Consider the following 72089-nt stretch of genomic DNA (forward strand, 5'->3'; position numbering starts at 1 on the left):
AGCAGCAAAACAAAGTAGTTGTCAAAGTATTTAACATTGTTGTAGTCATGTCGGTCCCAGGATATTAGAGAGACAAGGTGGGGGAGATAATATCTTTTATTGGGAGAAGCTGGTCCAATAAAAGATATTACCTCACCCACCTTGTCTCTCTGAAGTATTTAACAACATTTGGGTGTTGTCAGCTAGCCCTTTCTATAGCGTTGACAGCCAAGTTCTGGCTGAGCCGAATCTAGCTGAAACCCTGACTGTAGTTTCAGCATTAGGCCCTTTTCCACCGCTCATTTTGCGTAGGTTTGGGGCTCTTAACGTTCTCTCTGAGGGTTCTGTGGTTTGAATTCACCAGCTACTGAAATTATTTTCTCTTTCCTTCCGAGTGAGTACTGGCTGGCCATTTTATGATACGTGGTTTCTAATAAGGCCAACATTTAATCAGATTAGACATTTAATAGCCTCTGACATGAGAAGTGGGACAATGCTGGCACAGGTCTAGTCCCCGTCAGACTTGTTGCAAAATATCATCTAACGTACTGTAACGAGAACAGTAAATTAGAGAAAGAGCACTGGATAAAATGTCCATGAATCTGCTACACTGACATGTCTAGTGAATCCCCTCATTAATTACAAAGGTGCTACAGGCTTCTCCTGGAGGAGAGCCACATCTGTGCCTAGATAATGAAAGGCTGATTTTACATGGTAACTTTTAGGTCCCTGTTTCTGGATATCCTTCTCTACTGAGAACTTTGGGCTATATCCTGAGCTGGTGAAAATCAGTATTGCTCCATTGAAGTCAATGCAGTTATGATGGTTTATACAAGCTGAGGACCTGGCTCATAAGTTTTCAGAGGAATTTCTACCATCATACCTTTCCTATAAATTAAATAAACTAGATCCATACACCAATATTCCACATGAGGATGGACTAAAAGCTGTCAGGAACAGAATCCCTGATGAGGCCACGGCACACCTGGTGCCTGAGCTTTGTAACTTTGTCCTCACCCACAACCATTTCAGATTTGGGGACAACGTATACCTTCAAGTCAGCGGCATTTCTATGGGTACCCACATGGCCCCACAGTATGCCAATATTTTTATGGCTGACATAGAACAACGCTTCCTCAGCTCTTGTCCCCTAGTGCCCCTCCTCTACTTGTGCTACATTGATGACATCTTCATCATATGGACCCACGGGAAGGAGACCCTTGAAGAATTCCACCTGGATTTCAACAATTTCCACCCCACCATCAACCTCAGCCTGGACCAGTCCACACAAGAGATCCGGTTCCTGCACACTACTGTGCAAATAAGTGATGGTCACGTAAACACCACCCTATACCGGAAACCTACTGCCCGCTATTCTTACCGACATGCCTCCAGCTTCCATCCAAGACATATCACACGAGCCATTGTCTACAGCCAACCCCTAAGATACAACTGCATTTGCTCCAATCCCTCAGACAGAGACAAACACCTACTAGATCTCTATCAAGCATTCTTAAAATGACAATACCCACCTGGGGAAGTGAGGAAACAGATTGACAGAGCAAGACGGGTACCCAGAAATCACCTACTACAGGACAGGCCCAACAAGGAAAATAACAGAACACCACTGGCCATCACATACGGCCCCCAGCTAAAACCTCTCCAGCACATCATCAAGGATCTACAACCTATCCTGGAAAATGATCCCTCAGCCTCACAGACCTTGGGAGGCAGGCCAGTCCTCATTTACAGACAGCCCTCCAACTTGAAGCAAATACTCACCAGCAACTACACACCACATCACAGAAACACTAACCCAGGAACTAATCCCTGTAACAAACCCATTGCCTACTCTGTCCCCATATCTACACCATCAGAGGACCCAATCACATCAGCCACACCATCAGGGGTTCATTCACCTGCATGTCTTCTAATGTGATATATGCCATCATGTGCCAGCAATGCCCCTCTGCCATGTACATTGGCCAAACCGGACAGTCTCTACGTAAAAGAATAAATGGACACAAATCAGACATCAGGAATGGTAACATACAAAAGCCAGTAGGAGAACACTTCCATCTCCCTGGACATTCAATAGCGGATTTAAAAGTAGCCATCCTTCAAAAAAAAACTTCAAAAACAGACTTCAAAGAGAAACTGCAGAGCTACAATCCATCTGCAAATTTAACACCATCAGTTTGGGCTTGAATAGGGATTGGGAGTGGCTGGCTCACTACAAAAGCGATTTTCCCTCTCTTGGTATTGACACCTCCTTATCTATTATTGGGAGTGGACCACATCCACCCTGACTGAATTGGCCTTCAACATTGGTTCTCCACTTGTAAGGTAACTCCCTTCTCTTCATGTGCCAGTATATTTATGCTTGTATCTGTAATTTTCACTCCATGCACCTGAAGAAGTGGTTTTTTACCCACAAAAGCCTATGCCCAAATAAATCTGTTAGTCTTTAAGGTGCCACCGGACTCCTCATTGTTTTTGTAGATCCATAAAACTGCCTGAAAGATTTGAATTAAATCACATTTAGTAGGGGCTGGCCTCAAAGTTCTTCGTTCTTTCTGCCTTCCTCGTAATCAACTGATAGTATTTCATAAAGGGTCTAGAACAACAGCAGAATTATTTTATAAAGAAGGATTGGTTTTGAGTAACCCCTTCTGTTTTGACTGCTTCATCTGACTGATCCCTTCTAGTGCACTTCTCATGCATCATCTTGTACCTTTGACCACAATCTCATCTGACTCTTTCAGTATCATGGGCCCAGATCCTCAGAATATTTAGGTGACTAACAGTTAGGTGCCTAAACATGTTTGAGGATATGGGCCATGATCCCTCCGTCATCTTCATAATTGCCCCCTACACACACACCCTGCCCCCGACTTCAAACATCCCAAAAAACACAAGCAAAACCTTCCATTAGTACCACCTGCCTCCCTGACTGTTACCCAGTTTTCCTCTTCCCAGTGAGCGTACAATCAACCCTCACTGGTTTGACTTCCTTTTCTCTAAAGCTTAGGTTCCTTTTTTGCACCCTTCCATTCTAGACCTCATCAGAATCTCCAATGACTTTCTTCCAGACAAGTCTAAGGGCCTCCTTCTCTAATAATCTGTCAGTGACTGCTGGGGTGGGATGAATCAGGGATGGAATGCCCCCGATCAAGAGTAGGAAAACTGACCTCAAGGCCTCGGGAAGTTGTGCAGGGGTAATAAGCACAACTGCAAGGTCAAAGGTGGGGGAGCTATCGCCAAAGAGTTGATGTCAGGACTATGGCTGCTGTTAGCTGAAACATGGGAAAAGCATAAAGACCAGAAGGGCTGCAGGCTTGGTTACAAGTCCACGACACATTTGAATGAAAAGCAGCATTTTAAAGGCCTCCTGCTTATTTATGTGGCAAGAATTACTGTTTTTAGCACAAAAGCAGATATAGACAAAACGATTTGCATGGCTCGTGACTTGCCAATCTATTCACCACTCCACGTCCCCTCTAACCTTACCCCATGAATGTGTTTTAATACTCAGCATCACCAAATCTCAAACGGCATGTACCCATGTGAGCTGAAAACCCCCCCAGTGAGACTAAGCAGAGCCATCAACGCACGCCATCAAGCCACTGGCAGAGAGAGAATGTTCTTTCTGTCATTTTCCCCATCAAGACCTCAGCAGTGAATCAGAGTTCTGTCACCAGAAACTAACCTCAAATGTCTTTCACCTAGGGCAGCCTAGAGTGGTAAGGAGCTTTTGGGAACATACGAATAAATATCACTACTATCTAATGGACCTGACAGACAATTATTTAAATACTTCCACTCACACCCAAAAGGGTGAACATCTCCCCTGAAAAAATGTGGGTGGTTCCTCAGTTATGCCTCTATTTCTTTCTTTTAATAACACCATTGCACTTTATGGGCCAGATCTTTAGCTAGTGTAAATTGACTACATCAGCTGAGGATCTGGCCTTATATTTCAAAGAGCTCTACAAACACTATTCAGTTAATTAGCACAAAAATCTTCTATGGTAGAGACCTTGGTTTGACCACTCATCCTCATTTTACAGATGTGAAAACTGAGATACAGAGTTTGATGCGACTTGTCCAGAGCCACAATGGCAAGAATAGGAGTTCCTTAGCTCCTAAGCTTATGATCAACCCAATAGATTTTACTACCATTTCTTCCTTCATAGTTCCAAGGCCCCATGGCATAGAGCCCTCACCTCCTACTGAGGATGGGTCATTGGAGCTACTTCTAGAACCTGTCAGCAAGGGGATAGGCAAAGCTCACAAACATTTTCAAAGTTTGTGGGGAGGGGGTGTCTTATTTGATCCACACTCCCTGGCATATTCTTACTGCCAATGCTATCAGAGCATCAGTAAGATACTGGAATGCTCGACAATATTTCAAGCACTCACTGATCCATGGAGTTAAAAAAGTCCAGGATTGAAAGTTAGATCTTCTTTATGACAGCATACTGGGCTGCTCCCATACTACCAGATCAGTCGGCCCTGAACTTGTCTGCTTATTCACAAAGTCAAAGCATCATCAATAAGAGGTCGGAAGCAATCCAGATTATTACAAAATACCCGGGAAAAGTCTGTACATTATCAAGGTGTCCTTCATTGGAGACATCTTAAAATTCAGGCTGAGATGATTCAATCAATCTGACCTGGTATCATTGATCTTTTTTACTGGATTTTAAGGGCCAGATCTTCAAAGCAACCACCAAAAATGCATACAAATAAAGCACACCTATTTGTACTGCAGAACACAGCATATGTGCAAGCAAACAAATTATTATTTTTTAAAAAATGCAACTGCTCTTTTGCATGTTTATCCTTTGAAGCTCTCCACAGCTGGAGTCACAATCTATAATGGACCAAGCAGGGGAGTAATGGGGTCCCTTGGCTCTCACTCATCTGCTTATGGGCTGTGCCTATCTGGCCCTGGAGCCCCAATTCCACAGAGATGCTTTGCTGTTTATATGTTTGAAATCTGGTGTCCCGGTATAAAACCAGATTTGTATTTCTTTAAACAAGAGCATCTGCTCTATAAAGGCCCAATTAAAACCACCTATAAATCCAAATCAGCGAAAACGTGAGCACTCTGTAAAACACTTTTGCTATGAATTGGAAACCTGAGAAAAGCCTGTACATTTCTGTTTCCGAGATCAACAGATTTACAATAGGGAGAAGCTGCACAACTAAACCATAAAATGAACCAAAGGAGCAGTAACGGCAGCTTTGAGAAAGTTTGACTCCTGCCCATTGAAATTGGCAAAGTTATTGCTAACGAGCGATAATATACTAATATACTTGAACCCTTACCCAGTATTTAATTTGGCGTTCTTGAAGGAAACACACATTTCTTTGGAAAATGTGTATTTCTTGTTAAATGAAAGGGATGTTCAATTTACATTTTTCAAAGGTGGGCCATATATTCAGAGGAGTTCATGACAGCAGAAGGCAAGGGGGGGGACTTTGAAAACTTCCTGCAGTATTCTTATCTAATGATGCATATTTGATTTGTTCCCAATAAACAAAGAAAACTCCAGACAATTTGGGGCCTTATAGAGACATACGGAAATTTTGGTAGCAAGAGCAACACAATAGGCTGCTACTAATACATAGGGCTTAGGACTGTCGGAGGTTCCCTTTTGGCAATGTAAACTGCTGAGACAATTCAGCACAAACAGCAGAGGATCAGCCCATTGGACACCCTTTTCCAGGCAGGGGAATCTCTATTTCTTCATCACACAAAAACAGGTGGCAGACAGCAAAATATCACACTCAACTAGTCTGCCGCTGAAGGTTTCTACGAGCCTTTGTCTGGGCAGTCTCATCTTCATGTCCCGAGATCCCTTGCTTTTATGGACTCTCTTGCAGCAGCTGTGTGAGTCTGTGTTTCTAATAACCCTGGGCTGGCCAGCACCAGGTTACGACTTCTTCACCCTTCCGGACCACATTTTGGTTAGCTCCCATACACTTTATCATCAGTCTTCATTTTCTTGTGAAGTTTAGGTGTTTTTTTTTTCTCCTCCTTGATTCCATTTTTTTTAGAATGGTCATAAATAATTTAACCCAGGGTACTTACCTATTTAAGAGGGAGGGTTCTGAGGATTGACTGGCGTGCTTTGAGTTCCCCAGATCATGACAGATTCTTTCCAGGTGCAAAGTGACGTTAATATTATTGCAAAGCAAACTAAGTCAGAAAGATCACAGTGGCCCCTTCTGGGTTCATAATCTAGGACTTTGAGGCTCTGAGCTTGTCTACACTTAAAATGCTACAGTGGCACAGCTGCAGCACTTCAGAGTAGACACTGCCTATGCAAATGGGAGGGGTTCTCCCATCAGCGTAGGTAATCCACCCCACCCCCGAGAGGCCATAGCTAGCTCAATAGAAGAATTCTTCTGTCGACCTAGTGCTGTCTACACCAGGGACTTAGGTTGGCTGACCTACGCTAAGCAGGGGTGTGGGTTTTTCACACCCCTGAGAGACGTAGTTTTGCCGACCTAATTTTCTAGTGTAGACCAGGCCTCAGGCCTGACAGCGGTGCAGTTTCACCAGTGCAGCTGTAGGCTATGTGTATACCACAGCTTACGTCAGAATAATTTATGTCATTCAGGGGTATGAATAAACCACCCCCCTGAGCAACGTAAGCTATGCCAACATAAGCACTCATGGGCACAGAGCTGTGTCAGTGGGAGAGCTTCTCCCACCAACATAGCTTCTGCCACTCGCGAAGGCGGTTTTATTATGCGGACAGGAGAACAGTTGCACTGGTACCCCTGCAGCATTGTACGTGTATCACCCCCTGAGCGACGTAAGTTACACTGACAGAAGCGCCAGTGTGGACATAGCTTTCTGCCACTCGCAGGGGCTGGAGTAGTGAAGCCGACGGGAGAGCTCTCTCCCACTGGCTTAGAGCAGCTGCCGTGGTGCAGCTTTGCTGCTATAAACTCTCTAGCATAGCCGTGCCCACAGCACTTCAGGGTAGATGCTATCTATGCCGATGGCAGGGGCTCTCCCATCACGACTGGTAATCCACCTTCCCGAGAGGCGAGAGCTAGGTCAATGGAAGAATTCTTCTGTTGATTTAGTGCTAGCTACTCGGGAATTAGGTCGTCTTAACTACTTAACTACTAGAAAGTTGCCAACTTTCTAATCACACAAAATCAAACACCCCTGCTCTGCCCCTTCTTTGAGGCCCCGCCCAATCTCTGAGGCCCTGCCCCCACTCGCTCCACTGTCACTCACTTTTCCCCACCTTCACTAGGCTGGGGCAGTGCGTTGGGATGCGGGGGTGGTGATGAGGGCTCTGGGCTGGGCCTGCAGGGTGGGGCCAGGGATGAGGGGTTTGGGGTATAGGAGGGGGCTCCAGACTGGAGTAGGGGTTGAGGTGCAGGGGAGTGAGGGCTGTCCCTGGGGATGTGGGCTCTGGAGTGGGGACAGGGATGAGGGGTTTGGGGTGCAGGAGGGGGCTCTGGGCTGGGCCACGGAATGGTGGTACGGGGTCCCAGCGGTGCTTACCATGGCTCCAGGGAAGCAGCCACCAGGTCCCTGCAACCTTTAGGTACATGGGCAGCCAGGCAGCTCTGCGCCGTGCATGCTGCCTTCACACCCGCAGGCGCGCGTGCACACACACACACACACACACACCCGCAGCTCCTATTGGTCACAGTTCCTGGCCAATGGGAGCTGTAGAGCTGGCACTCGGGCAGGGGCAGTGAGCAACGCCTCCCTGGCCACTCCAGCGCCTAGGGGCTGCAGGGACCTGGCAGCCGTTTCTGGGAGCAGCACAGAGCCAGGCAAGTAGGGAGCCTGCCTTAGCCCCAAGCCTCAGCTGTGCTGCTGACTGGACTTTTAATGGCCCAGTCAGTGCTGCCTACTGGAGCCGTCAGGGTTCCATTTCGACCGGGCGTTCCAGTCAAAAACCGGACGCCTGGCAACTCTATTAACTATATCTCTCAAGGCTTTGGATTTTTCACACCCCTGCAACAGGTAGCTATGCTGATGTAACTTTTCAATGTAGACCAGCTCTTAGACTTACAAAAATTATGTTATTTAAGGTACTGGACTAGGACTCAGGGGAACTGTCTTCAGTTCCTGCATCTGCTGCAGACACCCTGTGTGAACTTTGGCAAGTCGCTTAATTTTTCTGTGCCTCAATTCTGCATCTACATAGACAATCCTTCCTTTGCCTTCCACCCTTTATCTGTCTTGTCCATTTAAGCAGTAAACTCTTTGGTGCAAGACTGTATCTGGGTATGTGTCTGTACAGTGCCTAGCAAAATGGGGCCTTGATCTCAGTTGGGTTTCCCAGGCATTACAATCAAATCAAATCAAATCAATCAAAGTGTGGACTAGACCTTTAAGTAAAGTTCACTTTCTACTAGAATTCAACTCCAGAAACTTACTGGGCCAAATTCATTCCTGATGGAATTCCATTAAGCCACAGTACTGTGAGTAGATCTCTATCTCATGTCCAAAATCTTTCATTTAGCCATTCTGTGCTTCTTTTAGGACTAGGGTGACCAGATAGCAAGTGTGAAAAATTGGGACAGGGAGTGGTGGGTAATAGGAGCCTATATAAGAAAAAGCCCCAAATATTGGGACTGTCCCTATAAAATCAGGACATCTGGTCACCCTATTTAGGACAGAGATATATAATTGCTTGAGAGAATTGTCAATGGAAAAGAAGTCAGTTAGCTGTTTGCTAGGTGTTATAGGAATGCCCATATAAGGTGATCTCTTGCCACCACTGCTCAAGTATTTGGCTAAGAGTGTGTGTTGAGAGTGTATATACATCTGGATACCAGTTTTTCTAATTCTTGGGTTGGTCTACCAAAAATTGCAAAACAATATATCCTAAAAGTGAGCGACGAGGCACAGTGTTCTAACCCCGCCCCCGCAAACCCACTATGAAAAAGGTGTATACATTACAATGTGGTCACGTCAGTGAAAGGAGGAATGCTATGTGGTTTACATCAAGTTAATCCACTGCCAAATTTTTCATGATTTATAATCTGAAATGGCAGCTTCAGGCAAAAGGGACAGATTACTAACAAAGACTCTGGTCCTGCCAAGACTTAGACACCTGCTTAACTTTATGCAGACAAATAGGCCCACCCTGGGAAGGATCTTTTCTCCCGTCCTCCATCCCACCCCCTGCTCTCCCACAGTGCCCATGGAATCCCTCCAATGCACAGTCCGGTTCTGTGTGCATGATTTGATCCTCAGAGGGGATGCAGAGCTGATGCTGTTCCCTCAAGCAGAACCCACCCAGGTGCTCCCTGAGTGCAGGTGATGATAGGTTAGTGACATGAAAGTGCCCTCTATCCACTTGGGATAGGTTTTCATTCCAGAGTTAGTCCAGGCTCTCAGGGTAAATCTACACTTCAAGGTGGAGGCGTAATTTCCAGCTCGAGGAGACATGCCCGCACTAGTCCTGATCAAGCTGGCTGCTAAACACAGAAGCGTAGCTGCAGTGGCACAAGCAGCAGGAGCCGCCGGATTATGATCCCATCCGAGATGGTAGGTATGCACTCAGACAGCTAGTCCCACCCACCACTGGTGCTGCCAAAGCCACACTTCTACTTTGAGCGTATTAGCACGAGTATGTCTGCTCAAGCCGAAAATCATACCTTCTGTTTGAAGTGTAGACGAACCCACAGTCTAGCATTGCCCCTCACACGCCTCCTGTCCACACACAACCCCCCTCACACCCGACTGGTGCTTTCAACCCAAGTTAGCTTGCCCACAGGGGGAGGGTGGGTTAGAGCCCGGGTTCTGCTTTCACTCGAGCTAGTAACTCACCTACCTTGGCAGCTGGTATAATAGGCCAGCCTGGCACTCGGGGCAGGGGGGCTCTGCCCGGCGCTCAGCAGGGGCCGGCGGCTCGGCCTGGCGGCTCACTCTGGTGCTGGGGCCGGCCCAGAGCTTGGGGGGGGGGGTGTAATTGTGCCTCAGTGGGTCACAACTGAGGATGCCAAATTCAGGACGACCTGCTGAAAAATAGGGCAGATTAGCCACCAGTCTTGGGGTGTATCCACCATAGGATATGCCAAACCACCAACAAAAGTGAACTTCTGTTTCACCACACTGGCTAACAAGAAGTCATACAAGCAGTTTCCTCTGGCATTCCAGTCCTTGTATTACCACTGAAAACACTGGATTTAAAGGTGAGTGGTTCTTTACAACCAGTCTCATCAACTAAAACATTCTATTGATCCCAAAGGACCAGCCACACACCCAGGTCAATATATAACTTAGATCTTATCAAAAATCCCTCTAATGCCAATCCTTTAGTATCTAAAATCTCTAAAACCACTCAATTTGAATAGTTCCTCCAAGACGTGCTGGCTAGCTACCTTGTGGATGTTATTCCAGAAGCAAACATTTGAAATCCAGGTATAGAGCCAATACTTACTTATAACTTCAAACACAAAAATGATACATGCATACAGATAGCATAATCATAACCAGCAAACCATAACCTTTTCATAGACACCTCACTTGATAACCTTTGTATAAGATTTGCTGCAAATATATAACAGTGGTTGCCACAATCATCTATCTGGTCATATTTTAATCAGATAATGACTAAAATCCTGAGCATCACTTTGAAAATTTACCCCTTTGCATAGTGTTAATGGTAGTATAGGAAGAAGTGTTACTGGTACTTGCCTTAAAAGATCCACCTTGGGAAACATTTCCACTCTGATATGCATGAAGAAGAATGGCTCAGTAGGCAATTTTATTGAGCCAAGTGAATTTATGTTCCTTCCTTACACTATATAGTGTATGGTTTGAAATACTTTGACATTACAGATTTATGATGTTCCAACAACAGCATAAGCCCTCTTCATCTTTTGTGTTATCACGTATGGGATGATGTTTAAAATTATATATATTATACACCCAACAGTTATGTTCAATGAACATTCAGGTTGCAAAGTCAAGCACTGAAAAGTTAGGAAATGCCAAAATTAAAGTTGCTTGTGCAACCTTAGTTCAGTTCCCTTGTGCATATGCATTATGATTAGGCTTGGCAGAATTCAATATTTTTCTATAATTTTGATGGTAATAGTGAATATTTTTAAACATTTGTTTCCCTTTTCATTGATTTAAATTTTCCCAGTTGCCCAAAAGTACGGGGTTCAAGCATTTTTAAAGTTTTTATCTATTTAAATTTTCACAGTTGTGGGAGTCAGACAATGCAGGGAGTCAGACAATTTAACGACTGTAAAAGAGTCAAAACGTTTGTTTTGTAACTGGTAAAACAAATTGTCAACATCACATGTCAAAATATACAAAATGAACCATAAGCAGCTGTGGAAAGAACAATTACACCTTGGTATAAGAAACAGACAATTTCTACCATAATTGAGTGAGGTTAAAACTAATGGATGAGACAAGGCAATTTTTCTGATTGAAAATCATTACTAAAGAGAAAGTGCTACCTTATTTGCAAATTATCAGGTGCTGCTTGGTTTTGGTAAAGGACTATGTTAGCTTTGGATGATCTAGAAGTATTTATCCTGCAGGAAGTCAGAGAAAACTGGTGCGTATATGCTTGGCGGGTCATATTGTATTTGTTTGGGCAGAAAAACAGGAAATTTCTGCTGGTAGATGGCTATCCAGCTAAAGTATTTTTTCCACTTGCTGCAATGTTTCTCTTGGCAGCACAATATGCTAACTTTAGAAGTGTCTGAATGCCTTTCCTAAACTATTAGTACAAAATAAACTCCTTTGTGTTTTACCCAGTCACATTCCTTACTGTGTGTCCTGGAACTGCTTTTCCTTGTATTGTGCAAATCAATAGTTTGCGCACAGAGGGCCAAATTCTGATCTCATGATGATGTAAATCAAGAGTAACTCTTGATGTTGATAGTTAAACCACTGTAAAACCTGACAGAATCATGCCCATTAGTGTTTGTTCTCTGCAGTTCACTGTACACCATTACTTGAACTGTTACCTTGAAATCTTGATCAAAAAGTAATGTTTAATATTACTTTATCTCAAAGATCAGTGGAAGGTATTATAAACTAAAGATGGGGCTGTGCCTCCGTATGTGGGCCCAGAGTCAAACTTCCCCAAAGTCTGGAGGGCGTTGGGGGCTGGAGTTTGAGTTTGCTTCTTCACAGACACAGGGGCTAATGACGAAATTCAGATCGGGATCCAAACATCCACAAAATGAACACTGTTGCTTTTCAGTGTGGCTTTTGACTTCTCATTGTGTTGCTGTAACCTGTTTTACTGCCTGGAAATGAGAAGAAAAAAACTACTATTACAATAAACAATGTAGCACAGGATATTCTAGAACAATATCCCTGAGTAGCACTGCATTAAGCAACAGGGAGTAAAGTCATTGCCTTAAAACACTGCACTGAGAGTTTCATAAGGCACCAACTACAACTTCTTTTATGTTCCTTATGGAACCAGATACATTACCGGTGCTCAACAATGCAAATAAACATATGTGTAGAAGGGATGATTCTGAGCCAAGCAATCTGACGCGCTGAGGCTTGGTTTAGCAACACGTGCATTGGCAGCTGCAGTCCTGAAGCTTTAAAACTCTTACCTGTGCTTCAGTAAAGCATTTTTCTTTGTTTTGCTACAGGAACTTAGTGTATTTCAGTGGAGTTCCCCAAGCAGGGCAGGAAATGCTTTGCAGCCCAAGAGGAATATGAGGCCCTCAGGAACGTATGGAATAGTGGGGCAATTATTTAAGCTAGTTTCTGCTGAAGTCAGCTTCAAGGATTGTGTCGCTTAAAGTTGTTTATTACCCGGTTACGTGTTCCCCACTGGTGTCCAGAAGAACTGCATGCTTCAAGCACCCATCCTCCATTCCCCATCTGGATGTACGTACACACTCCACAAGGAACAGGGCAGTAGATGACAGATCTTCAGAGCTGACCGAGCCCTCCTGATCCATGGGGGAAGAGCATTAAAGGGTTTTTAGGCAGTTGTTAAAGTGCATTTGTATAGAAGGGACAGCTCTCACTACTCCCGCCAAGGTGGAGATGGCAATTGTGGGGAACCAGGGAGAAGAAAAATTCTCTCTGCTTTTAGCAGAGGTGCGTGGGCTGTACTCCCTCCTTCTCTCCCATTAGTTTAACCCTTTGTACAGGTCTCTTCCTTGCTACCCCTGCTCAGCAGCTCCCCTGCTAGCTGTTTACAGCATCACAGGGAGGGAGGTGAGATGGGCTCTGGCTGCTCCACTGCTGACTCCCCTGCTGAGTATGGGAGCTCCAGGGAGAGCAGGATAGGAACTCAGCTAGCTCTGCCTGAACCTAAGGTAGAACCTTATTGACATACTATGTTTGGCCCTCCTGCCAGAAAGTCTAGACCCTGCTGGTGTGTAGCATTGCCTCTTGTGCAGATACAAGCCCTGTGCTATTTGGGTGCCAACAAAATTATATAAGCAACTCTAATGGTCCTCACTCAGGGTCTGGTTGGGGACCGTGGGCTAGTGGTCACGAAATCAACCCCTGACTGCCAAGGGGGTTGTAGGGAGGGGAGCCCGGGCCCTCCCACTCCACTGGGCTCCGACCCAGGGCCCTTTGGGCTACCAGTGGTCTGGCAACCAAGGAAGGCTGCCCCCCGGGCTTCTTCCTCTTGTTCTCCCCCTGCCCCCCGGGTCAGCTTGGTTCAAGGCTTTTCCATATTGGGGAAGTCCAAACCAAAATAAGCAAGAGGGGGTTACCACTGTCCAGAGTCTACAGGCAGGGGAGATGGGGGATACTTCCCTCTCAGATTGTCTCTAGGGTGAGTCCTCCCTTCCCACAGGGACAGCCCCTTTGGGCAGCTGTGTCAGTCTTTAGGCTTCCCACTGCTCTGCGCTGCTGGAGCTGCAGGTGTGCTCACCTCCAGCTCTGCTACCCAAATGAGCTAATTCCCTGCCTCTGAATTCCTCCAGCAGATGGAGCCTTTGCTGCAGGTCTGGCGGGGCAGGGCTCAGATGCACACACCCCTGCCCTCAACTGCAAGCAGTATATACAGACACAAACTCTCTAACCAGTTAGTCACAGTGCATCGTTGTGTTAGCATAGCTGTGTGAGCTAATAACAAAAGATTACATGTATTACATACACAAAATGTTAAAAGGACATTTTTAAGGGTGCATAATCAAGCATCCAGGTTACCTTAATTCAACCCCTTGTGCGTATGCATTGTGATACCGAAATTCCATTATGTAGCATCAGATCGACACCCACATGGGTCATCAGCAGGTTGTAAACTTTATATCCATTGCACAGACCTCTGCCACGTGAGCTAACAGAGTAACTGATAGCAGCAGTAGACTGTCATCCTCTTTGTGGGCCAGCACTAGATGGGGATGAGAGGGTTTGCCAGAGGGTTTCACAGATACTTGCTTACAACAGAAGAATGGTGAGACATGGGACTCTAGGGCTCCATTCTATTCCCTGGAAAGGAGTGTTCTCTAGTGGGCACAGACTCTTCTGCTCATTTCCCCCAAGCTTCTGCCTCTACTCATCCAACCTGCCCCTGTCCCAGTTCTTTCTCTTCCCCACCCCTGGCTCCTCATCCCTGTCCCATTCTCCTCACCTAGCCAGTCTCAGTTTCCACATCCCAGCAGTGGGGTCATTGAAAGCACAAGAGAGATAGGCTCCTGGCTTTCAGTTCTGGCAGAGCTGGGAACTGCAATTGCAGGGAAAGTCCGGCTCAGCCCCAAACTGTAGCATGCTCAGTGCAGAGAGAATCCTTGGGGAAATAAGTTGCAAAGCTTTTGTAAGTACATGTGCAAAGTGCAATTTTTCAAAAGCTTATAAATTGGCCATATTTGGACTTATTTTCACTGGGATGGTTAAAGGCACATACCTGACACAAAGGCTATGCCAGCCACATTTCAAGTCTGTTCCAAAGAATTTTTTAACATAGGCAAGAGACCATAATTTTTATTTAGCTTTGTTCTTAGAAACAGCTGAACTGTTTTTGGCTCAAATTTGCCAGAAAAATTCAGTGTGAGGCAAGCACCAGGCAAGGAAAATCTCAGCCTGAATAATTAAAGGTTGGTACAGTTATAAGCAACTGAAAACAGGGTCTTATAGTGGGAAGTGTCAGGCAACCTTAATACTAGGTGGTGCTATTTTGGGTAGCATCACCTATGAAATCAGTGGGACAACTCAAGGTGTAAGGTACTACTCAATGTGAGTAAAGGTATCACAATTTAGCGGTTGGTGACTAAGAGCCCAAGTGCTGTTTGTAAGTGGATTTCAGACATTCTGAGTGAAGATTATTCAAAAGGCACAACCACGGGTATGTTTGGAACATAAAAAGTTTCGGTCGAGAGGGTTAGAAATGTATTATTAATAATAATTCTTTGCATTTCTGTAGCCTTTTTTCACTGAGGGTTCCAAGGGTTTTATAAATATCAGATGAGCCCCAGTCCCTCTGTGAAGCAGAAGAGAAATGTATAGAGATCTCTTCTTCTACCACCAAAATATAACCACTTCTGCTCATATGCAATGGGTGGCTGGGGACTAACACACAGATAAAGTTAATTTTGGAACCTTAGCCAAGGATTTTCTGATTTGGCAATATCTATGTTTTCAACCAAAAATGTCCCTAGTCCTATAGCTAGACTTAAGCCATTCTTTTCTAGGACATTTGTGTATTTACAGATGCAACACCTTTTCCTGTTTCACACATCACTTGCCCAGATTTAATTTGAAGTTCCAAGTGGACATGGTATTCTTCATGTCCTGCCCTAAATTGCTGTATAACATTACTATGTGCTGGTAAACAGTTGCTTTGTTCTAAACCTGAGGTGGCTGCATTTCGGCAGTGGGCGAAGTGATGGCTGTATAGCTTGTAAAGTGCTTTATGATCGTTTGTGAAGAAAAGTACTTTATAAATACACATTGTCAGCAAAGGAGAGTTATTTGCCCACAATCTTTGGACTATCTAGACCTATGGAAAGCTTATAGGAAAGCATTTTTAATCAATCATGTGACTCTTAGAAATAATTGATGGACGTATATTTCCAAAAGATCAAAGTCTGCTGTCAAATAAATTCGATTACTCATTATTAGTTTCAGTAGTTCTCATAAGAATAATAAACAGCTGGTGGTTTTTCTCAAAAGATTAGAGTAAGCTGTGTAATGCGTAGTGATGAAAGTGGCAAGGATTTGGGGAAAAAAGGACAGACTATTTCCATAGTTTATGAAAACTAAATCGTTCCACTTAATTCAGTACTTTAAGTGTATTTAGCAACATCAGAAAGTATTACAGAGAACATTGTATAACTGCCCATGTCTTTCAATGAAAAGCTAAAGATGGTATTTTACAATTATTCCAATATATAGTGGGAAGAATCCAATTCATATTGGCCAGTGTCAGCGCTGGCAGATTTGCTTATTTCCAAATCATTTCATAGAATCATAGAATATCAGGGTTGGAAGGGACCTCAGGAGGTCATCTAGTCCAACCCCCTGCTCAAAGCAGGACCAATCCCCAATTAAATCATCCCAGCCAGGGCTTTGTCAAGCCTGACCTTAAAAACTTCTAAGGAAGGAGATTCTACCACCTCCCTAGGTAACGCATTCCAGTGTTTCACCACCCTCCTAGTGAAAAAGTTTTTCCTAATATCCAACCTAAACCTCCCCCACTGCAACTTGAGACCATTACTCCTTGTCCTGTCATCTTCTACCACTGAGAATAGTCTAGAACCATCCTCTTTGGAACCACCTCTCAGGTAGTTGAAAGCAGCTATCAAATCCCCCCTCATTCTTCTCTTCTGCAGACTAAACTATCCCAGTTCCCTCAGCCTCTCCTCATAAGTCATGTGTTCCAGACCGCTAATCATTTTTGTTGCCCTCCGCTGGACTCTCTCCAATTTATCCACATCCTTCTTGTAGTGTGGGGCCCAAAACTGGACACAGTACTCCAGATGAGGCCTCACCAATGTCAAATAGAGGGGAACGATCACGTCCCTCGATCTGCTCGCTATGCCCCTACTTATACATCCCAAAATGCCATTGGCCTTCTTGGCAACAAGGGCACACTGCTGACTCATATCCAGCTTCTCGTCCACTGTAACCCCTAGGTCCTTTTCCGCAGAACTGCTGCCTAGCCATTCGGTCCCTAGTCTGTAGCTGTGCATTGGGTTCTTCCGTCCTAAGTGCAGGACCCTGCACTTATCCTTATTGAACCTCATCAGGTTTCTTTTGGCCCAATCCTCCAATTTGTCTAGGTCCCTCTGTATCCTATCTCTGCCCTCCAACGTGTCTACCACTCCTCCCAGTTTAGTATCATCCACAAATTTGCTAAGAGTGCAATCCACACCATCCTCCAGATCATTTATGAAGATATTGAACAAAACCGGCCCCAGGACCGACCCCTGGGGCACTCCACTTGACACCGGCTGCCAACTAGACATGGAGCCATTGATCACTACCCGTTGAGCCCGACAATCTAGCCAACTTTCTACCCACCTTATAGTACATTCATCCAGCCCATACTTCTTTAACTTGCTGACAAGAATACTGTGGGAGACCGTGTCAAAAGCTTTGCTAAAGTCAAGAAACAATACATCCACTGCTTTCCCTTCATCCACAGAATCAGTAATCTCATCATAGAAGGCGATTAGATTAGTCAGGCATGACCTTCCCTTGGTGAATCCATGCTGACTGTTCCTGATCACTTTCCTCTCATGTAAGTGCTTCAGGATTGATTCCTTGAGGACCTGCTCCATGATTTTTCCGGGGACTGAGGTGAGGCTGACCGGCCTGTATTTCCCAGGATCCTCCTTCTTCCCTTTTTTAAAGATTGGCACTACATTAGCCTTTTTCCAGTCATCTGGGACTTCCCCCGTTCGCCACGAGTTTTCAAAGATAATGGCCAATGGCTCTGCAATCACATCCGCCAATTCCTTTAGCACTCTCGGATGCAACTCGTCCGGCCCCATGGACTTGTGCACGTCCAGCTTTTCTAAATAGTCCCTAACCACCTCTTTCTCCACAGAGGGCTGGCCATCTACTCCCCATGTTGCGATGCCCAGCGCAGCAGTCTGCAGCATTTCCCCTCATTCTCTTAGATTTCAAGTAATGCTAAAATCAGGGATGACCCTGATGAGAAATCACAAGATTAGTTTCTATATATTGAAGTCTAGAACTGTATTGGGGAAAGTTTGAAATGAATTGGCCATACACTAATCATGACCTACAAGTAAAGGTGGGTAATTCCATAGCAAAATCAGATGGCCCATTAGCCATTAAGATGTCTTACCTACAGCATGACAGATAATTCTGTACTGAATATTTTGCTTTATCCACAATTAGAAGCTTGTGTAATATGTGAAAACTTAATCATACATCTTCTCAATTAACTGTACTGGCAGTTAAGTAATATTTAATGCAAAGAAGCATTTGGATAATCTGGAATATCGGTGAACAATGATTTCTTCAAAGCAGTAGCTATGATCCCTCTTTGAAATGGCTCGTTTGAAGTTTTCTTTGCATGGCCATAAAACAAAAGACACTCTGTTTAAAGGATTACATTAAAGGAGTTTTTTCATGTATGTGTTTGTTGGAAAGGGGTGATAGGGAAGAGACCCCCATAATGCTATGGAAGTATATTAAGGCTGTCATTTCAAAGAAGAGTGAAAGGTTCCTTAGATCTTTCTCCAAAAGTGAGATAATTTTGCATGCTAGTCCTTTCATTTTTGTTTCTTAGCCCACAAATTATCAAAGAGCATGTTTTTATTGCTCTTACTATCTTTGCTTTCTTTTAATAGCTTCTTTTTGTACTTTTCATCTGGTATGTATTTTTGAGACAAATACTTCAAAACAAGTGACAAGATTTATACCAGTTTCAAAAATACCGTTTCTTACACCAGCCTAGGTTATCCACCTACCTATCTTTGCTCTGTATCTTTGCATTTTCCTCACTTGGAATAATCGTAAAATACCATCTTTAGCTTTTCATTAAAAGACACAGGCAATTATACAATGTTCTCTTATACTTTCTGATGTAGCTGAATACATTTAAAGTATTGAATTAAATAGAAAGATTTTGCTATTGTGGTCAATTTCCCGCATGTAAACAATCCCTTATTATACATGAAAATCAGGCCATCTTGTCTCCATGCATATGTGAATATCCAATTTAATTCCATTGGTTTTGGGGGTTCTTTTGGAGATTATTTAGGAGGAGAGAGTATTTTCACAGTGATTTCATACCTTATAGCTGCCATTATGTTTGGTCTTCTTACAAGGAGCATATTGGCAAAAAAGAGGAAATTAATGTTGATGCAGTCTGTGGATTCAGCAATACAATAATCACTATTTCATGTTTAATTACAATTCCAGGTGGATTTCTCTCACCTCTGTGTGTTGTTCCATCTTATATGATTAATTTTGACAAATGATCTCCTGGCTGAATAGAATTGTAATGGAAACTCAGCACACATTATATAATTTACATGCAATGGATTTAATGATGATGGTTACTGAACAATGAAGCCTTCCACATCTTGATTTTTCTGTTTATATTCTTTATTGTTCTGGTAGGCATATATACGTATTTGCTTAATTACTTCTAATGATGGAATATATCTTTCAGAACGTTAATCTTCTATTCTGCACATCCTTCTTACCATGCTACAGACTCTTGTGACTTAATTTATTCTGTATAGGTTTGATTTTCCTTACAGCTCATGCTAAGTAAAGTCTATTTTATTTAAGGTTATAAATCACATTCAGATATAGCTCCCTGTTTTTCATAGCTTCATTGATTTAGAAACAAACTCATTTGAGCTGAATTTTTTCACAGATTAGTTTTTGGGGCAAGAAGCAAAATTCCCACAGCCATCTTTTAGTTTGAAGGTATGTGGATGTGGGAATTCTTCCTTTAAAAAAAAAATCTGTTCACAATTTTAGATAGGTCTGTAACAAAAGCGGCCAGAGTTTGAAACTGAGTAACAGAGACGCACAATACCTATTCACAACTTAAGTCCTCTTGGACCCTATTTTGAGGGCCAGTGACTTAACGGGTACAGAGGCCTTATGGTGGTGCTTTGCTCAAGGATGAACTCACCTGTAGCCCTCCTGAGGAGCAGTGCCTTTACTTAGTTTGAAAAATAAATTGCTATGATTGAAAAATTATGCTAGGTTGAAACTTGCATGTACAAGATAATTTTCCTAGATCTACATGGGTACATTGAACAAAGACATACTGCACCTGAGAGCACACAGTTCAAAGGACTTACAAGCACAGATTCTGAAAGCCAGTACAGCTTTCAAGACATGTTATGTGATTACACTGAGATTTCCCTCTTTTTTTTTTTAAAAGGAAAAAAACCTATAAAATTAAATGGAAAAGGTTAGAATTAATAAAACATTAAGATTTCAAGTTTAGATATTCTGTACAAGAAATTCCCGAAGACAAAGTTGCTTCAGCAATTTTAACTCAGCAGTATTTTCTAATCCTCTTTTTGACTTGTTAAATCTAAATCTAAAGGTCCCAGACTCTTAGGATTCCCTTCTGGCTTTGCCCATACTTTGCAAGCTCCTGGTGCACTCTCAAGTCCTTGTGTTTCAGCCACTAGTGTGTCATGGCCACTGAGAGTCAGGAAGTTATGTTACCTCTGTATTTGGCACTGGTGCAACCACTGCTGGGATACTGTTTCCAGTCCTGGAGTCTACAAGTCAAGAAGGATGTTGACAAATTGGAGGGGGTTCAGAGACAAGCCACAAGAATGATTAGAAAATATGCCTTATCATGAGACTCAAGGAGCTCAATCTATTTAACTAAGAACATAAGAACAGCCACATGGGGTCAGACTAAAAGGTCCATCTATCCCAGTATCCTGTCTTCCGACAGTAGCCAATGCCAGGTGCCCCAGAGGGAATTAACAGAACAGGTAATCATCAAGTGATCCACCCCTATGGCCCATTCCCAGCTTCTGGCAAACAGAGTCTAGGGACACCATCCCTGCCCATCCTGGCTAATAGCCATTGATGGACCTATCGTCCATGAACTTTAGTTCTTTTTTGAACCCTGTGATAGTCTTGACCTTCACAACATCTTCTGGCAAACAGTTCCACAGACTGACTGTGCAGTGTGTGAAAAAATACTTCCTTTTGTTTGTTTTAAACCTGCTGCCTATTAATTTCATTTGGTGACCCCCTAGTTCTTGTGTTATGAAGAGGAGTAAATAACACTTCCTTATTTACTTTCTCCACCAGTCATGATTTTATAGACCTCTATCATATCCCCACTTAGGCATCTCTTTTCCAAGCTGAAAAGTCCCAGTCTTATTCATCTCTCCTCATATGGCAGCCATTCCATACCCCTCATCATTTTGGTTGCCCTTTTCTGAACCTTTTCCAATTCTAATACATCTTTTTTGAGATGGGGCGACCATATCTGCAAGCAGTATTCAAGATGTGGGCGTACCATGGATTTATAGAGGCAATATGATATTTTCTGTCTTATTATCTATCCCTTTCCTAATGATTCCCAACATTCTGTTTGCCTTTTTGACTGCCGCTGCACATTGCGTGGATGTTTTCAGAGAACTATCCACAATGACTCCAAGATCTCTTTCTTGAGTGGTAACAGCTAATTTAGACCCCATCATTTTATATGTACAGTTGGGATTATGTTTTCCAATGTGCATTACTTTGCATTTATCAACATTGAATTTCATCTGCCATTTTGTTGCCCAGTCACGCAGTTTTGAGAGATTCTTTTGTTGCTCTTCGCAGTCTACTTGGGACTTAACTATCTTGAGTACATTGGGGGGGTGGTATAATAGGCAGCCTTCCCTGGCACAGCTGCCACCGACCCACCGCCGGACACCTGGGCTGCATTGGCTCTGCCCCTATCCCTTTTCCAAGGCCCCCACCGTCTGCTGCTGCCTCCCTGCCTGCCACTGCTTGCTGTGTCCCTCCTCCTGGGGGTGGGGAATGAGGAGGGAATGTAGCAAGCCAGCAGTGGGCGGAAGGGTCTGGTGCAGGAGTGAGGAGGCTCCATGTGCTGGGACTGGCTGGGGGCGGCCTGGCCCAGCATGGCTGGGGCTGGCCTGGCGCTCAGGGTGGCTGGCGGCTTGGCTCGGCCAGTAGCTTGATGGGGACAGTGTGGCTGGAGTCAGCCCAGCAGCTCATGGTGGCGCAGCTCAGTGTGCCTCCTCTAGTTGTGGGGAGCCCTCAAGGCTCCTCCTGTTATGGGGGAGGTCGGGGCTCCAGCATGCAGGGGAGGGGGTGGGGCCTCAAGCGGAAGGAGCGTGGCCGGCAGGCTAGCCTCCCCAGAGCGGGGGTTCACCCGCCGCCCATGCTTGAGTAATTTTATGTTATCTCCAAATTTTGCCACCTCACTGTTTATCCCTTTTTCCAGATCATTTATGAATACGTTGAACAGTACTGGTCCCAGTACAGACCTCTGGGGGACACCACTATTTACCTCTCTCCATTCTGAAAACTGGCCATTTATTCCTACCCTTTCTTGCCTATCTTTTAACCAGTTACCAATCCATGAGAGGATCTTCCTTCTTTTCCCATGACAGCTTACTTTGCTTAAAAGCCTTTGGTGAGGGGCTGGTCAAAAGCTTTCTGAAAATCTAAGTACACTATATCCACTGGATCCCCTTGTCCACATGCTTGTTGACCCCCTCAACCAAGTTCTCAATCTGTAAAATTATCTTCTACCTGCCTAAATATTTCCTTCTACTGTTGCAGATGACTATGGTATCCTCCTTCACTTCCTGTCCTAAACAGTCTAGTGTTGCCACATGATGTTAAACAGTTGCTGTGCTCCAGGTAGCTATATTTCAGTGTATATAGAACTAATTTCCAAAGCACACTGAGCTCCTTCAAGAGAACAGGAAAGATTGTTTTGATTGTTGGGATTACTCAGAGGAAAATGCCTCTCAGGTACCAAGGTTTGCCGGCAATCAAAACAACATTTTTTTCCTCTTTTCAACAAAATCTGGCACTGGCAGCTGTGGATCCGTTCCAGTCTCCAGATTACTCTGCAGCTCCCAAGTTCCATGTTTTGTATATGACATCTCTGAATGCCGATATGTCATATACAAAGAGAAGCTTAAGGGGTGATTTGGTCACAGTTTATAAATTCCTGGAGTTAGCACTCTAAAAATAACAGTGCAGATGTTCAGGGTTGGCATGGGCAGTGCATACACCCCCCCACATTTGGGGAGGCTAGCCCCCTGCCCCACCACTTCCGGCAGGCCCAGCCCTGCCCCTGCTCTCACCGACCAGCCTGCCGGAGCAGTCCCAAACCCTGGCCGACCCACCAGCACCTTGAGCAGCCCCAAACCCTAGCCAGCCCCCTGGTTGGAGCAATCTGGAGGAGCCCAGGCGGGCTCCTAAACTCATGCTATTATTGTTAAACCCAAAGGGCAGTTCCTAAAAAACCAAAACTAGCAATCTATTCTCCACCTAAATCCCTTCTCTACTGAACATCACAGAGAAAAAGGTCAATATTCACACTCTCTTAGGATTCCATCCTATTTTTACCCACACTTTGCAACCTCCTGGCGCACCTTGAAGGCCTTGTGTCTCAACCAGTACATTTGTGAGTGAAGAGAGGAGGCTGGCCCTGGGACTCCCTTTGATGCTCATTAGTGCTTATAACCAGTTAAATGGGGTCATTGTTTAGTTATGAAAAGCATTTCCATTCCCATCAGAGACCGAGCATGCACTCCTACCTAGCAACTAATGATTATGATTATTATTCATTTATTTTTATGGGTCTTAAGTGCGATAGCTTTCTAGGTGTCTTGCACAATATGCAGTTAAAATGAATTAAAGTACTAAAATTAATAGCACGATTATAATCCAATGAATTACAATAGAATTTCAGTGACTAGAGAAGCAGTATTAAAAGGTCAGTGTAAAGACCATATGCAGTTAATACATTCTAGTGGTGTGATTTTCAGAGGTGCTCACTGCTGGGTACCCGTATCTCCTACTGAAGAAGTGAATCAAGTCAATTTTACTTAAATACCTAGGGCTCCGGTTCAGTGAGATACTTAAGCAAATGGGACTACCCGTGTGCTTAAAGCAAGGCACCAGTTTAATTACCTTGCTGAATCAGGGCCTAAACTGGGGTTCAGGTGCCTAAACCTAGACATCTATGTTTGAACATTTGGGTCTAAATGTGTGCAAGGACCATCGCCAGCCCAAATTAGGCACTTATGTTAATTCACTTGGGCCCTATTGAAATTTTACCCTTGGACCTAAAATGCAAAACATGTAAAATGAAAAGCATTTATTTTGTTTGAAGGTTTTTGCCTAATTTTTCAGTTTTTCAACTAAAGAAAAAGTATTTGGTTTTCAGGTTTGCTTCCCTATGGAAATAAGGGAGAGAAAGGAGATGAAAAAACTGGAAAATTGAAAAAATGTTTAGGTTCTTAAACCCAAAAGTCTTTCAGGTTTTGGTTTTTCATTGAGAAAAAAAAAAAAAAAAAAACAGAACATTTTGACCAAAGTGAAAATTTGTTTGGATTGAAGAGCCATTTCTCCTCAAAAAAAGGTTCACAAAAATAGAAAATAAATCCAAGCCTCTCTGTCAGCAGTGAATTCCTCTTGTTATGCCAGGAATCACTTCACCCACCATTGGAATCCATTTGCCTCTGAGGTGAAGTGTCTCAGGGTGTTTAAAAGCACATAGCAATGCCTTACAGGAAAATCCAGTGACAGGTAATAATGATAAAATCACAGCTGATGGGAACTGTTTAAGGGGCTGATCCAAAGCCCACTGCAGTCAGTGGAAGTCTTTTCATTGACTTTACAAGGCTTTGAATCAGGGCCTAACAGCACACAGCAAAGTTCGACCAAGGGTTAGGACACACAGGAAAGAGGGAATACGTTAGCTACTTGAAGCTGGAGCATTTGGCCACACTACGAGACTTAACTCAATACCTCTTTCTGGTACTTTCTGTTCCAGTCAATTTTGCTACAAGAGAGGTAATCAGGAAACAAACCATAGATACACACTGGAGTGGGGATTCTGGTGTGACATCTCTCCTCACCCACAACAAGCCTGACATGCTTATTTGGCTCCCAGCTGTTCTGAAAAAGCCTTTCAGCCTCTGAAGTTGGTGAGATGGGATCTTTCTTGGTTTTCCCCCTTCTCCCCGCCCCTTTGTCTGCCTTCTATGAACTCTACAGGGAGTTTTCTTTGCCTGCTTTGAAGTTAAATCTGCTCTCCCAATTTCACACAGAATGTGGAATTGTACATATGAAGGGGCTTTTGTTGTTCTTTTTAGCTGATTGATAATTTTGGAAAAGAAATTGAAAATCTGGCTTTTCTGCCAGAAGGATTCCGCTTGACAGAAATGCAGTTCTATAGGCAACTTCTTTACATTGCAAACTCTAGGCTCTTAGTCCAGGCAGACAGGTATATTGTAATAGAGCTTTCAGTAAGGTTTCACCTAGCTTTTTAGTCCCTGACTGGTGACCTAGAAATATTGCCGTTGTTTACAGAATTGTACACAATTCCCAAGGCTGGCTAACAAAACAACAATTCTGCTTCATGTACAATTTCAAGGTCTCCCTCACCCCTACTGTGGAATGAAAAAGAAACCTTTTGAATTTTTGGGAGAGCATGAGTCCCCCAGCACAGCCAAGCATAGGCGCTGACTCCATGGGTGCTCTGGGGCTCAAGCACCCATGGAAAAAAAATAGAGGGTGCTCAGCACCCACCAGCCACAGCTGTTTGGGGGCTGCTGATTTTTCAACAGAAGAGAAAGTTAGCTGAAAATTGTTCAACCAGCTTCAAGTGTTTGCCCTTGTGACCAGAGCAATTAGCCAAAATTCATGGTCTTGCACCTGGTCTTGCATGGTCTTGTTTCCAAGAAAAAGGAGATGATGATGTGACTTGGGTGCAATTCTGCTTATTTACATAGAATGTACATGGAGTCCTGTTTTCCTGAACACTGTAGGAATCAAACAACAGGAGACCATTTCTTTGCACACAGTTCCAAGCCCCTTTCCAGCCAGCACTCTACCTAAAAGCTGTCTCTCTCAGCTTTTTCTCAGGATCATGCCACAAACGTTTCTCTGTCTGTCTCTAGTGCTTCTTTGCTGCCTTCTCTGCACCCTTCTGTGGTTCTTCTACTGCTTGTCTCTCACACACAGATGCAACTGCAGTCAACTCAATCCCCCACTTCTGCATCAGATCCCCAGGAAACCCCTTGGGCTGCATAGCTCAGCCACTGCCCAGGCTTGCATACGGTCTAGCCCTTGAACAGTAGTTTTCCATTGTTTCAGCTATCACTAAGCAAAGGGGCCTATAATTGTTCCAGTTGCCTCATTTAGCTCAAAAGGAAGGCAGCTAGCATGCCAAATAATGTCTCTGAGGTGATATGATTGCCCAGCCCCCAACATGGCACTACAATTTCTGCCTGCACCAGGTCGGATTCTGATCTCACCTGGAATAGCTGCATTCAAGTTGAGAATTACAATATGCTCATTTAACACAATTATACAGGGCTCAGACAGACAGACTCTTCGGGAGCTGGGATTAGGACTCCGCTTCTTCAGTTCTAGAGACACAGGCCAATCCAACTTCTGAAAGAGAACTCCTTTAGCTGACTGTAGTTGCAGGTCCCATGTTCCCTCTATGGGCCACTAGAGGTAGCCTCAAACATCATTATTATGAAGTCACCATAGAAATGGAAGGGAGCCATCAGTTACCTAAAAAAGGGAGTACCATCTATTATCTAGTAATGAATATGTTGTGACAATGACGCTGTAGCCACAAAGTCTTCAATCATCAGCTATTCTGCTTAGTATTAAAACAAACAAGGGATAATATGGGCACTTCGGAGCTGGTCCTCCATTGTCTTGCTCCTTGCCTAGTCATCTACACCGGTGCAAAGCAAGTGCTAAAATACTCTCATCATACACTCATTCTGCACAAGAGGCAAGCACAGGGGATTTCAAAGTCTCTGAAAAAAGAGCTCGGGCCTTGCTGCTCCAGAAGCAGAGACCCACCCCCCCATCCCCGCTGTGCCAGTGCAGCTAACGTCTTTCAGCTGCAGTAGTACTGGGGCTTAGTCCTCTGCAAGCTGTAGTCACTAGCTGGAGGGTTGCTCACACCGAGGCGTGCTCCCCACACGTGGTTTTTGGTACCAGTCTAGCTATTTTGTTAGGGTCGCAGATTTTTAAAATGGTATCATTATACTGGTACAATCCCTCCTGCCGATGCAGTTATATCAGTATAAAAGTGCCTTATTCCAGTATAGCTTATTCCCCTTTCCGTACCAGAATAAACTAAACAAGCATAAGCACCTTTATAGTGTGTCACTACAACCACGCTCTGTGTGTGTGTGTGTGTGTGTGTGTACCACTTTAACTAGACCATTCTAATGAAAGCTGTATAACTTGTGTGTTTAGACACAGCCTAAGTAGATCTGATATTCTAGCCATTGGAAGGCAATGGTAGAAGGGAATTCATCCCAGTGCTGTCCACCAGCTGCAATATCCAGGTACAGGAGGCCTCCTTGAAAGGTGCTGAGAGCCAGCTGTAGTCTCCCATGTACAGGAGTCACACAAAGGACATGTCAGAGGCAATTCCTACAGCAGTTGGTTGAAAAACAGCCAAAGTAGTTTTGAAATTTTCCTAATTATTTTCAGGTCAGAGTTTGCAAAGAAGCCTGCTTTTTCTTTTTTTGGGAACTTTTACGTTTTGGATTTTGCTTTCCTTCCTCATTCTCCTTTTCTTCCTCCCTTTTTCTCTTTTCCCATTGAAAGAGGAAGGAACACCAGGGAGGAAAGAAAAAATGGAGAACAGTAAAATGGAAAAACCCCAACTTGGAAGTGTTTGGGGTTGTTTTTCTGAGGGAGGAACGGAAAATTGAGAACCAAGTATTTCACAAAAAGTCTGTCTCTGAAAAACAAGCCATTTTCCAATGAAAAAGCTTTTCTTTCAAAAAACTGTGGCCAGCTCTAACTCTGGCTACCAGAATGGCTAGTGGAGACATTGCAGCTGGAGCCCAAACCCAGCCACTGGCTATAACATATACTTTTGGTTACAGCAGTTCCCAGTAGCACAGGGATTGGGAAGGGGTATTCCCTCACACTCAGCGCTTGTGCCAGGCTCAGCCCTTCTGGAAAGATGAACAGAATCCACACTTTCCAGGATATTATCCTGTGCTCCATAAATACTGCAAAGGGACCCTGCACGTTCTTGTGGTGTCTGAGAATTTCTTCCCTTCCCCTTTATAGCTGCGCCAACCCAGAAATGAATAGTTCCCACTAATGCTGTGGTCAGGTATATGCATGCAGCTTATCAGTCTATAAGCAGTAATGACATAAGTATTTAGACTTTAGTCACTAGCTACCCAATTACAGAAGCCTCCTAGTAAAACTATCATCCTTTCTAGCTTAGCTTTACAGGCACGTTTTTGGAGTAGGTTACAATAAATGGCCAGGGGGTATTTGCCCAGACTTTTATTTCCTGTCTTGAATTCATCCTGGTCCCATTGTCTAATTGCAAAGGCATTTCAATCACTTTTTTCCCCCCTCGCTTTTTTTTTTTTTTTTTAAACAAATTCATTTTTGCTTTGTTAAATTTGATATCCTGGTTAGAGTGGAAGGAAGTCAGCTTAATTTATCCTGCAGACAATGCCGACGGAATGGAAAACTCCCTGAACAAGTCCATTTACAAAGGCGAGTGGACTGCAGAGCAACTGCCCCTTCCCTTCCACATGGGCAGGAGAAGAGCGCCTCTGCGTACAGATCTCAGGGGCACAACCTGGGCCAACAATGGTCTGTATATTGGTTCCTCATCCTCTGTGTCTTGTCCCTGATTAGTCTATAAGCTCCTAAGGGCAGAGACTGGGGGCCTGATTCCATTTTGCCTGCACCTTGTGTAGCCATTTACACCTGTACAAAGTGGGTTTAAGACACTTCTAAATCAGAATGGGCATTTAAATGGTGTAAATGTGCACAAAAGGGACAGGTAACATGGAATCTGGCCCCCGGTCTCTGGCCTTGGGAGCTTACCGAATGGGTAAAATGGAGCCACTGGGATTCAGAAATGTTTTATACCCTATAGCTTAGTGGTTTGAGCATTGGCCTGCTAAACCCAGGGTTGTGAGTTCAATCCTTGAGGGGGCCATTTAGGGATCTGGGGCAAAAATTGGGGTTTGGCCCTGCTTTGAGCAGGGGGTTGGACTAGATGACCTCCTGAGGTCCCTTCCAACCCTATGATTCTAAGAGGCTATATCAGGAGTAGGGTCCTGCAGAATTGGGCCCTGCTTCTTCTTCTGTATTTGTGTTGACCAAAGCGTGCTTGTCTTACTCCTGGGAGCAGTCCCACTGAAGTGAGTAAGGTAAGCAGCATTTGAGTTTGGCCCAATAATAATAACCCCATACAGGCTCTGTGCATGTGTGTTTGCAAGACAGCCAAATGTAAACTATCCAAACTGGTTTGGGTTTTTCTTTAATGGGAGTTGCTGGGTTCTCAGCATTTTTGAGAATCACATCACTTACATAGCTGCCCAAATAAGGATTTAAGGCCCTAATTTTAGGCCCCCAATTCTGAAAAGCTTGACCTAGACCTTTTGCAGAAGAGCACAAGCCACATCGGCAAATCCAGACTTGTTTTTACATGAGCGGGAAGAGACCACAACGTCAAAAGGCTGGGATCCCCCTGTTTGACTTCAGACTGTTGTAATTCAACTCCCCTAAGGCAGCAGCAGCTCCTCTTTTGCTAGCAGGATGAAGTAGTGCTGCCCTGCCTGCTGCTTCGAGCACGTCTGCAATCACTTCCCACAGCACAGTTCGCAAATAACTCCGCGCTCGTTTTATTCACCACACGCAGCACTGCAGCAACATATGAAGAAAGCTGCTGTCGGAGGGGCCGATTCTGCTCTCCTGAAAACCAAATGGAGCTTTGCCAGGGTTTTCCATGGAAGCAGGATCAGGCCTTGGCATGCCAGCCTCAAGGCTGTAATTCTGAACTGGCTCCCCCCCCGCCCCTTCCCGACAGGCCTTCAATAAAAGAGGCCTGATTCTGCACAGTGCTAAGCATGTCAGTGAATGTTGAAGACACTCAGCACCGCACAGGATCAGACCCCATGTTACCTACACTTATATCTATGACACCCCAAAACATCCAGATTCAGGGAGGGCAAGAGCTGCTACCTTTTGACAACAGTCCCAAAGAGTCTGCCTCAAAAACACTTAGTCAGCTAGTATTTTCAGAGCTATGGTAGCAGATGCAGAAGCATCAGGCAAAAAAGCAGAACAGCAGAAGTGCAGAGTTTTATGATCAATCAGAAATATACAAAGTAGACACTACTCAAATATTTTTGTCATGCATTTAGCAATAATTTAGATTGTAAACTCCTTGTGACCAGAACAGTGTCTTATGTGTTTGTACAGCACTTAACTAACAGTGCTGTAGCCCCATTACTATATAATGTAAATGTTTAACGATAACATCTGCATGCTTTCTGGGTACTGTACCTGTATAGCTAAATATTTATCAAAGCCATCGTGCTCTGGCTTATAGTACTGGAACACCTGATAAAAAGAGATGGATATAGCACACCACACACAGCAACACATACTTTGTTTTTCCTTTACTCGTTAGGTTTATCTACAAGTCTAGTGGTATTTTTATGACTAGCCTTTAACAGCATTTTACTCTACTCCGTATGACAACATGTGATTTCTGTCTGAAGAGGAAAGTTATGAGAACATTCTGAGTTGTAAGGATTCTCAAGGTACTGCAGAGAATCAACCAAAAGGAATTTTCCCGTGCCCATGTGTGCAATCCATGCATTACGGACTCGAGAGGTGTTGAAATTCCACCTGCGTGTCAGCTAACATCGGACCCTTCTTGGTGAAATTATGGAATTGTATGTAAAATACAACAAAAAAAATCCCACTCCTGCATATAATGAACTGAACCTTTCATCACAGTGACAGACAGCTTCCATTAACTCATCTGCTTCACACAGCCTTCCGTTTATAGGAGGTAGAAAAGAAATCATTAAATGTTATATACCAACCTCCCATAAAAGAACTTCTTGAAAATGCTAATAGCTGCTTCTTGCACAATGGTTGTCAACAGCTATAAAATGCCCATTGCTCTTTAGGTGTGAATATTAACTATAACTTCGATATATTCTCAAAGATTTTTCACTGAGGACCACGTTCCAGAGTGGAGCTGGAGCCAGTGTTGTCAGAACATGGAAGAACAAGTCATTTATTCCATTTTTGTTTAGGTCATTTAATTATATGTTATCCTCATTGTGGGTATTTGCACAATTGCTAGATTCAGTTTTTTTCCTGCAATATGCATCACTGATCCCAATCCACTTTCCCTCTGTGACCCAGGAACCTGTTGGTGCCAACTGGTATAGGGAACAGGGGGTTCACAGAATTTTACAGTGGCCCCTTGGGTTGGATATATGTACAATAGCTCACCACAGGATGGCATGTGAGATCTCTACATACCCACTGGTCATCATAATCACTGCAAAAATGTGTGTACAGATAATATTTAAGGAATTGTGCCTCTAGTGACAATTATATTCCAAAAGCAGGTAACCAGGAGGTGACCTGTCTCAGCAGGTTCCTTTTAGAAAAGAGGCAACAGATGCTTTTCTCCCATTGTGTCCCCCGATATATGCCGATTTGTACACTGAGCCAGGTGCTGATTAAGAGATTGTGAAATCAACAAGAAAGGTGTGTATACAAAAAATACAACCAGCAGGGGGGCACCCTGTTTATGAATAAGAAAGATGGATTGTTCTGACATATTTAGGGGTGCAAATAGGCACCCGGGGTCTTTCACTGAGGAGGCAAGCTGACAGCATGACTCGTCTCATAAATAAAAGATCAGAGCCAACCCTGGTTGTAAGATTCTGGAATGACTTTGGGAGAGCATTGCGTTGTAAGATATGAAAGTATGTAGTTAATTACCTCTAGAAATATAGTTAATTACCTCTAGAACATGTACTTTGATTTTATATATAACCGTTTGTTTCCAATACTTCTACTTGCTATCACTTGAATCTCTATCCTTTGTTAAATAAACTTTTAGTTGTTTTCACTATAAATATATCTAAGGGCTGTGTCACACAGAGTGATCTGACTTGAAGCTGGGGGGCGGGGGAGTGAGTGGAATTGCTTCTTTCAAAGCGGTCAATCTGTGGAATCTGCGCGTGTCCAGTGGAAAAGGGTCTGGACACTCTGGGGAGGTGCTCGGAGGGCTTGGGGGTTGAAGTATATCTATCCCTAATCTGCACAGGCCTAGCAGGGGGTGCTTGTGTTGCCTGTGGCCAGTGCAGTTTGGGAGCCAACCCCTGCCAGGCATAGAAAGGCTGTCTGATGCTAAGGGAAGGCCGTAGCCAGGTGCCTCACACCAAGTCAGTATGGGACTACAAGCATATGGGGACGATTCAGCTATTTTTGAGGTGGCAGGAAAGCAGAAGCTGAATGCTCACCCTTTGCGCAGCAATGGAGAGGGAAGAGAGAAGGTTTGGTCAGTGACACTGTGGCAAGATGGCCAATTTTAGTCTGGTAGGTCCTGCGCTTTTCTTGGTGGGGAGCTAAGATGCCGCCCTTTGCCCCTGCTCTTGGGTGCCGAGGGCCCCGCTACTAGCCTGGGAAGATGGTAGAGGAGGGAAGCAGGGGAGGGGTCTGGGTTTGCTCCTTGCTCTGAGTCCCAGCCCCTCTCAGGTTTCTTACCCTCATCCTCCTTAGGTGGGGTTACCCTCAGTCCTTAGATGCTGGGGGGAAGGGAGTCTCCCTTACTCTAATTCTCAGGTCTTCCAAATCTCTCACCACACTTCTAAGCTCCCCTCCTTCCTCCTCCTCTATCTGCCTGACCCAGGGGGTTTTATTAGATTCCTAACAGGGCCTTAATTGATTGCAGGTGCTCCAATTAACCTGCAGCTACCTTCCCTAGTCTACAGGGAACCACGCCTTAATTAGCCTTGAGCTTATATATTTCCCCTCTAGCACTCTCCTACTGCTCCCTGGCCCTCCTGTATCACAACACAAAAACAATCATTCTGTGTGTTTGTGTTCTGGGTAAGTAAAAGGAATAGTGGCTTGCCTGGCTCTGAAAGATGTTGTCAGTGACTAGGGTGCAGGCAGTCATGCCCAGCAGTTAGAGCAGGAGTCAGGCACCAGATGCCTGAACCGAGGGTCAGAGCCAAAGTCAGAAGCCAGGAATCAGAGCCGAGAGTCAGAACCAGGTTACCGGGAGCGAGGCGAGCCTGAGAACCAGCAGCTGCTGGAGCTATCACACCCATAAGTGAATGTTTTAAGTAGCTGCTGAACTGCTGTTGCTGGATTTAAGAGCTGGTCTGCTGACTCTTCCAACTAATCAGATGGGGTAGCCAATCAGGCAGCCTACCACAGGCCAGCTATGCTCACTAGGGTGGCCCAAACACTAACTCTGCTGTAGGCACTGATTCCTGGCAGATATTCCTGTACACTCAGAGAGGAGATCATAAAAGGAGGGAGCATGATCCTGTGGTTGGGCCCCAGACTTGATCTATCCCCAACACTGTCACTGACTCACTTTTTGAACCTTGGGTGAATCACTTAACCTCTCAGCTTCTGAGTTCCCCCAGATATATAATAATGTCATTAATGTGTCTCTCTATATTATATGGCTAATGACACCCTCTTTTGAGAAGCACTTTGTAATCTACAGGTGGTAAATTATTTTTTGCCATAACAGAATAATCCTCCATGTTTATTGCCACTACTTCATGCTTCCCAGAGCTCTCAGACAGTGTTCCAAAATGGGCAAGTATAATCTGCCTTATTTCAAGATGAGAAAATGGAACAGACTAATTAAGGGTCACACAGTGGGTCAGCAGAAGTCGGGAATAGGTCTCCTGACTCTCAAGCTCCGTGTTCAGTTCACCCACTGGATCACAGCTCCTATGGGATGCATAATGCTGCTCAAAAGGACATCATGCTCTAGGATGGGTCTTAAGAGACTTTGTTCTATGTGATCAGTTAGCTGATCTCTAGGGTCACCATAGTTTTGCATCGGGGGTGTGTGTGCTCATTTGTAAATGCCAGTGCAAAGATATTAGCTACACGAGGATCCAAATTTACAGCCTAGATCAAGAAACCTTTGCAACATGTGGGGTTGTCCATGGCTTCTAAGATCTAATGAAGGGATGTTTCTTTTTGTAAAGTACAATTCCTAATGATTTTTAAAACTGTTTATTCAAAGTCTTGTTTTTGTATGTCTCTAGATGATTGTTGACCCTTGATTAAATTCATTTAGTTCTGGATTTCCAGGAAATTATTGCTCTTTACACGAAAAGCTGTTCAAAATAGTGTGTACCCAGAGGACAACGCAACTACTAAATCTTGAATGTACCATTTTATGACTGAGTGGTTAAGACAGAATTTTGGGATATAAATGAGTTTGATGCTTGCTTGAGGAGCGTATTGCTGACATGTATCAAGTTAATATCTGAGGTCAGGGTTGGATTTTTCTTCCGTAGTGGGGAGGGGGTAATTTGCTGTCCTCGGGAACTACTGGGCAGGAATTAATTCATTTCTTAGGATTTCAAGGGGTGGGAATAGAGGTGGACCTTCTTTGCCCAGCAGGAAAAATTGGAGACTGGGTAGGATTAAACTATAGCTAAGAATCTGGAATATTCAAGCACAGAAGGCCAACATCTAGGGCAGTGGTTCTTAACCAGGACGGAGTATGCATATCCCAGGGAATCATCGAGTGGGTGTGTTTCCAGTGGAGTACCATAGGGATCGGTTCTTGGCTTTACACAATTTAATATTTCTATCAATGACCTGGAAGAAAACATAAAACTATCACTAAGAGTTTGCAGATGACACAAAAACTGGGGGAGCGGTTAATAATGAAGAGGCCAGGTCACTGGTTCAGAGCCCTCTAGATGGCTTGGTAAACTAGGTGCAAGCAAACAATAGGTGTTTTAATATGGCTGAAGGTAAATGAATACAGCTAGGAACAAAGAACGTAGGCCATTCTTACAAGATGGGGGACTCTATCCTGGGAAGCAGCGATTCTGAAGATTTGTGGATAATCACAGTGGATAATCAGCTGAACATGAGCTCCCAGTATGCTGCTGTGGGCCAAAAGAGTGAATGCAATCTTTGGATGCATAAACTGGGGACTCTCAAGTAGGAGCAGAGAGGTTATTTCACCTCTATATTTGGCACTGGTGCAACTGCTGCTGGAATGGTGTGTCTAGTTCTGGCATCCACAATTCAAGAAGGATGTTAATAAATTGAAGAGGGTTCAGAGAAGAGCCATAAGAATGATTAAAGGATTAGAAAACATGCCTTATAATTGTAGACTCAAACAGCTCAATCTATTTAGCTTAACAAAGAAAAGGTTATGGGGTGACTTGATTACAGTTTATCAGTAACTACATGGGGAACAAATATTTAATAATGGGCTCTTCAGTCTAGCAGAGAAAGGTATAACTAAATCCAATGGCCAGAAGTTGAAGCTAGGCAAATTCAGACTGGAAATAAGACATACATTTTTAATGTTGAGTGTAATTATCCATTGGAACAATTTACTAAGGTTTGTGGTGGATTCTCACTGACAATATTTAAATTAAGATGGGATTTTTTTCTAAAAGATCTGCTCCTGGAATTATTTTGGAGTTCACTGGACTGGGTTATACAAGAAGTCAGACTAGATGATCACAGTGGCCCCTTCTGGCCTCAGAATCTACCTACCTTTTCCAGCTCAATATTCCACAATCCCTCAGTCTTCCCTCGCCCAGCTGAGTTTCCTACCTTGTTTCATCTCTTCCCCTATTCATGTGACTTATGACAGCATTAGTATAAAGAAAGGCACCTTCTCAATTTGTTGTTCACCTACCCCTTCTACACCTACAGGTTGCCACCTCCATATTTTCTGGAACTGGTTAAAATTTTTCAATATTTGAAGTTTCAAATAACACAAAAGTATCAAACTTTGTTAGCAATTTTGTTTCATTTGTTAACCAGCTATAGCACTGATTAAAGACTTCTGAAGGGTGACAAATTTTGAATTGTGCAAACAAGTAAACACAATTTTTGCAAGAAATGTCACAAAAAATTGTGTTTTGATCAGTTCAAATTCTTTGTTTTAGTCCCAAATCATGCAAATATTTCTATAGCACTACTTCCTTCCAGTGTTTCTTCCAGCTGCACTGCTACTGCAATTCAGACTAAATGCTTTGGGGCTTGATGAAGCCAGACTGCATGGTAATGTTAGCAGTTTGTCCAGCACACCTGGCCCAAACTCAGAGCAACTGAGGCTACTGGAACAAGGTGAGCGGAGCAGAAGCTGAGCAAGAAGCTTGTGATTTTCATACAAGCCATGAATGAGGGTGAGAGTCGTGCTGATTCCCCCAGATTCAGTCAGCTCTCTGACAAACAGCCACCTGCAAACTTTTAAGGATTTTTCCTCAGGAGAATTATTCTGTGGAAAGTCTGAAAATCATGTTCCCAGAGACAGAGGCCTTAGCTTGGTGCCATTTATTTCAGTTGAAGATGGAATTATTTTATACCAACTTCCTGGCCAGAAAAAAATGAATAAAAATTGAATGGAAGGCTGGGTGGGATTTCCACTTTAGCAACATATTGTATATCTCGATAAGAAATAATTATGTAGCAATGTAGAAAATGTTCCTCTCTGAAAAAAGAAAAGGAGTACTTGTGGCACCTTAGAGACTAACCAATTTATTGGAGCATAAGCTTTCGTGAGCTACAGCTCACTTCATCGGATGCATACTGTGGAAAATACAGAAGATGTTCTTATACATACAAACCATGAAAAAATGGGTGTTTACCACTACAAAAAGTTTTCTCTCCCCCCACCCTACTCTCCTGCTGGTAATAGCTTATCTAAAGTGATCACTCTCCTTACAATGTGTATGATAATCAAGGTGGGCCATTTCCAGCACAAATCCAGGGTTTAACAAGAACGTCTGAGGAACGGGGGGGAGGGAGGGTCACCATTTTACTAAAATTAGACAAGCCATTTACAACACACACTTTGCTTCTCTACAAAAGAAAAAGGACACTAAACTTTCTAAACTACTACATGCCACAAGGGGCCACAGCAATGGTTCCCTCAACCCACCCAGCAATATTGTGAACCTATCCAACTATACTCTTAGCCCAGCAGAAGCAGCTGTCCTATCTCGGGGCCTCTCCTTCTGCCCCTCCACCCCCATGAACATGATACAGTTCTGTGGTGACCTAGAATCCTATTTTTGATGTCTCCAACTCAAGGAATATTTCCAACACACCTCTGAACAACATACTAATCCACAGAGACCTCCCTACCAACACTACAAAAAGAAGGACTCTAGGTGGACTCCTCCTGAAGGTCGAGACAGCAGACTGGACTTCTACATAGAGTGCTTCCGCCGACGTGCACGGGCTGAAATTGTGGAAAAGCAGCATCACTTGCCCCACAACCTCAGCCGTGCAGAACACAATGCCATCCACAGCCTCAGAAACAACTCTGACATCATAATCAAAAAGACTGACAAAGGAGGTGCTGTTGTCATCATGAATAAGTTGGAATATGAACAAGAGGCTACTCGGCAGCTCTCCAACACCACTTTCTACAAGCCATTACCCTCTGATCCCACTGAGAGTTACCAAAAGAAACTACAGCATTTGCTCAAGAAACTCCCTGAAAAAGCACAAGATCAAATCCGCACAGACACACCCCTGGAACCTCGACCTGGGATATTCTATCTACTATCCAAGATCCATAAACCTGGAAATCCTGGGCGCCCCATCATCTCAGGCATTGGCACTCTGACAGCAGGACTGTCTGGCTATGTAGACTCCCTCCTCAGGCCCTACGCTACCAGCACTCCCAGCTACCTTCGAGACACCACTGACTTCCTGAGGAAACTACAATCCATCGGTGATCTTCCTGATGACACCATCCTGGCCACTATGGATGTAGAAGCCCTCTACACCAACATTCCACACAAAGATGGACTACAAGCCATCAAGAACACTATCCCCGATAATGTCATGGCTAACCTGGTGGCTGAACTTTGTGACTTTGTCCTTTACCCATAACTATTTTACATTTGGGGACAATGTATACCTTCAAATCAGCGGCACTGCTATGGGTACCCGCATGGCCCCACAAACACCTACAAGATCTCTATCAAGCATTCTTACAACTACAATACCCACCTGCGGAAGTGAAGAAACAGATTGATGGAGCCAGAAGAGTTCCCAGAAGTCACCTACTACAGGACAGGCCTAACAAAGAAAATAACAGAACGCCACTAGCCGTTACCTTCAGCCCCCAACTAAAACCCCTCCAATGCATTATTAAGGATCTACAACCTATCCTGAAGGATGACCCAACACTCTCACAAATCTTGGGAGACAGGCCAGTCCTTGCCTACAGACATCCCCCCAACCTGAAGCGAATACTCACCAGCAACCACATACCACACAACAGAACCACTAACCCGGGAACCTATCCTTGCAACAAAGCCCGTTGCCAACTGTGCCCACATATCTATTCAGGGGACACCATCACAGGGCCTAATAACATCAGCCACACTATCAGAGGCTCGTTCACCTGTACAGCCACCAATGTGATATATGCCATCATGTGCCAGCAATGCCCCTCTGCCATGTACATTGGTCAAATTGGACAGTCTCTATGTAAAAGAATAAATGGACACAAATCAGAAGTCAAGAATTATAACATTCATAAACCAGTCGGAGAACACTTCAATCTCTCTGGTCACGTGATTACAGACATGAAAGTTACGATATTACAACAGAAAAACTTCAAAACCAGACTCCAGCGAGAGACTGCTGAATTGGAATTCATTTGCAAATTGGATACAATTAACTTAGGCTTGAATAGAGACTGGGAGTGGCTAAGTCATTATGCAAGGTAACCTATTTCCCCTTGTTTTTTCCTACCCCCCCCCCCATTCCTCAGATGTTCTTGTTAAACCCTGGATTTGTGCTGGAAATGGCCCACCTTGATTATCATACACATTGTAAGGAGAGTGATCACTTTAGATAAGCTATTACCAGCAGGAGAGTAGGGTGGGGGGAGAGAAAACTTTTTGTAGTGGTAAACACCCATTTTTTCATGGTTTGTATGTATAAGAACATCTTCTGTATTTTCCACAGTATGCATCCGATGAAGTGAGCTGTAGCTCACGAAAGCTTATGCTCCAATAAATTGGTTAGTCTCTAAGGTGCCACAAGTACTCCTTTTCTTTTTGCGAATACAGACTAACACGGCTGTTACTCTGAAATCTGTTCCTCTCTGAGAATGCTGAAATATGTACCTTGGAATAAATCCAGATGTACCAAACATCTATTTTTAATCTCGGTGCATCATAAAAGGAGAACTGTAGTAAACCAAAAATAGCAAGCAAACCAAAAAAAGCCACCATAAATTTCCCATTTTGGTACTAAACAATAGACACTGAGCAACTGTGCAGCAGTTGGAATGTGAACAGAATAAATCAGATCCAATGTATGCTGAGAGACTTTTCTAATGTTCCTATTGGTGTCCTTTTCATAACATAATGTCCTCTTCATTTTGGAGTTGAGGGGGTCATACACAGTAGGTGGCTACCAGCTTTTAAGCCCCCTGGTAGCCACCTAATACATGTAAATCACTTCTTCCTTCCTCACTCCACCCTCCAAGAAGCAAAGAGGATGTTACTATTTTATGTGAGAGACATGGAAAAGAAAATTAGAAGTGAATTTCAGTGTAGATTGGACCTGATCTTGATCTCACACTAGCATCACTCCATGAGAATTTTACCTAGTTTTCACTGGCAAAAGGGAAACTAGACTCTGGCACATCGTTTTTAGGCTAAAGATCTGTGCGATAGTTTGTGGCTGTGGTCTATATTTCTCCAAAGCTTGTTTTCCCATGTTTGTCTCAAAATTAACCGGTTTCAGAGTTAATGGGTGTTTATCACTACAAAAAGGTTTTCTCTTCCCCCACCCTACTCTCCTGCTGGTAATAGCTTATCTAAAGTGATCACTCTCCTTACAATGTGTATGATAATCAAGATGATAAACACCCATTTTTTCATGGTTTGTGTGTATAAAAACATCTTCTGTATTTTCCACAGTATGCATCCGATGAAGTGAGCTGTAGCTCACGAAAGCTTATGCTCAAATAAATGGGTTAGTCTCTAAGGTGCCACAAGTACTCCTTTTCTTTTTGTTAATTTAGAGTACAACAAAACAATAGAGAACAAAAGTAAACTCTGCATGAGAGGCAGAGTTCACGCAGGTTTCAGAGTAACAGCTGTGTTAGTCTGTATTTGCACGAAATACTTATGCTCAAATAAATTGGTTAGTCTCTAAGGTGCCACAAGTACTCCTTTTCTTTTTGCGAGTTCACACAGTAGATCCAAGCCCGCGCCCAAGCCCTGATTTGGCCTTCAATGCAGATCCAGACACACCTTACATGGCTCCGCATTTCAAAATACCGGCCACCCTGCAGAAGGAAGGAGTGAGAGAACCACATTCTTCTCTGATCCTTGTGATAACGAAGGCAACCATTTCCTAAGCCTTCTGAAATAAAAATGTAAAAGGATGGAAACATTTTGGAAACCAGCCATGTATTACATTAATAAACTCAAAAACATGCCAGAAGCTGGCACTTAGTCTATTCCGCTGTGGGGCCACATGAAAGAGCTTTTTTATTATTTATTTATCAGAACAGATAAACTAAAGTGCAACAATCCATCACATATTACCACTGCCAAGGATTGAGGCTATTGGAAACGATGACTAACTACTTCAAATTAATAAAGCCACACAACCACAAATAGATCCTAGCTGATAGATGGCCTCTTCTGTAGCCCAGGGCTTCATTCAGAAATGGCGTTAATGTGTCTTCAGCAAAATAATTAGGGTCATATAAAGGCAATTATTGTCATCGGCTCACTGCAGACGTGACATCACCCATAGGACTCTGAATCGGCCTGAGGCCCTGTGCTGGAATTCCCTTGGAATTTTAATGATGGGATATGAGGGTCAGACTGGGTTTGTTACATCATATTCAGAAGCAAAAATCTGTTTTGCTGGGACTGACTGAAGGCTGTTATCCTCTGAAGGCTTCTCACTGTCTATAAGAAATGAGCATAGGATGAGTCCAGTTCTCAGTAAACAGGTACCACAACCCCACAGCTGGCACCTTAATTGTAGCAGCCTTTGGTAAGTTGCGAGGTTTGAATGTCAGGGGACATTCTCAGTGGAAAATCACTGGTTCTGCACTTGCAGCTCCCATGGGTCCAACAGATCCCATGTCTGTTGAATGTTATGGAACAGTCTAAAGCCATGTCTACACTATGCACCTTATAGCAACATGGCTGCGCCACTACAGCCATGCTGCTAAAAGGCGCACAGTGTAACTGCTGTTTGTCGGCAAAAGAGAGCTCTCCCATCGACAAAAAGCTTCCATCCCTAACGAGCAGTGGTAGCTTTGTTGGCAGGAGAGCGTTCCTGCTGACACCCGTGCTTTTCATTGGCAAAACTGTAGTCGTTTGGGGGGGGGGGGGTTTTCACACCCCTGAATGACAAAAGTTTTGCTGACAAAAATCCAGTGTAGACAAAGCTTAAGGCTTACCTATTTTCCTCAGACCTTTCCCTGAGGCAGTGAGAGATGTGTTAGATTTACTCTGAGGGTTAGTTTACCTGAGGCTGACACTGGTCAGTACATTGACTTTTCATTTTTTAAAACTGACTTTTTGTCGAAAATTATGTGGTTTTGTTACCTGCTAGCTCTCATCTGTTCCCCGATCTCAGACATTGGTTTAGGCATTCAACAGGGCTAATTGGATTGGAAGAGGCATCCAGCACGCCAGCTGGAACAGAAGAAACATATATGCATAAGTCAGTACTGTATGTGGGTCCCAGATTGCTGAAATACAGTGTGGAAAACCACTCTGTTTTAATTCATAAGGATTCTCAACTAAACTAAGTGCTCCTCTTTCACCAGACAGATAAGTGATGCCTTTATAATGCACCGTGCAAAGCAAACTTAGACTCGTTCCTGCGCCTTGCCGGTGTCTGCCTAAGTATACCTGTCATCAGGTTTAACTTTTTAACCCTGTTTTGTCAGAGGTTTGGCATAACAATTAATCAGAAATGAGTTATGATCACCATAAAGGAAACACCCTTGGTTTCCCATCCATCAATGTCTCCAGCTATCTGATGAAATAAAGAGTTATTCCTACAGCCTGTCACTGATTAAGTGTCTGCTCGGTAGCTAAATCTTTCATTCAGTACAATCAATCCATAGTACCTGCACCTTAGCATGTGACTCATCGACACCTCGGAGGTGATGATGAAAGATACCATGAAACAGAGCACAGGACGGGGCAGCTAGAACTGGGCAATTATTATTTATTGAGCACGAGTGCACTGTGTGCTGTACAGAACAGGGAAAACAATCAGGCTCTTGTCTTCAAAGCTTAATACAAAGGGCCAATACTGTAAAGTGCTGAGTGCCTCCTGCATTGTGCCATCCATTCCTATTGAATACAGATAGAGACAGAACATACTTGCATAAGTGTTAGTGTCCAGCACTGAATCTGATACCAAGCTGGGAGGGGTTGCAAGTGCTTTGGAGGACAGGATTAAAATTCAAAGTGATCTGGACAAACTGGAAAAATGGTCTGAAGTAAATAGGATGGGATTCAATAAGGACAACCGTGGAGTACTCCATTTAGGAAGGAGCAATCAATTGCACACAGACGAAACAGGATATGACTGCCGAGGAAGGAATTCCTCAGAAAGGGATCTGGGGATTATAGTGGATCACAAGCTAAATAGGAGTCAACAGGGTAACACTGCAAAAAACAAAAACAAACAAACAAAAAAACGAACATCATTCTGGGATGCATTAGCACCAGGGTCGGCAACCTTTCAGAAGTGGTGTGCCAAGTCTTCATTTATTCTTCTAATATAAGGTTTCCCATGCCAGTAATACATTTTAACGTTTTTAGAAGGTCTCTTTCTATAAGTCTATAATTTATAACTAAATTATTGTTGTATGTAAAGTAAATAAGGTTTTTAAAATGCTTAAGAAGCTTCATTTAAAATTAAATTAAAAGGCAGAGCCCCCCGACCGGTGGCCAGGACCCGGGCAGTGTGAGTGCCACTGAAAAATCAGCTCGCGTGCCCACTCCTTTGGCACGCGTGCCATAGGTTGGCTACCCCTGCGTTAGCAGGAGTGTTGTAAGAAAGGCATGAGTAATTCTTCTGCTCTACTCTCTGCTGATAAGGCTTCAGTTGGAGTATTGGGTCCTGTTCTGGGCACCACATTTCAGGAAAGATGTGGACAAATTGGAGAAAGTCCAGAGAGCAACAAAAATGATTAAAGGTCTAGAAAACATGACCTATGAGGGAAGATCGAAAAAATTATGTTTGTTTAGTCTACAGAAGAGAAGACTGAGATGGGACACGATAACCGTTTTCAAGTACATAAAAGGTTGTTACAAGGAGGAGGGTGAAAAATTGTTCTCAATAGCCTCTGAGGATAAGACAAGAAGCAATAGGCTTAAGTTGCAGCAAAAGGAGGTTTAGGTTGGACATTAGGAAACACTTCCTAACTGTCAGGGTAGTTAAGCACTGGAATAAATTGCCTAGAGAGGTTGTGGAATCTCTGTCATTGGAGGCTTTTAAGAACAGGTTAGACAAACACCTGTCAGGAATACTCTAGTTATTACATAGTCCTGCCTTGAGTGCAGGGGACAGGACTAGATGACCTCTCAAGGTCCCTTCCAGTGTTACAAGTCTATGATGCTATGATTCTATGACAATGAGTTTCAGTTTGAGGTAGAAGAGGAGGGGAAGCTACTGAAGAGATAGCACCATACTGAGAGCAGTGGGAGTGAAGAAGATTTAGCAGCTATGTGTTAATAAGTTAGAAGGGAGCAAGGTGAGAAGGTGGCTGCAAAATCAGGGGTGTCAGAATGAGGGGAACAAGGGGCCTTGCCCCCCCCCAAAGTGGGAGGGCTATGCCTTCCCACTTTTTACCACTCCTAAGGGTGAGCAATGGGGGGAGTGGGCAGAGAGGAGCGAGTAGGAGGCAGGGTGTTAGGGGAAAGAGGTAGTGTGGGGCTCAGGCCTCAGGGGAAGTAGCAGGGCAGGACAGGGCTTTGGGGGGAAGGGGCAGCACGGGGGGTGGGGGGAGCATGGTTCGGGCACCTCTAGCCCCCACACTTTGAGGACACTTCCACCACTCCTGTACACAGTGAATGCTACTAAGACGTGGGCAGGCTTCTGGCAGGAGGCAAGGAAAGGAAAGCACACCAAGGCTAAGCAGCTGTGAAGAACAGCATTAGTACATTATGCAGCTTTATTCACTCTCAGCATAGCTCTCCCATGCACTCACAGGTCAATGATGTTATTATAAATGGGTTATGCTTGCGCTGCTCCTAACTTCTATACTTTACTGAAAATCTTAACTCTCAGCCTCCTTCACTGGAAGGTCTCTCCACTGGGTAGAGGATTCTTCTCTGCGGTAATTAATCCTGGGGCAAGAAATCCATTTGGAAGTGTGTTATTAAGGGTGACTGATATGAAGAATTGTAAGACACAGGCAGTCAGCTCCAGACAAGCAAGCCATGTAAGTAAAATGGATTTTAGTTATAAAGCAGAAATTAGCAAAAGCTCGAAGAAAGAAATTGCATTCCTCCAGCATACTGAGATACTCACAATACTCAGAAATTGTAATGGAGCATCTCTGTGATCAATGGCCCCAGTGGGTGGTAGATTTCCAGCTCCCACACATATGCCCTCATTCACCAAAATACTCAAGCACATAAAGAGTGTGAACAGCCTCATTGACTGCTGAATAAGCACCCATAGAGCCTCACCCAATGTCAGAGTCTCACCTTGAACAGGACTGAAAAAGGTGGGGAGCTCTCACTGAGCCAGCCTGTTACGGGGTGCGTGCACGCATTGCTGGGGTACCTCCTTGCGACCTCATCTGGGGATTAGCCCCCTCCCTCACACCGTGGCTCCTCTCTCTCTCTGGGACTTGGGGTGCTCCCTCTTTGTGACTCAGCCCTCCAGCCAGGTCACTGTACAGTCCTCCCCTTCTTGGGTATCCAAGTGTCACTAGATCATCAGTCTCAGACAGACTCCAGTTCCATTGCCCAGTCTGTGCCACTTCCCCAGTGGCTGGTAGGTGAACTTAGGCTCACCCACTACTCCAGATTCCAGTCCAGGCAGGGACCCTATGTCCAGCAACTGTGGTCCGCTTGCTCCCAGATCCTGTTGCTATTTCCTTGCTCCATCTTCTGGTCCCCACCCCCTAAGTTTACCAACCCAAACTCCCTTCTTCCTGGGAGTGACTGCAGACTACTTCCCTGCAGCCCCTTTTCTGCTGCCAGCTTCCTGGCTTTATACTAGCCCTGCATGTTCCTTCTCAGCTGGGTTCCATCTTCAATGAGCCTTTCAGTACCTGGTTCTCCCCCAGATGCAGCCTATCAGATTAATTAACCAAATTTAACCTGTTCTGCCTTGTGTGGGGTGAACATCCCATCACACAAGCAAAGCAAAGGGGAGCTATGGAGGAGCACTCCCCCAATCCACAGAGAGGAGTAGGGGCTCCCTTCTGCTTTAGCAAAGGAGAAGGAGCTGTGCTCCCTCTCCTCCCACTTCCTGTTTACTTAACCCCTGCCCTTGCATCTCTCATAAGTCTGGCGTTGTCTTTGGAGTCTTCAGAGTGTCATAGAGTTTAAGTCCAGAAAGGACTATGGATCACCTGGTCTGACCTCCTGCACAGCACTACAGAATTTTACTCAGTTACCCCTATATTGAACCCAGTGACTTGGTTAGACTAAGAAACTAGAAAATTTAATTTTTAAATTTAAATTTAAAAATCTAGTGTAGCTGATCTACACTAGAAAATTCGGTTGACCCTGCTACACCACTCAGGTGCCCTGAGCGATGTAGTTAAGCCAACCTCAGGCCCCAGGTAGATAGCACTAGGTTGATGGAAGAATTCATCCGTTGACCTAGCTATCACGTCTCAGGGAGGTGGATTACTTACGCCAATAGGAGAATCCCTCCTGTCAGCGTAGGGAGCGTCCTCACAGAAGCACCACAGCAATGTAGCATTTTAAGTGTAGATGCCCAAAAGCACTTCAGTTATCAAGGTACTAAACTGAGGTGCAACCAATGGCTGGGAACTGATTAGGTGAGATATGCCCAGGTGATCCCAGCAGGTGATCCATGTCCCAAGCTGCAGAGGAAGGTTTAAAAAAACAGGGTCCCTGCCAATCTGACCTGGGGGAAAATTCCTTCCTGGCACCAAATTTGGTGATCAGTGTCACCCTGAGCATATGAGCAGGACACACTAGCCAGGCATCAAAGAAAGTGGATTCTCTGTACCACCTCAAACCACACCTCCACCCTGTCCACTGTTCCCTCTCCAGCTGTCACCAATCTAATGTTTCAGAGGAAGGGGGGAAAAAATCCCAGCATACATCTAGCTATTATGTACAGCGGGGAATGTCCTTCCTGACCCCTACAGGCAACCAGCTAAAGCCCTGAATCATGAGATTTTATTATAGTAATTGTCTTAATACAGAGCTAAAATATTATCTGCATGTTGAGGGCAATGGAGAGTTTCTATTCTCTCCCTGGCTCATGAAGGAGAGGAATGAAGAAGGAGATTCACGGATTCACCCAGTCATTTTCGACAATACAGAAATGCCATCCACTAGCTCCTCAGATTCAGTCCTTTGTTTACTGACAACATGCTGGGCACTCGAGAGCCAATGTTGTATCAGCCCCCCTTTGGCAACAGAATTTGGGAAGCTCTAACTCTTTCTACCCAAACAAAGCAGCAGTGGGAGTTCTCATTCAGAGGAGAACTTGCTTCTCCTCCCGCACATCATCTTACATATGCATTGAGTGATCAAAACTGAATATTAAAGCAAAAAGGTGGGTTGGGTTAATGCAAAAGGATATTTTGCCAAGACAGTGACTGATTTCTTCAGTAATGGAGGATTGACTATATATGCAGCTACACACACACAGGAAAGGCTACATATGTAGCTACACACACATGAATACTTAAACTGAGACTGTGTCTACACAGAGAAATTGACTGACATAGCTATGACAGAATAAATTATTCCAGAATAGCTGTTCTGAAGGAGCTCCCTGTGTGGACACTCTATTTCAGAATAAAAGTCTCTTTATTTCAGAATAATTATGAAAAATGAAGGCAGATTATTCCAGAATAAAGTGACTTTTTCCGGAACAGAGTGTCCACTTGGGGAGCGATTCTGGAATAGTTTATTCCACAATTTCTATTCTGGTCAATTTCCCTGTGTAAAATAGGCCACATCATATAACCCTGTTAATCCAATATCTGGTTAACAAACTCTCACACTAAGCACAATTTGGTTGTGCACTGACCCATGCTTACCCTCTTTTCCCAAATATATAGATGATTGTCCTAGGTGTAAATCAGAATCGGAGCTTGTGGATCACATAAGGACAGAAAATTCATGCACGAGCTTGTTTAATATGAGAAGCAAAGGATTAGAATATGCTGGACAGAGTCAATGACAAAAGAAAAATATGAAGTGCAGCACAATCTATTCGTAGGTTTTATTTTGGTTAGGTTGGGGGTTGGGGAGGGTGGTCCTCTGTACTTGCTCTTGAATATTTGCTAGTCTGGCTTTAATTACAAAGCTTGGCACAGGAACCATGGCTGCACAATGCCAAGTATTTCTTTAAGGACATGGGTGTAATTGAAAGTTGACGTTGATATTAACTATATACTTCTAATAAGAAACCATTCTGAAAACTGCCCAGCATGATGTCTTTAAGAACATGAGAATAATGAATATGTGAGTGATTCTTCAACATTCTGTGCTAGATGGAAACGAACCCAAATTTGGCTGGACATTTGCTTTTGTTCATCATTTGTTTGGGGGAGGGGCAGCGGAAACCCTTGTTCTTACTCTGTCTGACAAGTCCTGCGGCAATAGCCTTGAACAGGCTGTGTACATTCTGAATCTGCTGAGATGAAATATCTCCTTTCAACAACAAACACTGAACTCCAATCAAAGCCAAACTAGCAGGACACCCTGCAGTAGTAGATACCATTTCCTAGTTCCTGCAAGTGCCTGAGGAGATGCAAGACTCCCATCAGTCAAATAATAGAAAGGAGAGGGGTAAAATCACTGTAATTTTCAGTTCAGCTGAATAAATGCTGTGGCCTAGTGGTCTGTAGTAACCTGGAAAGTATTCTACAAGCAATTAGCAAGATAGGCTTTCCAGCTGATCAACGTGGTTGGCTTTTCCTTTAATAGTATTTCTTTCTTCGCCTACTCCCCACCCCAAGCATTTTCAGTAATTCTACACACACTTCCATGCAGTGCAGTACATACACTAGGAATATATTCCCAACCAGACAGCATCTTTTCTGGGACATCAAAACACAGATAAGGGCCTCTGAAATGTCCTCGTGCAAATTTTGCATGCATTTCTGGTTGGATATGTATCATCCCAGATAATTAAATTCATCTACCGCCTCTACAATGTGACTGTTAATCATGATGTCTGCTTGCATCCTGTCATTATTGATTATGTCAATATACATGCATTTTGTCTGCAATAATAACTAACATTAATATGGGTTTCAGAGTAGCAACCATGTTAGTCTATATCCGCAAAAAGAAAAGAAGTACTTGTGGCATCTTAGAGACTAACAAATTTATTTGAGCATAAGCTTTCGTGAGCTACAGCTCACTTCATTGGATGCATTCAGTGGAAAATACAGTGGGGGGATTTATATACACAGAGAATATGAAACAATGGGTGTTACCATACACACTGTAACCACAGTGATCAGGTAAGGTGAGCTATTACCAGCAGGAGAGCGGGTGGGAAAAAACCTTTTGTAGTGATAATCAAGGTGGGCCATTTCCAGCAGTTGACAAGAACATCTGAGGAACAGCGGGGGGGGGGGGGGGGGAATAAACATGGGGAAATATTTTTACTCTGTGTAATGACCCATCCACTCCCAGTCTTTATTCAAGCCTAAGTTAATCGTATCCAGTTTGCAAATTAATTCCAATTCAGCAGTCTCTCGTTGGAGTCTGTTTTTGAAGATTTTTTGTTGAAGAATTGCCACTTTTAGGTCTGTAATCGAGTGACCAATTGAAGTGTTCTCTGACTGGTTTTTGAATGTTATAATTCTTGATGTCTGATTTGTGTCCATTTATTCTTTTACATAGAGAGTGTCCAGTTTGGCCAATGTACATGGCAGAGGGGCATTGCTGGCACATGATGGCATATATCACATTGGTAGATGTGCAGGTGAACGAGCCTTTTATGGTGTGGCTGATGTGATTAGGCCCTATGATGGTGTCCCCTGAATAGATATGTGGACACAATTGGCAACGGGCTTTGTTGCAAGGATAGGTTCCTGGGTTAGTGTTTTTGTTGTGTGGTGTGTGGTTGCTGGTGAGTATTTGCTTCAGGTTGGGGGGCTGTCTGTAAGCAAGGACTGGCCTGTCCCCCAAGATCTGTGAGAGTGATGGGTCGTCCTTCAGGATAGGTTGTAGATCCTTGATGATGCGTTGGAGAGGTTTTAGTTGGGGGCTGAAGGTGATGGCTATTGGCGTTCTGTTATATTCTTTTTTGGGCCTGTCCTGTAGTAGGTAACTTCTGGATGCTCTTCTGGCTCTGTCAATCTGTTTCTTCACTTCCGCAGGTGGGTATTGTAGTTGTAAGAATGCTTGATAGAGATCTTGTAGGTGTTTGTCTCTGTCTGAAGGGTTGGAGCAAATGCAGTTGTATTGTAGAGCTTGGCTGTAGACAGTGGATCATGTGGTGTGGTCTGGATGAAAGCTGGAGGCATGTAGGTAAGTATAGATATCAATAGGTTTCCGGTATAGGGTGGTGTTTATGTGACCATCGCTTATTAGCACCGTAGTGTCCAGGAAGTGGATCTCTTGTGTGGACTGGTCCAGGCTGAGGTTGATGGTGGGATGGAAATTGTTGAAATCATGGTGGAATTCCTCAAGGGCTTCTTTTCCAGATGATGAAGATATCATCAGTGTAGCGCAAGTAGAGTAGGGGCATTAGGGGATGAGAGCTAAGGAAGCGTTGTTCTAAGTCAGCCATAAAAATGTTGGCATACTGTGGGGCCATGCGGGTACCCATAGCAGTGCCGCTGATTTGAAGGTATACATTGTCCCCAAATGTGAAATAGTTATGGGTGAGGACAAAGTCACAAAGTTCAGCCACCAGGTTTGCCGTGACATTATTGGGGATACTGTTCCTGATGGCTTGTAGTCCATCTTTGTGTGGAATGTTGGTGTAGAGGGTTTCTACATCTATAGTGGCTAGGACGGTGTTTTCAGGAAGATCACCGATGGATTGTAGTTTCCTCAGGAAGTCAGTGGTGTCTCGAAGATAGCAGGGAGTGCTGGTAATGTAAGGCCTGAGGAGAGAGTCTACATAGCCAGACAATCCTGCTGGTGCTAATGCCTGGGATGATGGGGTGTCCAGGATTTCCAGGTTTATGGATCCTGGGTAGCAGATAGAATACCCCTGGTCGGGGTTCCAGGGGTGTGTCTGTGCGGATTTGTTCTTGTGCTTTTTCAGGGAATTTCTTGAGCAAATGCTGTAGTTTCTTTTGGTAACCCTGAGTGGGATCAGAGGGTAACGGCTTGCAGAAAGTTGTGTTCGAGAGCTGCCTACCTCTTATATATTTCTTTGCATCCGTGGATCTCAAAGCACTGAAAATAGATTGAGACTTTTTAAAATTAATTTAAGTATTCAAAATTATTCTCCAAATACTCTCTTTTCTTGGTCGGTAGTACTTTTACAAGCAATTTTATGACAGGTTTCAGAGTAGCAGCCATGTTAGTCTGTGTCTGCAAAAATAAAAGGAGTACTTGTGGCACCTTAGAGACTAACAAATTTATTTGAGCATAAGCTTTCATGAGCTACGGCTCACTTCATCGGATGCATTCAGTGGAAAATACAGTGGGGAGATTTTATATACACAGAGAACATGAAACAATGGGTGTTACCATACACACTGTAACGAGAGTGATCAGGTAAGGTGAGCTATTACCAGCAGGAGAGAAAAAAAACCTTTTGTAGTGATAATCAAGATGGGCCATTTCCAGCAGTTGACAAGAACCTGTGAGCATTACAATGTGTTTCATGTTCTCTGTGTATATAAAATCTCCCCACTGTATTTTCCATGGCATGCATCCCATGAAGTGAGCTGTAGCTCACAAAAGCTTATGCTCAAATAAATTTGTTAGTCTCTAAGGTGCCACAAGTACTCCTTTTCTTTAAGCAATTTTATGTATTTAAAATTTCGCTGTTCTGATTGGACACATAGGTGAGACTGCGTATTTCAGTTCTCTCATTGGACAAGAGTAATAGCTAGAATCAGGTTTCCTGCATGAAGAGTCATGATTATGAATTCAAAATTCACTTTCCATGAATATTTTGTAATATTTGCTTAAAATTCACTTTTTCAGTGAACATTTCTGCCAGTTAATACATTCTGCAGAATATTCTCAGAGACCAAACATTTGTGGTGCTAACACAATGAAAACATTTGTTTAAAAATTCAGAGAAATACTCTGTATTTACTCTGATCTGAAAAGTTTATCTGTTTGAATCTCCATTTTGCTCAATATTAAGTAGGTGCCAAAAATAGCAAGATATTAATCCCTCATCATTTTATGCTATCTGGGAAAAGTCACAGATTGCTTCCTGGCTTGTGTACTTTCTTTCAACTTGTGTAACAATCTATTATTAATAGCATAGCTTGTATTCCCAGTCAGTGCTCTCCCTGCCGAAAAAAACCTTCCACCCCCAACGAGCGGTGTTTGCGTTGTACAATGCTCTGTTCACACTGGCACTTGTTATCACCAAAACTTTTGTCTTTCAGGGGTTATTTCCTCAACACCTCTGAAAGACAAAAGTTTTGTCATCCAATTGCCAGCGTAGACATAGCCTGAGTGAAATCCTGGACCCACTAAAGTCAACAGGAATTTTCCATTGATTTCAATGGGGCGGAGATCTCACCTGCTGTGTCAGTTAACAACCTACATTCACACTTAGTAGATTTGCCAAGCCTCTTTTAAAGCAAAACCTTCACACTTTTATTAATCATGTTTATGCACCAACCAAGAGTGGGGCCCACACTGATACTGCTACCCAGTGGGGGGAAGGTATAGGCAAATTCCAGTTTTATAAAACTCCCTCTTATCCAAAGTTCCTTTGTATCCACCATCCTAACAATACGTTAGTGTATTTCTTCCCAACTCCCCAATTTTATAAAGGTTTTGGGTGTCTCCTGAGACTTTCATAAAGTTGATGTTTACCTGTTCTGATGGTATGCCAGCTGCTTTCTGGGGTTTTTAGATGACTCTTCACAACATCATCATCAATATTGAGCCCCTGGTATTCCACAGATACAACTCTCCAACAGAATGACAGCTCTCCACCCTCCGATTAACCACTGGTGTAACTGAGAGCAGTGCAAACGAAACCCACTGGTGCATGTCCATTGCAGATTTCCCTCTGAGCCAATTCACAGAGGATATGAGTTGTTAAAAACCCTAGCCTGGCTTAAGCTGAAGTTGAAGCAACTTGCGCTTTTAGCTCTGGCAGTCCCCAGTGTGTCACCCAAGATAGTGGCAGGCACAAAAGCAAAGATTAGTCCTTATCCTGGACTAAGGAGTTCATAGTCTTCATTGTCTATTGTTTGTTGGGTCCTGCCTCAAGGAGCTAACCAACTAGTCAATGGGATTACATGTGACAGTGCAGCTGGAAGGATCACAGCCTTAATAATACTCACAACATACAGATTTTAATGTCACGCATCCCTGCATCGGAGATGGTGGTGGCATAAAGCTCATACTCTGCTAAGTGAACTCAACTCTTACTGATTCACTTTTCTTCCGGCAGCCATCCAAATGATAGCATCTGGATCTGTTGCATGTAAGAGCATTCACAGTCTGCCAAGAGATGAAGCTTTCAAAAAGTATGTTGTAACAATGGCTTTTCTGCTTTATAATTCTTTCCGAGAGCTGGACAATACACAGCCTCTCTTCTAGATTGAAAATAGCTTCTTAGTCAATGATTAATAAGCGATTAATAAGTGACTGGTACAATTCTGAATGTTAAACCATAATTTCTAAAGCACCCCTGGGCAAAGGTCTGAATGTCTAACAGAACAGGCTACAAACACTCCCCCAGCCCCATGCTGAGTTACTAGCTTGCACCAAACGGGCCTGCTCCTAGGAGTAAAGTATGAGGCTAGGTTATAGATAGTGAGGACATTGGACCAAATGTTGAGTTCCAGGCTGAGCTATAATGGGCTTTGTGGGGTTTGGTAGCATGCCCTTTAACAAAGACGGGTAACTATTTCTGTCGGCCGTGAGACACAGCATTCCTGTCTGGATTTGACAAACCAGGACCAGGTTGCTGGCAGTAACACAGGCTTCTTTCACTGCATCTAGTATCTCTGTCTCCATCTCCACCTGGCTCCATCAGGATGGATGTGGTGTGTGTTTTAAGAGCTCCAACATCTATATCTTCAGGCCTAAGAGACTGTGAATTCTTGCAAGCTCTTTGCAGCTGGCAGTGATGGGGCTTCAGCTGAGAAATGAGTCTCAGCATTTATTGGGCAACTTGTGAGTCAGAATAATGCCTTTGGTGGCCCTTTGGGCTTTAGTCACATCATAGGTTCATGCAAAATCTTGATGTTGCAGGCAGTCATATTCTCTGTCACAGGTCTTTCTGCATCAGTACTCCTGCCTTCCCATTTTAGCTGTCTGAGAACGTTGGTGATCGGTGTGGTGGTAGAATGCCAACAGTAATTTATTAGACCATATCATTGATACCCTGCTCCTGACAGTTTTCTTCTGCTTAGAGGAGGTTGTGCCTCTGATGTCCACTCCACCTCTGAAGGTTAGATTTCTTCTGTGAGCTGATGCACTGGCGAGACTAGTGAGTCAGGTGAATTCGAGGGTTAATAGTATGTTGATGACTCATTTCTGGATTAGAAATTAAGTGATCTCTCCAAAGTCACAAAGCAAATTAGTAGTAGAGGCTGTAACAGAACCGTAGAATCCTGACCCCCCAGTCATTGGCCCCAAACCATGAGATTACATTCCTCCATTATAGCTGTATATCAAGTGCACATATGTTTGATTTGTTTTTATCGTGTAGCAATTCCATTTTGTAGTCTCAATTACAACTCCCATTAATACTTTCCCCTGACTGCTGGGCCCAAACCTCATTAACTTACCAAATAGGTCCAAACTCCATCCCCATCAAAGACAATGGAGATACATCAGGAGAGAATGTGGCCCACTGTCTGTACTGTTCTCAAAGAGGGGTGTTAATTATCTGTCTTCACTGCTAGAAGTGGGTGTTGGAGAATTGGTTAATGACTGTTTATAGGTGTCCAAAGTGTGGAGCCTTGACTGAAGTTTTAGCCAAACTGTTTGAACCACTGAAATCAGAAAAACTGCTCTGGAAACCTTATGAGAACAAAAAAGGTGCTGTCATCATCATGAATAGGTCGGAATATGAACGAGAGGCTGCTCGGCCGCTCTCCAACACCACATTCTACAGGCCATTACCCTCTGATCCCACTAAGGGTTACCAAAAGAAATTATACCATTTGTTCAAGAAACTCCCTGAAAAAGCACAGGAACAAATCTGCACAGACACACCCTGAGAACCACGACCAGGGGTATTCTATCTGCTACCCAAGATCCATAAACCTAGAAATCCTGGACGCCCCATCATCCCAGGCATTAGCACCAGCAGGATTGTCTGGCTATGTAGACTCTCTCCTCAGGCCTTACATTACCAGCACTCCCTGCTATCTTCGAGACACCACTGACTTCCTGAGGAAACTACAATCCATCGGCGATCTTCCTGAAAACACCGTCCTGGCCACTATGGATGTAGAAGCCCTCTACACCAACATTCCACACAAAGATGGACTACAAGCCATCAGGAACACTATCCCCGATAATGTCACGGCAAACCTGGTGGCTGAACTTTGTGACTTTGTCCTCGCCCACAACTATTTCACATTTGGGGACAATGTATACCTTCAAGTCAGAGGCACTGCTATGGGTACCTGCATGGCCCCACAGTTTGCCAACATTTTTATGGCTGACTTAGAATAACGCTTCCTCAGCTCTTGTCCCCTAATGCCCCTACTCTACTTGCGCTACATCGATGACATCTTCATCATCTGGACCCATGGAAAAGAAGCCCTTGAGGAATTCCACCATGATTTCAACAATTTCCATCCCACCATCAACCTCAGCCTGGACCAGTCCACACAAGAGATCCACTTCCTGGACACTACAGTGCTAATAAGCGATGGTCACATAAACACCACCCTATACCGGAAACCTACTGATATCTATACTTACCTACATGCCTCGAGCTTTCATCCAGACCACACCACACGATCCATTCTCTACAGCCAAGCTCTAAGATACAACTGCATTTGCTCCAATCCCTCAGACAGAGACAAACACCTACAAGATCGCTATCAGGCATTCTTACATCTACAATACCCACCTGCTGAAGTGAAGAAACAGATTGACAGAGCCAGAAGAATACCCAGAAGTCACCTACTCCAGGACAGGTCCAACAAAGAAAGTAACAGAACGCCACTAGCCGTCACCTTCAGCCCCCAACTAAAACCTCTTCAACGCATCATCAAGGATCTACAACCTATCCTGAAGGACGACCCATCACTCTCACAGATCTTGGGAGACAGGCCAGTCCTTGCTTACAGACAGCCCCCCAACCTGAAGCAAATACTCACCAGCAACCACACACCACACAACAAAAACACTAACCCAGGAACCTATCCTTGCAACAAAGCCCGTTGCCAACTGTGTCCACATGTCTATTCAGGGGACACCATCACAGGGCCTAATCACATCAGCCACACTATCAGAGGCTCGTTCACCTACACATCTACCATTGTGATATATGCCATCATGTGCCAGCAATGCCCCTCTGCCATGTACATTGGCCAAACTGGACACTCTCTATGTAAAAGAATAAATGGACACAAATCAGACATCAAGAATTATAACATTCAAAAACCAGTCGGAGAACACTTCAATCTCTCTGGTCACTCAATTTCAGACCTAAAAGTTGCAATTCTCCAACAAAAAAACTTCAAAAACAGACTCCAACGAGAAACTGCTGAATTGGAATTAATTTGCGAACTGGACACCATTAAATTAGGCTTGAACAAAGACTGGGAGTGGATGGGTCATTACACAAAGTAAAACTATTTCCCCATGCTCATTCTTCCCCCTACTGTTACTCACACCTTCTTCTCAACTGGGCCATCCTGATTATCACTACAAAAGGTTTTTTTTTCTCCTGCTGATAATAGTCCACCTCAATTGATTGGTCTCATTACAGTATGTATGGCAACACCCATTTTTTCATGTTCTCTGTGTATATATATCTTCCTACTGTATTTTCCACTGCATGCATCTGATGAAGTGGGTTTTAGCCCATGAAAGCTTATGCCCAAACAAATTTGTTAGTCTCTAAGGTGCCACAATACTCCTTGGCGTTTTTTTGCTGATACAGACTAACACAGCTACCACCCTGAAACAAACCTCATAGTATTTCAGCATATCCAATCCAGGCTGGATCTAGATACATCAGACTATTGTGGGCTAAGATGGAAGGGCACGTTGAGAAACTTGGCTAGCACCTATTTGATCTCTGCTAGGTTCCAATCAATGCTTTAAATCCCTTCTATTAAATCCTTCCCTTTAAAAATGTTTTGTTACTATATTGTTGCAAGTAAGTATTAGGCCATGTCTGCACTGCCACTTATGTCGGCAAAACTTACATCGCTCAGGGATGTGAAAAAACCACACACACCCCGAGCGACATAAGTGGGTGTGTGCACAGTACTATCTCCTGCTGATGTCGCGACCGCTGCTCGCTGAGGTGGTTTTATTACGTCAACGGGTGAGCTCTCTTCCCATCAGCATAGAGCTGCTACACGGCAATCTTACAGCTGTGCCGCTATGAGCTTGCTAGTGTAGACGTGGCCTTAGTGTGCATAAGGTAAAGCCTCATTGGTAAAGCCTCTGCTCTCCATTCATCCTCCTCCTCGTAAGCAATGAAAATAATTTAGCGCAATTACTCCAATAAAATAATGAATGGAAGCTGCAGATCAATGCAGTGGGAAAGCACTGAATTATAAACCACAACAATATGGTTAATGGTAGCTGGATACAGGAATCCAGTGATTCTAGTTCAAAGCACAAGGAGCTTCTCTATGCCTGGCAAAAATAAACAAGCCTTTTAAGAAAAAGATTGCAAGTGGCGAAGTGTAAGTGGTCCTTTCTCATGCAATATTCTGCATGCTGTCTCCTGCATGCTTAAAGAATGAGCAGCAAAAGAGTGGGAGGTGGTGGTGACTAACATACAATAATTGATGGCAGGAAGTGTCCCAGCTATAGAGATAACAGTGTTTCTTTCTATCTGAGTCCACCAGCCTGTTTTTGGATGGTAGCTCTGTCTGAATTTGGCTGACTCTCCCTTCCCCAGACCATTATCCCTTTGTTGTTAAATATTGAGGTTAAATGCAGTTCCGCTGTGCTTCTTCCCCGCCATCTCAGAGCCCGTACACACACACATGCCTGTTACACTTGTTTTAATTTTCTGTTTTCCCTGTTCAGTGTGAATCTGCTGTTCTCTGAGGCAAGGAAACTATGTGTTGGCCAAAGAAGCAGATTCACTGCTCTGGGACTGTACGTAAGATGAAAGAAGCAAAGTGTGACTGCACGTCTCATCATGTTCTTGACTGTCATAAACAAAGTGAGATATAGTGCACTATTTAATCCCCTTACGCTTCTGGTTATGCTCCACTCTGTTAGATATGGAGACCCAAACATTTGGGTGGGAGAGGGAAGTAACATTGCTGCAGAGAATGATTTATTAAAAAAAAAAACAGGGGCTTCTTGCAAGTTCAGATGCTTCAGAGTTTGTTTTTTCCCCAGTTTAAAACACTGGCCCCATTGAGATCAATGGCAAAACTCCCAGGATTTCACTCAGAGCTCAGCAGCTCCAGAATTAAAAAAAACAAACATTCAAAAATCACATCAGCTCCCCCCAAAATTGTGGGATTTTTTTTTTAATCTTATGATTTTTAAGCCAAATACATTTGGGGTTATTTGGTTTTGTCTGTTTTTGTGCCTTTAGGGTGCTGTTGAGTCATGTTTTCAAGATTTGAGGTCAAGTTTTGAAAACTGTCAAAGTAAGTTAGGAGGTTTACTCCCCAAAAAGAGACAAAGTCAATGGGAATTAGGCGCCTCCACCACTTTTGAAAATGTTACCCTTTCCCCCAACTATTTAAAAAAAAAAAATAAGCAGAAATTCTCCATAATCACTTGTCTCCACAAGCTGGGACTTTAATTAAAACACCAAATGTTTGCGATAAAAAAATCACAAGAGTTGGCAGCGCTGCATTTTGCATTGCTGCCTTATCTGGCATTTTGGATCTAGTTTTCGCTGGTTGATCCTGTGAATCTGCCTTGGTTTAGATTGGTATGGGAAAAGATCTTAGACTGGATCTTTCCTGTACACTCCTCTAGCCCTACATTCAGGCCAGATGGCATGGGTGGTGGGTGAACTGGTCCTTGGGGGAGGCACCGCCCCACCCCTCCCTTTCTGACCCCCCTCCCCTGCCGGAGCCCAGAGCACCCACACCGCAGCTGCCCCCCGCCCCCCACTCCAGCCCCAGGCCACCCAAGCACCTCCAACCCCAGAGTGCCAGGTGGGCAGCCCCAGCGCCCGCAGCCCAAGCCCTGGAGTGCCAGGCAGAAGGCGTGGCCTCAGTGCCCCTAGCCCCGGAGTGCCGGATGGGCAGTGTGGCTGCAGCACCCCCAGCCCTGGAGCACTGGGTGGGCGGCGCATGGGCAGGGCTGCGCCGGGCTGTTTGGGGAGGCTCAGCCTCCCACAGCCTATGATACTCGTTGCCCATGCCAGATGGGTTTGTTTTGACTCAAGGAGGGACTAGGGCATGTTGCAGCATGAATATGGTTTGCCTTTCCAAAAGGCATGGTAGATATAATGTCAGCAAAAAATGGGATATAGGTTGAACCATTTGAAAATATTTCATATATAAAATGTTGATCAAATGTCCATAGTAAATACACACTTAAAGACAGAGTAGTTAATATATGGGTTCTGCCATGAATCTGCAGCAGCAGGGGAAGCCCCACAGCGTGTGCAGGGCTGAGGGCCCCTGCTGCCTTCAGATCTGAGAAACTGCCAGACCAGCTCAGATCTCTTAAAGGAGCTGGGAGATCAATAAAGGGAAGTGGTAGGGGGTCAAGGATTAGAGAGGAGCACTGGGGTGAATGAATCACTCTTCCCACACCAGGAGATCAGCCTGGCACTTAATGAGATCAGTGGGAGTCAGGCACCTAGTCACTTCTGAAAATCCCACTAGATAAACACCTAAATATCTTTGAAAAGCTGGCCCTTAAAGCACAGAAGTTAAGGTGAGAAGCACGGCCAGAAGAGCTGGAGGAAAAAAAAGGTTCAGGGGCTAAGAAAGAGGAAGGATTGAGAAGCAGGAAAAGATAAGATAGGAAGCGAACACCAGAGCTTTAAATACATTTTTGATAAGCATCATATTTGTGGGAGAAGGTTCCGAACCCTTGATCGTACTTCTCCAGAAAATATGAGCGCAAAATAAGTGTTATGCAACATCCCTGCTTTCTGCCGGACATTTTATTTTCAAATCTCTCTTTTAATTTTGAAGACTACAAACTTTTTGAGACTATAGCTCCATAAATGTGCAGTTAGCTTGAGACCACTGAACCAGTGGTTTCAACAGAATTTCTTTGTCAGCAAACTTCCCTGGCAAACAAAAGATAACAAATATCAGCCCCCTATTGTGGTTTTTTAGGTTTATTTTAAATACATGCATGGGTTGTATTTTTAATACTCTCTCTACGTTGAAGATCCCTTTCTAGGAATTTCAGATTAATTTTCTGGGGGAAAATGTGACCTCTTGAAACAGGCAAGAGTACCGAGGTTTATGTGCTGTCAGCCCTGAGAATGTCATTAATTCTGCTCTCTATCGATGCGGGCTGCACAGGAGGCATACAGTCAGCATATCCAACTAATTTGCGTTGCTGTAGAAAAGTTCAGCTAAAGTTCAAATCCCTCCTGATGAAGGAGCAACCTAGAAAGCCTTTACTTGTTTTTCACGTAGCATAATATGAGCAGTCTCTTTCAAAGAATGTGCTTGTCAAGGTTCCTTCCCCACTCTGAACTCTAGGGTACAGATGGGGAGACCTGCATGAAAAAACCCCCTAAGCTTATTTTTACCAGCTGAGGTTAAACCTTCCCCGAGGTACAAACTATTTTACCTTTTGCCCTTGGACTTTATTGCTGCCACCACCAAGCGTCTAACAAATATATAACAGGGAAAGAGCCCGCTTGGAAATGTCTTTCCCCCCAAAATCCTCCCAAACCCTACACCCCCCTTTCCTGGGGAAGGCTTGATAAAAATCCTCACCAATTTGCATAGGTGAACACAGACCCAAACCCTTGGATATTTAAGAACAATGAAAAAGCAATCAGGTTCTTAAAAGAAGAATTTTAATTGAAGAAAAAGTGAAAGAATCACCTCTGTAAAATCAGGAAGGGAAATACCTTACAGGGTAATCAGATTCAAAACAGAGAATCCCTCTAGGCAAAACCTTAAGTTACAAAAAGACACAAAAACAGGAATATACATTCCATTCAGCACAACTTATTTTATCAGCCATTTAAACAAAACGGAATCTAATGCATATCTAACTAGGTTGCTTATTAGCCCTTTACAGGAGTTCTGACCTACATTCCTGCTCTGGTCCCGGCAAAAGCAACACACAGACCGAGAGAACCTTTGTTTCTCCCCCCCGCCAGCTTTGAAAGTATCTTGTCTCCTCATTGGTCATTTTGGTCAGGTGCCAGCGAGGTTATCCTAGCTTCTTAACCCTTTACAGGTAAAAGGGTTTTTCCTCTGGCCAGGAGGGATTTAAAGGTGTTTACCCTTCCCTTTATATTTATGACAGTGCTATGAACCTAATGGTTACAAATTGCATTAAGGCTTACTGCCTTCAACAAAGGCTATAGGGTTGATCTCGTACATGACCCTGCGGTACTGTGGCATCTCATTTGAGTCAAAGATGAGTGTTGCACAGTTCACATGCAAGTTAGGTAAACTGCCATTTTCCCCTTACTGTCAGTGTGTGCATGCTACACATTTAAGGAGATGATCCAGATAGATAAAGAAAAGACAGTATATCTCATTTCCAGAAACTGGCCCAGACAAGCAGCTTATGTATTCTTTTAACTAGGAAGTTTTGAAATCTTGGAATATAGTTGATTGTCATCTTTAGTCAGCCTTAATTTATGGAACCATCCCTTCCACAGAAGTTCACAAGTCTTCCTGGTCATTGCTATGTCACATAGATGAGCTGTACTTGGCTACCAAGGAGAGCAAGATAAGCATCTACAAGCAACTGATAATGTAAAGATAAAGTAGGGAGAGGGATTGCTTATGTTGGTCAAAGAGAGGATAGTTAGGCATAATGGCGCAAGATTGAGCAAAGGTGACTATTTGGAGGAAACTCTGAACAATTTGGTTTATTAGCCTTTGGAATTATTACCTAGAAAAGTTGTGGAGGTCATGGTGCTTGAATAATTTATAACTGGACAAAACACTTACTATAGCGTATGGGACAATCCTGCACTAACACAGGGATGGATTAAGGGCCAGAACAGGAGCCCATTTAAATCAATAGGAGGCTTTCAGTTGACCTGATTGGGCTTTGGATCAGGCCTTTAGTGATTTAATGGGTCTTTACCTATCTCTAATTTTCTAGGGAATTGGTCATCAACCTAGTCTATAGAGAGCTCCTAGGTGGTCCCCAGAGCTGCTTCCCGGACAATGGGGACCATGCCCAACTGAAACCAGAGGCAGACCCCTTATCCTAGGAAACTTCAGTTGTGTAGTAGGCCTCATTCTTCATGCACAGTTCCCTTTGATTAATGCCCCCTTTATGCTTCTCTGCCTGTTCCTGCAGAGAAACTGGAGTCTGTTAATGAATCTCTTTCTTGGCTGTTTCTTTCTTTGCTAATTCTCCAATTTTGTTGTCATGTGAAAATTTTATCAAGATTGAATTTACACCAGTCACAGAAGAGGATGGCACCAAGTTACCAAGTGACCTGGAGAGATGAGAACAGTGGGGGATGCCAGAAATCATGAGGGAATTGGCCCTAACAGGCATGAAGTCCTATACCCTCAAGGACAGGAAACAAAGAGTACAGATACAAAAGTTGGCCGTGGGGGAGAGGGTGGAAATATATCCAGGCAGCTGCAATCATTGTGTTAAGTGAGGTTATTTTTATTGTTTCTCCTTAATACTCTTAACTACTTTTCCATCTTAATTAGCACTATATTTGCTGCAGAGGTGTAGAACTGAGTGTGCTCTTCAAGCAATCCAACCTCCCTTCTCGATGATTTCCCCATGTCTCTATGACAATCAGTCTTGTGCTGAGTTTAGAAATTTGCTGATATAACAATATCTTCTCAAGAAAGGGAGGCCAGAATAAGTAAAATACAAAGGTGAACCAAATTTACAGGCAGGTCACATTGTATTTAGACATTTAAAGAGTCCAAGAACTTGCAGGGCATAGATTGCTTATTATTAGCAGGAGAGGGTTGGCCAACAGGGTAAATGTGTGGGCCCAAAGATTTAATAGGCATAGATTATGGAATCATAGGACTGGAAGGGACCTTGAGAGGTCATCTAGTCCAGTCCCCTGCACTCATGGCAGGACTAGGTATTATCTAGATCATCCCTGAGGTATTTAGACCTCCAAAAATCTTTCAAAGGCTGCACAGGACTTAAAAATTCACCTTACCTTTCATTTGTACCCAGCTTGTATACTCTTGAAATTTACACTGCCTTTGGTAACATACTCCTGTTACCTGAATGCCTCAGAACACAGGCAAGTAGTGAATATTAGGAAACAAAGAAAGACTAGCTCTGAAGCTGGGCTGCGCCATTTGGAACGTCACTCTTTGGAGTGGGTGCCAGTGTTAGTTGTTTTAAATGGGGGTGCCTTCCATTTTCAGTTCTGAACAGGAGAGATGGGATGTAATGGAATGGTCAGTTTAATAGAACAGTTTTATTTCCAATTTTTGTCTGCATGATTAATAATAAGTGATAAATGATCTTTTGAGATGAATTTATGGCCTGATTTAATGGCAGCTTGAGTGTTCAGCACCACTGAAAATAAGCCATCAGTGTTTGTGAAAGGTGGCAGATTGATAGCTCTGGATACTGATCAAAAGCACTGACTCTGAGAGAAACTTCGCAGCACTGGCCGTAAAGCGCGGCCTTTCTCCTAGTGCCCAGCAAGCCTGATCTGGAGAGGTTTCCTCACGGGGTGACTTTCAGAGCAGTTCAATCTCCATTCCTCCCCAGTCCAGATTCTCCCTGCTGAATTTGCCAACATGGTACCAGTTGTAGTGTATTAAACAGGGACTCACCAATTCAGTTCATCTAGAGTCACTAGCCAGCAAGTGGTAACTACTTTTAAATATTGGCTATGAGGGCTGGATCTGAAATGCCAAACCAGGAACAAAAAACTCTTCCTAACTCATTGCTAATCCACTTACCCATTGAGTTCCCTCTTGTGCCAGTGTAGAGGAGACTCCTAGGTATGATATTCTCAATGTGAGTGTATTTTTTTCCTTCTGGCCTGACACCTCTTCCATGCCAGAAGCAGTCTCAGCGAGTTACTAGGCATGCATGACAGCAGAGACCACATAAAGGAGCAGTTTCTGCAGACAGACATGTTTTGAAGGCTGAGGGGAATGTAGTATTTTCATGAGGTTTGTCTGGAGTTCCTTTGAATGCTCATTGTGGGTTCCCTGTTCCTTTACACAGGTGCTGACATTATCCTGTCTTGTGTCTGCCAGCTGGAGACCAGACAGAAGCAGAATTGATCAATGAACAGAGCTTCCACCATCCGGTGGCTGGGCTTGCGGTGTGTGCCCAGACTTGAATCAGCAACACTAACAGGTAAGCCAAATGTGAGCCTCCCTGTGCCTAGGCTGGTAGGAACTGAATAACAAGCCTCTCAGCTACAGCTCATTCTTTGTGAAACTTGCATTACGGCTGGCTGATTTCCAGATTAGACATTTATCACATCCATGCTTTCAGTTAGACCTAGGCTCATCAACAGGGAAACTGGAGGGAAGGATATGCTTAATCTAAGTGGTATATGTATCTGTGCATATGTATCAATATACCTGAGTTGGGCAAATCATGCGTAAGGAATAATTCAGTGTAATTTGACTTCTTATACACAAGCAATTTATGATCTCCCTGCATGCATTGGTTGGGTAATTTGGCCCTTGGTTTGTGGCTCATTTCTGATCCTTTTGTTGCAAATATTTAATATTTGAGCCTTGTTAACTGGACAATTAGGGCCCATGTTTCTGATCCGACTGAATGAGCATAACTCCATAGAATCAGGTTTCTGAGACAGATGTTGATGAATTCATTTTCAGTGACTATTCCACAATATGTTGGTACAGCTAGTTATTTCAGTGAATAGCCCTGCTAGTAAACTTGTTTGCTAAAATAGTTAGGACAGCAAGCACACAATGAGCGTGACTAGTCAAAGTACATCTGTTGAGTACCTGGAATTTGTTTTCCCCCACCTCTTACAGATGGGCAGAAGATATATATTTATCTACATCAATGGATGCTCTAAAGAGTTACATGCAGAGAGGTATGACTGGTTTAGACAAATAGGCTTGTGTAAGACCCTGACCGGATTTAGAAACCATGTACTTTCCTTTGACTATTATGAGGTTATCATCCTCTGTCCCATGTACTGTAGGTATTTATTGTATTTATCCCTCAATTATACAGCGCCACATCATAGATATAAATATTTCTCAGCCTCTCTTTCTAAAAATACTGACTATAGCACCCACCAGCAATCTGTCCTCTGAAGAGAGTCCCTTCTGTTACCCTGAAATGCATTTCTCGGTGTAGGAATAAATATAGTCTGGAGCCAGAACTATGGGCCAACACCACAGACAGGTGGACCCTTAACCCGGGATTCGTGGCCGAGTTGGCTATAGGGGACAGGTGAACTCACATTAGCCAATTTCAAACCCATTTGAACGTTGTGGATGAAGTTCTGTTGGTGTTGCAGGTCCATTGTGTTTGTACCTAGGAATTGGGTCCAGGCCCACCTTAGGATATTTACGAGAATGTCACTATTTACAGAATAAGGAGGAAAGTGTGTTTATACTGTGCCTTACAACAAATACAATTATACTCTCTATCACTCTGTAACAAGCAGCATTGATTCCCACTGGGATTTCCCTGGGATGGTTAGGAGACAGTTACATGGAGTGGCTGTTTCTCATGCCTGCACCCCTCTGGCCTGACAACAACCCCCTTCCCTCCCACACCCCCACACCCCAATCTGTGAAATCCTGATAGTGCAGCATTCATATGGGGGAACTGCTGTCTCAGGGTGAGGGAGGTAGCTCCCCTTCACTTAGCAGTTTTGGGGCTATTCCATCAGGATTCCCCCCTCCTTTACATTACATAGCTGAGGAGATGTAAGGTCAGCATTTCCTGGGCCAGTGTAGACAAGACTGAGCTGCTGTGAACGTCTGAGAGATTTACAAAGCCATTCTACAGACTAAACACATGGCAAGCACTTTAAGTCTACACTGACTCAGGAAAGCCATGCTAGTGTAAGGGGACTGTTGCCCCCTTACTAACATTCAGTGGGGATGTTTTGGTTTTCCAGCTCCCAGTACTAAAAAGGGGGAAGGGTCGATGGGGAATCAGGACCCTGAGACTGACAGCCCCCAGGAACAATGGGGAGAGGCCAATGCTCCAGGTCAGCCTGAATAACAGGGCGGGCAGGCTAATCAGGGAGTCAGGAGGCCAGGGAGGTCCCGTCCTCCATGTGAGCTGGATTTGCCTGGGTCAGACAGAGTGGGGCAGAGCTAAGGAAAAAGCAGGGGCCTAAGCTGAGCTGGGGTGCAGAGCCGTGCCAGATCCAGAGGGACCAGAAAAGCAGCCCAGAGAGAGCAGACCCTGTCCTGGGAGCAGAGCTGCAGCCCCAAAGCCGGAGGCACAGCCCAGAGACAGCAGACCTGTCCTGGGAGCAGAGCTGCAGCAACCAGAGCCAGAGGGGCCAGAAAAGCAGCCCAGGAAGCAGGTCAGTGCTGGGAGCAGAATCACAGAAGCAGCCTGCGGAGCAGACCTGTCCTGGGAGCAGAGCTGCAGCAACCAGAGCCAGAGGGGACAGAGAAGCAGCCCAGGGAGCTGGAGGCAGAGCAGCAGCAGCAATGCTGAGGCAGAGTGGTGGAGCTGGGGCTGGAGCAGTCTGGAGCTGGGTACGGTGAGAAGCTGGGGAGAGCGAGGGGGACCCTGGGCAGCGGGCCCAGCACAGAGAGATGCCTCAGCCAAGAGGCTCTGCAGGCCAAGCTTGGATCATAACCCCGACAGGACGGGGGCAACACTGGGAAGAAGGGTCCTACCACTTAGAGCCTGAGAGCATGTGGTCACCACCAGAGCAAGTGTCCAACCCACAGCATCCCTGCAGCACAGCCAGGGCTGGAGAGGGAGGCCTGGGACTTACAAGGAACAGACTGTGAACTGCCCTGACATTCCAGAGACACTGTTTGTGATGTTCCCTGCCACAGAGCGGGTTGATGTGTTTCCTTTAACCTTTCCCATTTTTCCTTATTCTTTTTAAATTTAATTGTTGATTAAATAACTTGCATTTGCTTTAACTTGTATGTAATGGTCAGTGGGTCAGAGAAGTGCCCAGTGCAGAGAGAGTACCCTGGAGTGGGGACACCCTAGCCCCTGTCCTAGGTGACCACAGCATGGTTGGGGGTTCAGCCCCCCAGGAATCCCGGGCCCAGCCTTGTTGGGGTTACGAGGACTCAGCCAGACAGGAGAGTGGAAGGGGATCCTCAAGGGCAGGGAGGCCACTGGATAAAGCAAGTGGGAGCGAGGTCTCAGATCCTTTCACTAGCCCACTTCACCGAGGTAGTGCAGAAGCCAGGAAAGTTCCCCACAAGAGCGGGACTATTCCCCCGCTTACACTAGCGCAAACCCTGCCTCTTCACAATGGCAAAGGAGGAGAGAGGTTCCTTGCACATCCATACAGGGGTCAGCCACAATCAGCCCATAAGGTTTTGTCTGCTGTCCAGGCCTCAGATTCTCATTTATGTTTCTGAAATGTGTCAACAGCATGAAAATACATCCATAGGTCTTAAAATCTGCCTTTGTTCCAAGAACTTCAGGCAAGAGAGCACAGCACATTTAAGCTGTTTATCACAGAGAAGGTCTTCTGCCTTCATGCACATTTGTTTATAGAACAGACTTGATGTTTTGTGCCAGAAGAGGAGATAAATTTTGTCTTGTTCCATTTTCTCTTTCCAGAACTTATTTTTGTCTTAAATTCATAAATCCTGCTTGAATCCTCTCTGGTTGCTACTACATCACTTGGACATTTAAATTAATAACTGTTTGGATTAACTGCTTATGTTAGTGCCTGAGCTTACATGCCTGATATTTAATGGTCCTTACATAATCTTTACTCTACTTCTCAGCTATCCCATAAAATACTTGTTGATGGAGTGGAGCTGGATGGCTCAGAGAATGGCTAATGCTGTATGATGCCTTTCACCTTCAGGTTAGGTGCTAGATTCCAAAGGAAGATAGCTCAGCAGTGATTCAACCATCTAACTGTCCACTGGCTATACAGAGGCTGGTATGAAATAAAAAGGGGTGAATTCAATTCCTGTGGGTTACATGAACCAGAACCGCAGAGGCAGTTTGCAGGGATCTGCAATAAACCAGCCTCTGTAGATTTACCTGGAAGCCATATCCCCAAGATGCACTCCTACCTCAATATAAATATTTGTAGTTTTCTTGGGCGTTGGAAGAAAGGTGGCCTGATTTCTCTTCCACTCCCTTTAGTTCCCAGTTGGGTTCTCAGGCAACCATTCCCAAGCTTCCCATCTTCCAGCTTTGGAGAGGGGACATCTGGTAATGCTGCCCTTCCCACACAAATACATGACTCCAAAGGGTATCGAGAAGGATAGAAAACAGCCTGAGGACTTGGAAATTTGCCAAAATAGTTATTCTGGAGGAACTCCCCACATGGACACTTATTCTGTATTGAGTGTCTTTTCCCAATGTAGCTTAATCCATTTCCACGCAGACCTAATACCAAATAAATACTGTATAATAATTATTCCAGAATAGCTCTTTTGGTAAATTTCCAAGTGCAGACAAGCCCAGAATTTCCCACTCTCCCCCTGCCTCCCATAATGTGAAGTGGCCTCAAAGTGGTTGTAAATATTACTACACCCTCTTGAGATCATTAAAGGCCCCTTCACAACACTCTAGCAAAGAATACAACAGGGTTTAATTCTCAGAAACAGACAAAACAAAGATTTCTCTTTCTCCCCTCAGGCCTTCCTGCCTGGGACCTTTCCTGTTTGACAGGCCACTCTCAGACCCTATGTACCTGAAGTCTCAGCCCTAATTCCCAGGACTCTTTGTTAGAGCCCACTTTCTCCTAGTGGTCTCTAATCCCTGAACATTCCCCCTTCAGTGCTGCCCCCTGCTGTTCTTCATAGGGCAAGCGCCCTGATCTCTTCCACACGTGGCTCATTCTGTAACCAGGACTGGCTAGCCCCAGCCCTCAAGTGGTGAGCCACTCCGTTGCAGGACCACTAGATCTAGTGTGATCTCCTGTATATCAGAAGCCATTCTTCAACCAGTGACCCCTATATTGAGCCCAGTAAATTGGATTACACTAAACTAAAACATAACTTCCAGAGAGGCATCCAGTCTTGATTTTATTGCCCCTTCTTGAGCTGAGTGGCTAGCCAAAGTTTGGAGCTTTGTAGGTTGTTCCTGTTGGGAGTAGAAATTGATGATGGAGTTTGGTATTGGGGGTTTGTTTGTACATTTCTTGTAAACAGACAAGATTTAATAAAAAAAACAAAGTCCTGTTTCTGCAAATGCAGGAGGAACCAAAAATAAAAGGAGTAGTTTCTTAGCTTACAGGGCTAAGCTTCTCTCAGCCAGCAGCAGGCTCAAGAACTCTCTAGCCTTCTCCCAGTGCCCTATCTGTGTTTACAGGCTGCTGCTTGGCCTTCTTCCTCCGCTGCCTTCAGTCTCTTAGCTGTGCCCCCCTCCCCCCCCCCCACTCATTTCCTCCAGATTATCTTTTGTCAGACACACCCACCCACTTGGTCAGAACAATTCCCAGTGGAATTCTCCACCCACATGGTGATAGTTTCTGGGCAGACTCTTTTAGGTGGGGCCCCTTAAATGTCTCTGATGGCTATCTTAAATGAAGGGAGTGGGTGTTCACACATTAGTTTCAATGTGGTTTTAGTTTAACCTGTAGCACACTTTAACCCAACCCAGAGCAAGCTTTAAGCCAGTTCATAACAATTTGAAGACATGAAGAAATGGCGAATCTACCACTTCTCTTGATAGACTGAAGATCTTCATTATCACAGGAGGCATGAAGATGAGATAAACAGAGAGGCAAACAGAACTGTATAAAAAGAGGAAGCAATTATTTGCATTCTTGGGGAGGGGTTAGCTCTTTTGCTGCTCTGTCCACCTTCAGTTGTGTACGTCATGGGTACAAGTAAGCTCTTAACAAGAGCTTTTAGTCATCTGTAATGAAACTCAAAAGACAGCTAAATTGTGTTAGATATTTCAAAGAATTTCTGTAGCTGCTGCATTTGAATTTCTTTTACTAACCACCAGAACAGCGTACACATTTTATTGCCATCCTGGAGGCCATCACAGGGACGTAAAAGTTAATAGATCTGCCTTATTTTGTTTAAATATATTCTGTGTGAATAATCGTACATTCTTTGTGAAGAAAGTGTATGTCCAATACAAACAGCCGTTTCTATTAGCTGAACGAGACTGAAAGGGGATGTCTACACTGCTATTAAACACCTGTGCCTGACCCATGTCAGTTGACTCGGGCTCAGGCTGTGGGGCTATAAAATTTCAGTGAAGATGTTCAGGCTTGGGCTGGAGCCTGGGCTCTGGGACCCTGCCACGACCTCCAGTTAGCTGACATGGGCCAGCTGCAGGTGTTTTACTGCAGTATAGACATACCCAGCGCTTCCAAAATGATGGCTTGCACTTTTCTCTGCTTTAAAAAAAACTGTCCTGTCTTTTTAAAGTCAGACTATTTCCATAGCATTTCGGTTTGTCTTCTTACTTCACCTTTTTGTCAACCATGCCACATTTCATTCCTTTGCCCTTAAAAATCTTAAAAACTCCTGTCCCCAGCAGGCTCCAAACTCCTAGGGGTGGAGAGTATGTTCAGAGTGATAGCTCTTACCCAAAGGCTCTGTTCTTAAGGGATTTGTGCCTGCATAAGCTCCAGAGCCCTGGGGTCTGAAGAAAAATTGCAGATTGCATCTCCTTAATGCCAAAAAAAGACTAAGAAAAACTGAAACTTAGAAAGCACACAATCAGATATACATGTAGCATGACCAGGGAAGAGCAAATGAGGGAATACAGAGAGCTGGGTAAGTGAGAGATTATTGCTTCTTTAACAAATTCAGAAAATGTATTTAAAGATGATGGCTGGCCTGTTCGAAGGCTGTAACAATGGTCTGAATTGCCCTGTGAGGAAACCAGGCTCATCAGTATGTTTGGGGTGGGGCATGTAAGAGGCAATAGGACTAGCCCTTGTGGTAAAAAAGGGCTTTGCATCATATTAAATAGTAACACATGCTTTGAATGGAGACTCATCCAAAGCCATGTTACTATGCAGAAGACTGATGAATCTGACATGATAGCGGCTAATGATACCAGTGATTTGTCCTAGGGAAGTATTTTATTTCATCAGAAAATAAAGGGCAGGAATGGTGCTAAGCAAAGGGTATCATGCATCACACACTGTCACACTGCAATGGCCAAAACTTACATTTTCACTAAGCCAAAACACAAGTTACAGTACACTGCCACTGAAGAATTCACATTAGAACCAGGCTTCCAGAACCTTAATTAAACCTCTGTCACAACACCCCTGTGAGGAGGGATTATATCTATTTTACAAGTGGGTAAATAGATGCACTAAGTGATTCATCCAAGTTACACGAGTCCCTAGTAGACCCATGATTAGAACCCATGAGCCTTTATTCCCAGTTCCTTGGACCAGCCTCTAGGTGTTCTTACCTCTCTTTATGAAGTGCTTTGCGATACTTTGTAAGAATGCTATTTTGTGCCAAGTGGGTGCAAAATGCTGCCATTCTGATAAGTTCCTACACAAGGTGCAGGGCAATAAAATGAATCCAGCCCATTTAAGGGTATGCCTATTACTCATTTCGAGCTGGGGGCGTGATTGCCAACCTGAGCAGACATACTCATCATTGCTCTAATTGAGCTAGTATGCAAAAAATAGAACGTAGCCACAGCAGTGCAAGCGGCCGGAGGAGCTAGCCACCCTGAGAGTGCACTTGTCAGAGATACTAGATGGCATACATGGTCCCAACACCTCAGAGGGCTCAGTTTTCATAACTCAGTCTAACCATCTGAGCTTCATTGATTATGTCAGTCACCAGTACTTACACAAACATATGTGTGGGAATGATCTAGTTCTCTCCCAACACTCAAGGTTCAGGCAAAACGTTTACCTCTGAGCCCTGGTCTACACTAGGACTTTAGGTCGAATTTAGCAGCATTAAATCGATGTAAACCTGCACCCATCCACACGATGAAGCCCTTTATTTCGACTTAAAGGGCTCTTAAAATCGATTTCCTTACTCCACCCCTGACAAGTGGATTAGCGCTTAAATCGGCCTTGCCGGGTCGAATTTGGGGTACTGTGGACACAATTCGACGGTATTGGCCTCCGGGAGCTATCCCAGAGTGCTCCATTTTGACCGCTCTGGACAGCACTCTCAACTCAGATGCAC

The 72089-nt window shown here is 44.0% G+C and overlaps 2 long non-coding RNA genes across 2 annotated transcripts in view; one reads left to right on the forward strand and one right to left on the reverse strand.

The window, feature by feature from the left end:
* Positions 1 to 12064: 12064 nt before the first annotated feature.
* LOC141984462 (uncharacterized) lies at positions 12065 to 52791 on the reverse strand. The gene is made up of 4 exons (XR_012638738.1): positions 52366 to 52791; positions 41752 to 41841; positions 12776 to 12915; positions 12065 to 12249 (listed from the first exon to the last, which is right to left on the reverse strand). It is a non-coding gene; the product is annotated as an uncharacterized LOC141984462 (long non-coding RNA).
* An 11099-nt stretch (positions 52792 to 63890) lies between these two features.
* The window catches only part of LOC141984461 (uncharacterized), a 9978-nt gene continuing 1779 nt past the window's right edge, over positions 63891 to 72089 (forward strand). The window contains exons 1-2 of the long non-coding RNA XR_012638737.1: positions 63891 to 63962; positions 64050 to 64152. This is a non-coding gene — a long non-coding RNA (uncharacterized LOC141984461). The remainder of the gene's footprint in view (positions 63963 to 64049; positions 64153 to 72089) is intronic.

This window comes from Natator depressus, chromosome 3, assembly GCF_965152275.1.
Source record: "Natator depressus isolate rNatDep1 chromosome 3, rNatDep2.hap1, whole genome shotgun sequence".
Lineage (NCBI taxonomy): Eukaryota > Metazoa > Chordata > Testudines > Cheloniidae > Natator > Natator depressus.